Below are 72,089 nucleotides of genomic sequence, written 5' to 3' on the forward strand. Positions count from 1 at the left end.
AATTAAGCTAAGGATGCATAGAAAGTCATAAAGATTCACTTATAAACTGAGTTCGGGTTATAGGATGAAGCTGCGGACCTGGAATTAGCAGTAAAATGTCGATACGGCATTGTCCTGCAAATTTGAGAAAAAGTTGTCGGGACGATGGCGCCCGGCGCCACGGTCCTCCGAAAAATCCGCGAAACGAAGGGGGATCTGTTCGTCTCTGCACAAGGATTCTAGATCTTCAATTTCAGCCGCGTACCTACAAACTACACACAGAAAAGAGAAGATGATTGGGGGGTTAGGGATTAGGGGTTTGCCTTTAGGTCAAACCCCGGTTTTGGAATTAACCAAGAAATGAGCAAGAGCTGTAAATGTAAATGACTGTAAAACAAGTACTAATACCTTGTTCTAAGGATGTTTGTATCCTTATGTGCGAAGGTTTAGATGTTGTATGTTGTAGCATGTAGTATGTGATCTCCTCTTCAATGGTTGAATCCTTGTCTTGAATGCAACACTTAGCCTTGAATGGAGACTTGAAATGATCAATTGCTTGAAAGAATGCTTGAATGCCTGAATGCTTGAGTATAGTTTCCACACCTTTTCCATCATATCAAATGAAAGAGGAAAATGTCATTTATATACTTGTCAATTAGGGCTGATAGACTGATTTTCCCGACCTTAGGCCGACCAGGGAATGTAATTTTCCAAATTGCAATCAAAAAGACCCGAGCCCCTTAGGAGACCGGGCCCAAAATAGGACCCAGCGACCAGGCCGCTGGGCGCCATGGTCCTGGAGGACTAGGGCGCTGGGCGCCCTGGTCCTGGAGGACCAGGGCGCTGGGCGCTCTGGTCCCACCTCCCGGGGCAGCAGGGTGCAAGGAGGTTCAGGCCAGGGTGCATAAAAAATGCAGTTTTCAGTGTCGTGAGCAAGTTTTGGGGTCTCCATTCAGGTTGCGTGTTGCGTCGCCATCATGAAGACCGAAATGCAGTCGAAATTGCAAGTGTCGCAATTTTAGGATGCTACACTTATTTCAGTGAAAAATTGAATCATGCAAGAAAGACATATTTTGTGTATGATCAAGAGTTTTATTCAATAATTCAAGCATTAAAGAAGTGTCAACATTATTTACTACCTAGAGATTTTGTGTTGTATACCGATCATCAAGCTTTGAAATATTTGAATAGTCAAAGTAAGATGAATTAAAGACATATGAGATGGGTGGAGTTCTTGCAGAGTTATACCTTTGTTTTGAAGCATAGAACTACGAAGTCAAATAATGTTGAATATTGCTTGAGTAGAAGGAGAAACTTTATGACAGAGATGAGAGTGGAGGTATTGGGTTTTGAGGAATTGAAGAACTTGTATGAGAATGATCCTGATTTTCTAGAACCTTAAAAAACTTGTAAGGAACCCATTCTGGTGGATAGGAGTAGCTGACTGAATTATTTTATTCAAGATGAGATGTTGTTTAGAGGAGTCCAATTGTGTATACCTAGAATATCTATGAGGGAGAATTTGGTAAAAGAGAAGCATAATAGAGGATTAGCAAGACACTTTGGTGTTTATAAGATAGTGGCCTTGGTAAGTGAGAATTGCTTTTGGCTTCAGATTCATAAGTATGTTAGAAAATTTATATAGAGTTGTAGAATTTATCAACTTGCAAAAGGTAGCAGCCAGAATGTTAGATTGTATAAGCCTTTGACTGTTCTAGAGAGACCTTGGGAGGACATAAGCATGGATTTTATACTTGGATTGTCTAAGACACAAAGAGGAAATGATTTAATATTTGTGGTGGTGGATAGAAATTCAAAGATGGCATATTTCTTACCCTATAAGAAGACAACAAAGGTCATGCATATAGCTGACCTATTTTTCAAGGACGTGGTGAGACTACATGGGCTACCTAAGAGCATAGTTTTTGATAGACACTAAATTTGTTGGATATTTTTGGAGAACACTTTGGAAGAAGGTGAAAATAGATTTGAAATTTAGTTGTACTTTTCACCCATAGACTAATGAATAGATAAAAGTAGTAAATAGGAGTTTGGGAAATTTGTTGAGATGCTTAGTTGGAGAGAAGACCGGAAGTTGGGACTTACTTCTTGCACAAGAAGAGTTCACCTACAATAATTCAATGAACAAGAGTACTGGAAGAACACCAATTAAGACTATCATTAGAGTACACCCTAGAGGAATATTAGAGTTAAGAGACATTAGTAATAAGGATAAAAGGAGTGCGAAAGTAGAAGACTTTGTAGAACATATGCAAAGAGAACATAACTAGGTCAAACACCACTTGGAGGACATGAACAATAAGTATAACAAGAAAGTAGATGAAAGGAGGAGATGCAAGGAATATGAAGTTGGGGATGAAGTGATGATCTATCTAAGAAAAGAAATATTTCTATTTGGAATCTACAATAATTTGAAGATGAGGAAGTTTTGACTTTGTAAGATTTTGAAGAAATTTAGTTTTGGAAATGCACATGAAGTGGAGTTACTTGATACCTTGGGTTTTTCACCTATATTCAATATTGTAGACCTACATCAGTATCATGAGGTAGAATTTAGCGAAGATAGTACAAGAGACTTGTAGAAGAAGATGCCCTAGAGGCTACCTGACCAAATTGAACATTTTGGATAGTAGCATTGGCAGTAACACCTGAGATAGACAATACAGAGAGTTTCTTGTGAAGTGGAAGGACAAATTAGTTGACGATTCACCATGGATTACTAAGGCTAAGGTAGACTGTCTTGGTTTTATTCTAGTCCCTACAAAGTGAGGGGCTCACTTTTCAAAAACCTTGGATGTCTAATGCAGGAGCATCCCTGGTTCTTGGAAATGTTGCATCAACCAAAAACATTTTATTTTTTGTTTAGCTTAGTTTGCAGTTTCAGCATTTCATTCTATATTTTTCACATTTATTGACCGGATCTTTTGGAGCTAGATTTTATTCATGGACATGTTCATCTACCTTATCCTTAGTTTGCGGGAAGTTTGGATATTTTATGTCAGATATCACTTCTGAAATGATAGATAGTTTTCTAACTAAGAGCATCAAAACTGCTTGGATCTATCTACTAATGGATAAATATGTGGATCTTTTACGCAACTTGTGGATCCTCATTTCATAGCATCGAACATTCCTTGGCTTGTGGTCTAACTTCGCTAGAGTCCACACATCATTCAATGTATTCTCTAGTGAAATCCTTTTGGCAGAGGCTAACCTTGTTGTTCTACACATTACTCTTTTGTTATCGGCAATTGTTTTCATCTTGGCCCAATGTGGATCACTATTGAGCTATGGATATCATATTAATAAATTGATGTAATCAAGCATATATATGGGGATAGAACATAGAATATTAATGGGAAGATTAGGAAATTTGAGAGATGACTTACATTCTTGCTTGAGCTCAAATACTGTACATGAGCATATTTATAATAAAGCCCGTGTGTCGAATCTGTTAGCTCTCATGTTGCGAGCTAGTCTATATTTGAATTTCTTGATATAATTAAAGTTTTATTTTGCATTGCCTCCATCACATCATGTTTCTTTTGTTGTGTTATGCTTGTTTCATGGTCTGAATTTTTCTCTTTTAAGACACTCCCTATTGTGACTGCACCAAAACATGTTAGTTTTCAAAGAGGGTTTGATGTTGGTCTAAAAATAGAGTACATGCACTAGTCAAAACATAGTAACATCCAAATAGAAATAAAGGTCTATAATATGACATTGGAAAGATAGTGCTTAACCTAGGGATGTGATCTAAGAACCACATGCCCTATTGTACCTATACATAGATAATAATATCTATCGAATAGTAGAATATTAAAGAATGGGGTATTAAAGAGTATATATGATATAAATAGATATAGATAATTCAATGAATACATTTCATATATGAACACAACTATTTATAAATTCTCATCTAGTACATATGTATCTAGTATTTTACTCTAATATACAACTTATATAGGACCCTAAATAAGGTTCTGTGTTGCCTCACTATGACTATGTTTGAGGTAGAAGACTACATCATCAAAAACTATTTGGGTATAAAGCTTTAGTTTACATCCCTCATATTTATTTCTAAGAGGGAGGGAGAGATGAGAGGAGAGAGAAAGGAGCAAAAAGAATGAGAGGGCTAAGGTTGGAGGGAGGGAAAAGAACATAGAAACAAATTGGAAGACCTACATAGGGGAGAGGTAGATATAATTTCACAATGAGAGAAACAGGGGTAACGATGGAGGGAAAGAGGTGGAGAGAGAAGGAAATAAATAGAGAGGGAAAAGAGATCAATATGTGATACCTACCACCTTTTGATACAAATGTGATATACCTAGGGGGAGAGAAAAAGGTGAAAGAGATAGTGGGAGAGAGAGATAAAGCTTTGTAAAGAGATAGAGAGGAATAATTTGAGAGCTAAAGAGGGAGGGAGAGATAGTGATCAAGAGAATGGAGAGAGAGAGAGAGAAGATATAAACAATAAGAGGAGGGAAAAAAAAGAGGGAGGGGTGATAGAAATGGGTGTAAAGAGGGAAATCAAGCTATAGAGGTTGCAGAGGCCTAGATAAGTGAGAGAATAGTCATAAAAATATAGAGAAGAAATGGAGAGAAAAAAAGAAGTATTAGAAGATAGAGGAGGCAGAGAGGGAGAGAGAAAATAAAGTAATAGTAGAGAAGGAGGGATGCAAAGATGGGGTGAAACATAAAACCTCAACTATGGATCGTTAAGCATAAACCCTAAACTCATAGTTTTAATAAAAGTGATATCTCTCTCTCTCTCCGTATATATATATATATATATATATATATATATATATATATATATATAGAGAGAGAGAGAGAGAGAGAGAGAGAGAGAGAGGTGGTAGAGACTAAGGGGAGGTGAAATAAAATTAGAGAGGGATGGAGATAGAGGTAGTTAGAAAGAGAAAGGTAAATAAACAGTGGCAGATGAGGTAGATTGATAGAGAGGGAAAGTGGAGGTAGATAGAAGTAGAGAGTGTTGGAAAATGAACACTCCAATGAGAAATTGTAGGTGATTGAAGGTATTGTCATTGATGGCAACCTTAAAATCCTATGGCACTGGCAGACACTGGCACAGGCACAAACACTGGCAGCGATAGTGGCAAAGATGTTTACCAACACCCTGGCCAATAGGATTTTGTTTATTGTATTTTGTATTTAATTGTAAAATATTTTTGTAAGCCGACAAGGTGAATTGTATTAGGACTCATATAAGTATGAGATCTTGTAAATCATTTGCAAGAAGAAGCAGAGAAATGCATGGAAGGAATGTAATAGGTAGGTACGAAGATTAAGGCAGATTTTGGAATAAGGTTTATGGAAGTTGTATGAACTTAAACCAGTCCTGAACCTGTCATAGTAGATGCTGAATCAAAGCAGTACATGATATTGGATTTCCATAATCCATATTTGTAAGTCAGTGAGACTTCCCTTTTTGTATTTAAGCAGTGAGCTTGAGGCAGTTGGCCTTCTTGCATGTGCAGGCCCCTATTGTATCAGTAATATTCACTTATTGGCTAGTGAGTGAATATTATGGGTCACAAATCCCACTAAGGTTTTTCCCACACTTGCTTTCATCGTTAATAATATTGTGTTATGGTGTTCTTTCTATGTTGTGTATACTATCTTATTTAATTCATTATTTCTGGTTTATCGGTACACTATTTTGGCATGCAATTCATTTAATAAGTTTAGAAAATTCATTAACCGGTTAGATATTGATTCACCCCCCCCCCCCCCCCCCCCTCAGTATCTTTGGGAATCCTAACAGAGAGGAATGGATTGGAAGAGAGTGGGAAAGATGTAAGAAGGTATATATATATACACACACACTTAGAGAAAGAGAGAGAGGTGGCAGAGACTGATGGGAGGTGAAATAAAATTAGAGAGGGATAAAGAAAGACATAGTTAGAGAGAGAAAGGTAAATAAAGAGTGGTAGATGAGGTAGACTGATAAAGAGGGAAAGCGGAGGTAGATAGAAGTAGAGAGGGATGGATTGGAAGAGAGTGGGAAAGATGTAAGAAGAGAGAGGGTAGACAGAAGTAAAGAGGGATGGATTGGAAGAGAGTGGGAAAGATGTAAGAAGGGAGAGAGAGAGAGAGAGAGAGAGAGAGAGAGAGAGAGAGAGAGAGAGAGAGAGAGAGGTGTCAGAGACTGAGGGGAGATGAAATAAAATTAGAGAAAGAAGTAGTTAGAGAGAGAAAGGTAAATAAGGAGTGGCAGATGAGGTAAATTTATAGAGAGGGAGAGTGGAGGTAGATAAAAGTACAGAGGGATGGATTGGAAGAGAGTGAGAAATATGTAAGAAGAGAGAGAGAGAGAGAGAGAGAGAGAGAGAGAGAGAGTAAAGTTAGAGATAGAGGTACAAATCTTTTGGGAGAAAGGATAATTGAATAGAGAGTTAGATAGAGCTCATATATAGGAAGAGTAATAGGGGGACAGATATATCTCGAGATCAGGAGAGCTAAAGTTGGTTAGAGTGAGAGAGTGATAGAATTATTATTGGAGCTTTGATGATTATTAAAATTTAATAGTTTAAAAATTTATCAGTTCTTCTAAAACCCAGAACTTGTATTATAACTATTGAAGCTCTAAAACGGCTTTCAAAGATCCTACAAATATATACATGAAAATAGAAAAACATATTTAAATGTTTTTGATTAAGATAAATAGGTTGTGAGGGGACCAAAAACCCCGTACAATAGGTTTTGAAGGGACCTGAAACCCTCAAGTTTTTCACAGATCCAGAACCAACAAAGGGACATTGTAGATAGATACAACAGAGCTAACCAATAGCAAAGCCATAAACATCGAAAAGGGATTGAACATTACAACTCTGGTGGCACCATAGGTTGCTAGAAAAAGCAACCAAAATGCAACCGCCAACCAAATATAAAAGAGAGACAATACAAATGAGACCAACAACAACAATAGATCTAAACCACCTTATAGATCTAAGAAATAGCAAACAAGGGTTTAACAAGCACCCCTAGCCAAAAATTAGGGTTTTTACAAGCTCCCTTAAATTGTATCATAATTTCCATCTCACCAACAACGAAACTTGATCTGAACCAAAAACACAAACTGACCACACTAGGCCCTTAAACATTGCCAGCATCCAGCCTGTCCAAAGAAAAAAAACAAGGGTTTTTCTAGTCTCCCTGAACCTTGAGAAAGGGTTTTAAGAGGCTCCCACAACCTAATAGGGTCTTAACACAACACCCAATACCTACAACAATATAAATACATTTCCATGCATATCCAACAACATCTAACTCCACCTCAATAGGAGACATGTCTCCTCCAACCACCTCCATCTCCACCTCCATAGAAGACAAATCCACCTCAGAAGGACTAACGAGGAAAACCCCAAGATGCACATATAAGTGCATAATAAATCTATCCGTGGAACCAAGCAAAAAAGGGATTAAAAAACCCTCATCAAAAGGGGAACCAAGATAGATCATGCAAGCCCAAAAAATATCAGTTCCCATAAACATGAAAAATAAGGGTTTTGAAAAGGCTCCCTTAACCTTCTGCTAAAACAAGAAAACAAGGGCTCTCATAAATAACTCAATACCAAAGAAATCCATCCCATGGGGTTTTAGCAGGATCCCAAACCCAAATCTCTGATTTTTAGCATGGATCCCATAACCATGAAAAAAGTAGACCAGATCAATCACCAAAGGAAGGCAATCATCTGAAAAAACTCCTTCCATCTACTCTTGGGATGAAAAGTGAGACACAACTCCACCTTGATAAGACATGGATTCACCTAAATAGAAACATCAACACATGAACCATAAGAGATAAAACAAAGAGAGAAAATGAGAAGGAAAACAAACCCCCAGATGATCACAAAGCTATGTAGAAAATAAATCTCCATCAATCCCTCAAAAAGCAACGCTTTAAACTGGACAAAGGCCACGAAAGAGAGGAACCCGTAAAAAGATAGGACAAGATCAACCAACAAAACCACCACATAATAGATCAGTAGGCTCTGACAGAGAAAAGCACCCCTCTAGCACATCCCTCTATGTACCCCAAGCCCACAAAAGAACGAGGCCCTAGATACACCACCTAGATCCCAAACCTCCCCTCCATTCCATGAGAAAATGAAAAGAGGAGGTGGCAGGCAAAAGCCCCAAACCAACACCAAAAAGCGCAACCAAAAAGACCCCTCCACTCCTAGCATGAATCGGGAACAAGACCCCATCCACAAGAAGAAGAGTAGCATATGAGGGATAGGTTGTCTCCAAACAAAAAACTCTAGCCACTAGAGTAGCTGCTCTCATCACACCAGACCAAAACCACACATAAACCAGAGGAAAAAGAGGGCCCACACATCCAACCGTAGGAGGGAGGAGCAAAATACGGGATATCCTCTCCCCACCATCTGCATCACCATAATCATCACCATCTTCAAGGTCATCGACTAATGAAACCCTACTTGCCCTCTACAGCCTGCCTACTCATTCCCGCTCATCACTCCTCCTCTAATGCCTCAAATTTTTTGAAGTTACTTATACTTAAATGTTATATTTCATGTATGTATTCTTTTTGGGAGACTAAGTTTGACTTGAAGACAAATATGGTGCATTGGAAAGATTTCTAAGGTTTTGAAAATTCAATTAATGTTGGATAGAGAGAGAGAGATAATTGATCTAATGTAGACAATTTTGTGCTACTATTCTACAAAATGCATTTTTATTTGGCACTTGCTAGATTTGGTGCTCACCAAATTTTTTTTATTGGGAAAATCCAATCCTTTACATTGTATTTTCCTTGTTCATGCAACCCAAGTTGTTCAACAACTTTTTCATTCCAAGAACGTCACCTTTTGAAAGGGTAAAAAATTCGTAAAGTTTTGCTTGTTCTCTCCATTAGGATTTCATGTATCTCAATGCAAATGTAAAAAAATATGGCAATGACATTCAAATTCTCCTAGTTATATAAACATATTGTTTTTTTATGTTATGATGATGTGATAGTATTCATTTTTAATTTATTTTGTTAGTGTTTCCATATTTTTTCAATAACAAACATGTGGTACTTTGGGTAGTATAATTTTTTAACCATTCATCAATTTGTTTTCAAATATATTTTTACAAATACACTCCCTTCTACATGCATTATAAAATTAATTTTCAATTATTTTTCAAAAATTTGAGGGGGGCACATTAAAATTTCTATTTTTTAGAAGGTGTCCACTTAGAAAAATTAGAAGAGTCATATATTTGTTAAAAGCTTATTTGAAAAATCTAGCATAAACTACATAGTGTAAGCTAAATGTTCACTCTGACAATTTTTGAAATTATAAACATGTTTAAACATTAGGGGGAGAACACTAGATGATATTTTATGTATTTATTATAAAACTAAGACAATATTGTGTGCTTCCCTTATATGAAACCATTAATCTCCACCATTTCGAAAACAAAATAGTAGTTTGGAAAGTTGAATTTGATCACTAGAAGTCTTGTTCTTTTTGCATCTTCAAATTTTGAGCATAACTATCTTCATTTTCTCATCAAAGATAAAAAGTTATAAGTTTTAGAAATAGAGTCACATCTTAAGACTCCCTTTTAGTCCCCCACTTTAGTGCTCTTGCTAAATTGGAATGCTATTTTTTTTACTCTTAGTTTTGGGAATAGCATCCTATCCTACAAAAGCCATTGGTTTCCCTTTTTTACCTTTTAACCAAATATTGAATCAGCTATGAGTTCAAATCCATCTTCCAAATCTTGAACTTCCATTTTCCTATGACTCTTCCTTTATGCAAAACATTTTTCACTACTTCTACATCAAATAAGTATTGAAGAGAAGTTTGGTACCCTTGGGAATTATTGAGAATCTTCATCCCTTCTCTACATCTAAGATCTTACTTAAATATTCTTGGGCGTTTTCAAATCTAATAAATTTTACTTTCCTTGGATCAGAATGATCCTTATTTATGACCCAGATTTAGCAAACTTTATGTTCAGCCCTTCTGAGACTATTTTGTGAACTCTAGTGTATTAGTCTTACATTGCAGTCTTCTTAGAGATTACTTTTTTTATATCTAAATAATAAGACTAAAGTTCTATGTCTCCCTTGGCTTATTTTTTCTAAAACCTAGTTTTCTTTTTCTTATAAGTTAATGCTTCAAAACTTTGCTGACCTATTAACAGATATTTAAGAAATAATGTGTAATTATTTCACATATTTTTCACTATGTAATAATTGTTTAATTTTAATGTTCATTAATTATTTTTGATACCTAGTTATAACATCTTTATCATAACTCCATACTATTATAGTGTATATAACAAGCTCACATAAATAATTACAAGAGACAATCATTTGATATTATAACTAAGATTAATCCTCTCTATATATTTATATAGATTAAGAACCTATTATTTATGAGGTATTCTTTCTTAGCCTAACAAATTCATGTTCATTTTCTTGGATGTAGATTGGAGCTATGTGTGTCTATTGCAAAACATAACTAATATCGCAAATCATAAATGATGAGAACTAAAACAATTCATATAAATTATTTGAGACATCTTGATAAGTTAGACTCAATTCAAGATGAAAATATTAACAATGTAAAACATAAATATAAGTGTGATAATAGATAATTTCAAAAATAATATTTATTTGTTTGTTTTTTTATTCTTGGTCTAATGTAGACTTTGATTATATTCTTTCTCCCACCTATTCATTCATTTTCAATGGTAATCAATATTATGTTTTATTGATAAAAAATAATAGTGATTTATTTATCGTCTAACAATGGTCATGTATGACAACTTGTGTCCAATAATTAAAATGCATGTTTGAAGAAAAAAATAATACTTAATTAAAAATATTTTTAAATAATAAGCATTTGTTTAAATATTTATGCTTTGACATTTCAAATCAAAAAATTGTTACTTCTATTAACATCATCAAAAAATATTCTTATTGTAAAATTGACCCTATCAAAAAGATGTTGTGAAAAAACATTACCCTTTTCATCCAGCCACTCTATACTTATAATTAATGACACTAATAAAATATATCATATTAGATAGCATGCAGCTCCATAAAATCAACGTAGATCCCTAGATTGAATCTACCATAAAGTTGAGAAATTATGTTGGCCCCAAAGTGAAATAAAAATAGATACCCATTGTTTTTCCTTTTGTGATATATGATTTTCAATACCATTAATATCATCTTCAACCTATCTTTTTAAAGTTAAATACATGTTTATCGAATCATCATTCTTCTTCTTTTATTTTTTGGGTAAAAAGTTAAAAATATATTATAAATAAGAAGTACAGAAAGTCATATACAATGCTAAAGGACTTCCAGATAAAAGTGGACACAACCACCCAAAAAACATGAAGGAGCCATAGAGGCCTTATAACAACCCTGCACAACAAAGAGATGATCAGGTGATAAAGAATCCAAATAAAAAACATGCCAACCACAATGAGCATTTGATGCCCATTTAGCAAGAAAATTAGAAACCCTATTCCAATCATGAGGAATATGAAGATAGGTGTCGAACTTTGGTAACCAGAGATGAAAGTTGACACAAAGTGCTCTTAGAAGATGAATTCATAAGCAGAGAGACTAAAATCATCAAATCCAACTCACGTATTACGTGATTCCAACGTAACTTGAGAGCCTGTTGTAAGGCAAATAAGAGTGCACGAGCTTCCATCTGATTGTTCATTCCAAAATCCATCCCCCACTGAGAAAAATAATTTCATAGCACCATTATTGTCTCTTACAACACCCCCAATACGTACAGGTCCACGATACTCACAAGAAGAACTATCAATGTTTATCTTGAAAAAATTGTGAGGAGGAAGAGTCTAGTGACCATCCCTATTAATCCCATGAGAGGAATTCTGGATCCCAGAAAGAGAGACAAAATTCTCAAGAACATATCCAAGATGCAAATTTTGAATCACTATAATGTCAATAGGGGAAAGATTTCCATCAAAAGAACACTTAGCCATAAGGGTCTCTTGTACAAACTGTAGAAATTTGAACCAAATATGTTCAATAAGATGCTGATGACCTTGAAAAATCCCACAATTTATTTCTAACCAAACCTACCAAAGAAGGAAAGTAGGACCAATTTACCAAGCAACATGAAGTGTAGGAGCCTTAATAGGAGGCCGACCCAAATGTCTCCAAAAGTCAATCAAAGAAGTAGCATGAATGATAGAGCTATTCCAACAATTCCACCATAAAGACCATAATTGTTTTGTAAAAGGACATTGAAAAAATAGATGAGTAGAGTCCTCTACATTATGCCCACAAAGAACACACCTTGTAGGCCCTTGAAACCCTTGTTTATAGATGTTATCCCAAGTCAATCACTTATTTTAGCTAAGAAGCAAAGGAAAAAAGTTACATTTGAGCTAGTAAAATTTATTACTAACTTGTTTCCAATAGGGGAAAGTTAACAATCCAAACTCATCAATATCCAATTTCTTATAACCACTAGATACTGAGTAAATACTTGTAGAGTTAAAACCCAAAGCTAGGATATAATTACCTCGCAAAAAGAGAAATGTCTTTCTACCAAAATAGAAGAGAGAAGCACATGATAAGCAACATCTCCTCCATGGAGAAACTAGACATATCCCTCCATCCATAGATGGAGAACAATCCCAAACAACAACATTTCTTAAAGTGAAAAACCCTACTCCAGCCAGCTCCAATGAAAATCAGACTCAAATGCTGAAGAGCGGGAAAGGTAGATAGTTGAGGAGGATAATTGTCCCAGACCAGAAAAGAGCTATATCACTAGAGTTGACAGCCCCAAAAAGACCTTGCTTAATAGTAGATTCCCCCTTCTGAAGAGTATTCAACATAAATGAGCCCCTACCAAGTAAATTAAAATGATAAACATCTTGATAATTAACTCCATGTAGATACTTATGAGTAATTATCTGTTCCCAAAATTGAGTCTATTGAACACACCATCTCCGATAGAGTTTTGAAGCTATAACTTGACTATTTAGAAGAGCTTGTCAAAGGCCTAGAACACCAAATTGTTTAGGACAACAAACACTGTCCCAACCTACTAGATTCCACTTATCGAATCATCATTATTAATTATACATTAATTTCTCTTCAGTTGTGTCTATTGAACAAAATTACTATACATTATTAGTAGTAGTTTTTATATGTAAAATGATCAAAAATATATATTTGTTGATAACCAGTATTCTAAAAATGGTCACACTAGAATATATAGAACATATGATAAAATAACGAAAATTAAAAAAATGCAATGAATTTCAAAATGAGAGAAAAGGAAGAAGTATAATTAGTAATAATTTTGGGTGATATAATAAAATCTATTTTACAATTATACTAATAAACTAAAAATAATAGAAAAAAAATTAAAATATTAATCATTTATCTAATATTATACAAAAAAGACCAAAGATTATAAACATGTATAACCTAGACAAAATTCTTTAAATTTATTACAAAAAAATTATTTAAAATATTAAATATTATACAACACTAGTACAAATAATAATTGTTTTTACATAATTCTAATGTTTATTTGACTCCCATATTAACTATGGATGATTTTGCTAAAATTTTGATTGTATTTTAATGCAAATTTAAGTTATAAATTCTATCGGGTGTAATTTTTTCTTATCTAAGGAATAAATCATATTAATTAAAAACAAAAAAAATTAAAAAGAATGATAACTTATAAATAATTTAAAATATATTCTAAATATATACTTATTTTTATTATAATAAGTAGTTATAATTATATAAATATTATTATTAAAGACATTGATTCCCACTTTCTCTCATTCTTTTCTAAGACTTCAACCAATGACATTTCATATATTAAGAATCTCTCACCTTATTCTTTAGTGACCATTTTTTGTCACTACATACATCGCTTGACATTTGTTCCATGACTTGTCTTCATACCAAAGTCTTTATAAAGTCTTATTTGGTGGTTGATTTAAGGACATTGGCTGCTTGTAAGTTATATTTTCTCACTTTGGTAGATGGCTTAAATCGTAGAGTGGTTGAGTTCTTTTTACCTATATCTTCTGTATCTATTAGTGAAGATTATGCCTTATCTTGTAAGATTAACCTCATAATGGAGTTGAAGGTTTTACCATATGATTTAGAAAGGTTGACGTTGTGTTTTGAGAGGTTATATACTCTAGAAAATGCCTATATTATTTACGCTATTGAATGTTTGATTTATTCATCCCCTCTAAAGGTTCTTATGTGATAGCCACTCTATGAATGTCTCCCACACTACTCAACAAAAAGTAGATGTTTCTTCCTTATGTTGGAATAGGAAGTTATTAAAAATGCAATATTCTTTAGAAGTGTAGCATCATAAAATTGTGACCTTGCAATTTTCAACCACATTTGGGTCTTCACATTGGTGAAACAAATCCCCAAGACTGACTAGAGACTTGAAACATGGTCACACTACCCAAAGGTTGCATTTCCTTGCACCACCCACTCCCCTCTGCTGCTTCCTATCCTATATTAGGGTAGGATAGGGGTGTGGCGTGCCTGTCCCCCTAGGACATGGGTGTGGTGCCCCTGTCTTACTAGGACAAGGGCGTGGTACCCCTGTCCTTGCCCTATTTTGGGCCCCCTTTATTCAAACTTTGCATTGGGTTTTTCATTTGGTAAGCGTGAACATTTTCCCTATGTCAGCCTATGACAAAAAATCAGTCAATTAACCGATATTGATGAATATGTAAGATGCATTCCTCTCTCCTATTTAGATAAGATAAGTTAGTAAGCGAAAATAAAGTAAACAAGCATTCAAGCATTCAAGCATCCATTGAGCATCTCAAGTGACCTTTCAAGGATAGGTGTTGCATTCAAGTCAAGGATTCAACCTTTGAAGTGGAGATCTCTTTTGACATTCAATTCTACATATCCTTCAAACAACTCTATTTACATTGTACCCTCTATAGAGGTGAATTTAATTTTAGTCATTTACTTTCATTACTTGCAAGTACTTTTCATCATTGGGTTAATTCCAAAACTGGGGTTTGACTTGAAGGAAAACCCCCAATCCCAAACACATTTTCTCTCTTTTCTATGTGTAGGTTGCAGGTGTGTAGTTGTATTTGCAGATTTGCACTTCATTCTTAGAAGTGGAAAAACCCTTTTCATTGTACGGATTTTTCAGAGGACCGTGTTCACTTTCAACATGGTCCTGACAAATTTTTCCCAAATTTCTAGGGGAGATTCATCTCAATATTTTACTGCTAATTCCAAGTGCACAACTTCATCCCATGTTTATATCTCAACTTATAATCATTTCTTTGTCACTTTTACACTTAGTCTTAAATCGAATAATTCAACTTATCCATTCTAAAGGAGGGTTACTTTAACTTTCCAAATCCATTGTCAATTCATTTAGTATTCAATCCCTTCTTATTGAGATTGGATCTAGTGAATTCTTCTCCCTCCTTTAAATGTAATGGGAGTGAAAGGTTGAAGAGAATCTTTTGTGAAACTTTACTCCTCCTGTTGAGGAGAGAAAAGCTTTCCTCTTGATTTCACCATCACCCTTTTTCGCCACCATTACATTTTGGTGAACCTGACGCCTTACATGCTTGAAATTTCAAACCATTGGATATTTTTCATTCACAAGTTTAATTTTCTTGCAAATTTACAAAACTTAGTGGTTAATTCAATCAAAATCCTAGTTTTCAATAATTGGAATTGAACTTTTGTCTCGTAAAAATTGCTATTTATTGTTTTAGATCTGAAAATTGAATTTCTTGTCAAATTCAATTTCATAATTGTCTTGTTCAAATTGCAAATGAAATTTACAAAATTAAGTGGTTAGTTCTCAAAACCCAAATTTTCAAAAATCAAATTGAGCTTGTGCAAAAATTGAATTCACATTTAATTTTCAGATTTAGGACTATTTTTTAGATTTTTCTCCTTGCCTAAAATTCAAATTTTTAATTTCCCTCCCTTTTCCAAAATTAAAATTATGTGGTTAGGTCTTGAAACACTAATTTTCAAATTTAATTGGATTTTGTGCAAATCTCAATCAATTTCAATCAATTTCGGTTTTCTAAAAATGATTTAAGGTGGTCTTATCCATTAGTTTGACATTTTTCAAATTTGCAATTCAATTGCTTATCTTTTTCAAAACCCTAATAGGGTTTTATTTTCACATTCAAACCTAAATTTTGCCTATTTATATTTTATAAAATCAACCAGTTTTTTGGGGTTATCTCTAAAATCATTGTAACTTTCATCCCTGAAAATTTTTGAAAAAGTTGGGTGGACGTTTTGCACTTTCAACATGGTCCCTAGATTTTTTCCCAAAATTTTGGGAGACTATTATGATTGTATTTAAATGCTTGAAGCGAAAAATTGGCCGATTTCCTCGAATTTTGCTCCCTCTAAAATAAAAAATACTTCCCAATTTCAACATCACAACTTTCAAGGAAAAATTTGAAATTATGGTTAATTATAATCTGCCCTAATTTTTAAAGTTCAAATTTTGACAAATTTAATTTTGAAATTAAGTGGTATTCCATTGACCCTAATTTTTTAATCTCAAATTCTTAAAGTATTTTGAAAATTGTGTCATTTTCAACAAAGTTGAAATTGTGTAATAATAAATTCCTTGAATTTTGCATTATTCAATTTTGCAAACTTTGTTCCTAAAATTCAAAATTCAAATTCAAATTTTGCCTATAGTGCATGAGTTTTACCATTATTAGTCCTACCTACACTATCCCCATTAGACGAAGCATTAGAATTTAGGCTTCCTAATGGCTAATTTTTGAGAAGATGGAGCCTAATTTGAGTGACTTTTTCAATGAGGATAATGCTAATTCTTCTCATCGTAATAACATGTCTATTTACCCAATTGATGATTCCAATGATGACGAAGAAGCTTTGACTAGATTTTCCATAGATCAACTTTTAAAATTAGATAATCAATTTGACAACTTTTAACAATAGATGTCCCAAGAATACCCTAATAGTGAAGCTCTTCCATTAATTGAATGCCTAAAGCATATGGTTCAAAGTGATAAGAATGGAATTGACATATTATGTGGCATTGCTAATATTGTTGATTCTAATGTCATGCCTATAACGAGTTGCGCTAAGAACTTAGGTTATTCACAACTTTCTACACAAGTCAATCATTCTATTCCTTTGACCACTCCAATGGCTACCATTCCTACTTTCACTTAAAACATCATGGCTACATCAAGTCAAAATTTTATACCAACAACTATTAGTCATGGGAGGAATCCCTCTTCTTCAATCAATCCTTCATGCTTACTTATGCCTTCAAAAATTATTCCTCTTGTCTCTCACCTAATAAATGTGACGCAAGGGGGAAATTCATCTAAGCATTCTATTCCTCCTTTTAATGTCCTATTTCCTACTCAATCATCTCCCATACCTAGTTACCATAGTGTTCCTCCACCTTATTCTCAATCAATGTCTTCTTTCAACAATAGTACACCAGCTTCTCAATCAAACATGTCTCACATAAAACTCTTCAACTGAAGAAACCATTAAATACCTTGCTCAAATTGTGTCATCATGGCAACAACAAATTGCTTCTATGAGTCAATCCAAGTTTAGTGTGCCCACATTTGACGTTGGAATCCCACTTTCTCTTGATATTGTTAGAGCTATTCCTCCTAAACATGTTGAAGTTCCTCAATTTGAACTCTATAAATGCAAAAGGTGATCCTTTAACACATGTCAACACATTCCAAACTATTTGTACTGACTTTCCTTATGATCAAAGATTGCTTGCCAAATTCTTTACTAGAACATTGAGAGATAAGCATTTACAATGGTATTTCTCTTTGCCTTCTTATTCTATTACTTCTTATTCAACAATTTCAAAATAACATAGGTCCTAAAATCACTTTGACTGATTTAATGCATTGCGAACAAGGTGTTAAAGAAAAAGTGACTGATTTCATTGGTACATATAAGCATTTATGTTATCAAATTTATTTTCCAGTGCCTGATAATGATATTCAAAGAATTTTAATTTCTAGTTTGCAAAAAGATATTAGAGACAAACTTCTCCTTTCTGAGTTTACTTCCTTTCCGCAATTGTGCACCACACTTCACAATTATCAACTGATTGTGAGTCAACTGAAGCAATCCACTCCTATGGCTCTAAGTGATAAGGGTGACAGTGCTCAACAACTATTTGCAAAGTTCAAAATAAGCAAAGGATTTAGTAAATTCAGTGACAACATCAACAACAACAATGTGAATGATACAACAGGTGTGCCTCCTATTTCTAAATTTTCCAAAAGAGAAAGATAATTTACTCCTTTGAATTAATCTTTAGATATAGAATTATGTCTTAGTTGTTACAAATAAATGTTATCAAACTTCCTCCAATAAAACTAGTTGACCCTTCTAAGGCAACCTCACCTTACTTTGATAATAATTATTTTTGTCAATTTTATCATCAAGCTGGTCGTGATACTAAGAAATGTTTTGCGTTAAAAAGTAAGATTCAATATTTGATTGATAATGATAAGGGAAACAAATCAGTAGCTCATCCTAATCAAAATCTTAAGATTTTTACTAATCTTTTACCCTCTCATACCTCTAACTTGATTGAGACTAAACATACTTCTTTCTCTCCTAATGATGTGACTACTATGGCTCAAAATCACCTTCTCTTTTATCTTGTTGTGTTTGGAATTCTTTTAATTTTTGCACTCTTTAAACTCATTCTTCCTCCTATCACCTTGTCCTCCTATTCTGGAGCCAAACTTGACCTTGTCAGGGGATGATATTTATCTTGTTGGACAGAAGCTGCATTTGGATCTGCAAACCCAAAATAAAAAGATAATAACTACATATATCGTATGTAATAATATTGAGAAAACTATTAAAGAATATTTTTGTCTAGGATAGGATATAGTTTATACTGATAATTAAATTTTGTAAATAATCTATATTCTCTTATTAAGGGATTGTATCTGAGATGGTTTGGGTGGAATAGATATGTCAGTTCTTTGACATTGAGCTGAAGAAATATCAAAATAAGATTATACTTCCATATTAAATAAGAAAAACAATTTATCATTGATACAAAATTATGAAAAAAAATAGAAAATCTATGTAATTATATGTTATTTTCTTCATATTCATTCATTCCTGATTACTGACATTTGCAAAACAAATCTGGATAACATATAAGAGATTGCTAATGAACTAAACCATGCGCATTACCTATCATAATCAACAGCAAATTGTAAAATTCATTAAAAACAATTTCGATTGTAATTTTGAATTTGCATCTCAATCGTTAGTAGCAAATGATTTCTAGTGCTAATCAATAACTTCTTTATAGTTTGTTCTACATAGATCTGGTTAGTTTTTAAAAGTACTAATTGATAGATTGAAAATAAAGGTAAAGCTCCAGATTTGGGATAGCTTGTAATAAGAAGATGCTTCAAGCCTTGAATTCTACCTTTTTTATTCTCATTCCCAAAATGGAACATGTGAATAAACTTGAATTTTTTCGGCCCATTGCTTTTTGCAATGTGGTGTACAAGATTATCAGTGAATTGATTGCAGAGAGGTTCAAAACTATTCTTCATGTGGTGATCTCTCAGGAACAACAAGGTTTTGTGCCTGCTAAACATATTCTCGATGGGGTGGGGTGGTAGTGGCTTTTGAGGTTATTCACTCCAAGGAAACTTCCAAGGAGAGATCTGTGTTTATTAAATTGGATATGACCAAGGCTTATGACATAGTCAAATGGAGTTTTCTTTAGAAAATTCTCTTCACTTTTGGTTTTAGTGTAGAATGGGTGAATTGGTCTATGAATTGTGTTAATTATGCTTCTTTTTCAATTATTGTGAATGGAGAACCTTCAGAACCCTTTGGTGTTTCTAAAGGCCTTCAACAAGAGGATCCTCTAACCCCTTACCTGTTTATTATTTTGACTAAGGGTTTAGGACATTCTCATAAATTCTGCGCTACTCAAGAGTTGATACATGAGTGGCAATGGGGAAATGGCTTGCCACATCTCTCTCATCTCTAGTTTGTGGATGAAACATCTCTTATGGGATTGGCTTGTCTTTGGGAAGCTGATTCTTTTAGCAAAGTCTTGGATGTTTACCTGTAGTGATTTTTTTAAAGGGTAATATTAACCAATTGGTTATTTTTTAAAATTTGGAAATTAAAATTTGACTAATAGTTCAAGTTTTAAGGTACCCTAAATTTCCACACTTTTACAAAAAATTATTTCAGTATTATTTAAATCACCAAAGAATTTATTTGATTAATTTTTTTAACTCAAAGATTCGTCAAAATATTCGATACGTGGTTGGCTCAGATTCACCAAAATTTATTATTTATTATAAAAAAATAAATTAATTCACCAATAATACATCATAATTATTAGTTACTCTAGGATTCTACCAACAATATTTAGTTGCCACCACTAATTCAAAATATAATATAATGACCATCATTGCATTCCATGAGGAAACTGTACCTACAAGTTGTAATGCTCATGGGAATCGAGTTTCTTTTCAATTGTTGGCTTCAATGGAAATCAATGGTACAAAAATAATTTTGGGCCCATGAGTATTACAAATTTTAAGTACATTTTATCTAACGAAATACAAAGAGGGATATTAGATTAATTTAAATTAATGCTAGTAACTAAATAAAGTAGTGTTTACCCTTTAAACACATTAATGGTTTCCACTTAAGTATCTACTTTTCTATAAGAATTTATTTTTTTAAATGAAATTATTTGCAATAGTAATTAATGCATACTTTTGTTATTTTTTAATATTAGCCAAGATTTTCTACCAAAAAAAATTGATGTAAAAAAATTCGCTAATAAAATTAACATTTTTATTTTAAAAAATGAAATATTTGCCAATAAAAATTATTATATTTATCCAAAATAAATAAAAAGCTTGCCAATATTTTATATCTTTCTTTGAGGGGGGTTTTCTTAAAGTTATCAATATTTACCTCGCAGTTTCAGGTTAGAAAGTTAACGAGCATAAATCCATCATTTTCTTTTTCAATACTCCTCAGGCCATTCAGAGACATATTGTTGACATTCTGCAGTTCCAGATTGGGTCTCTTCCCTTTGTTTATTTGGGCATTCCTCTTACTATTCGTAGGCATTCCCGGTCCTCTTGGTAGATTTTGCTTGACAAGCTATGCCAGAAGGGTAATAATTGGACTCACAGTTGGTTATCTACTACTTCTCGTTTGACTCTTTTAAAGTCAATTATTCAAGCTCTTCTTGTATATAGATGTTTAGTTAGGCTGTCCCTATGTATTTTCTTTGGGAATTTGATGCCCTCTCTCATCAATTTCTTTGGAGTGGGAATTTCTCGATTGCTAAATGGAGCCTTGTTAAGTGGGAAATTGTGTGTAGACCTAAGAATGAGGGTGGCCTTGTCTTGCGCTCTACTATTTTAAATGGGAAGCTCTTGCTGCTAAGCTATATTGGTGTTGGTGCACTAACCAACATCAAATTTGTGTCTATATTCTCACCCTTAAGTATCTTCTAGATATTAATGTGGTTGATGTTCCCTGATTTTCTTTGATAGGAAGAGATTCTATGATCTGGAATACTTTGAAACTTGGGACTCATTTTGTTAAGAATGGTCTCTTTTGGATCTATCATATGAGATCTCAAGCTCTCTTTTGGTTGGATTCTTGGGATGGTCATCCTTTTATCGTTTCTTCTCATCCCCACCTCTAGGCTCTTTGTGATACCTTTTCTCTGGCTGGCTGGGACACTATTGACCATTATAAGATTGCCCATAATTATGGTCTGGCAATTCGGTTTCACTAGAAACATCCTTTTGAATGGCCTCTAGGAGGATATGTGGAAGATAGGCAGGAAATGGCTCAGATTTTGGAATCTCGAGAGTGCACTACCTTGGCTAGGAATGATGTCCTAGCTTGGGCAAGCAGTGATTTGTCTGGGAAGTTTTCTATTGTTGCAAGGTATGTTAAGTTGGGGCAGCAGACTTTTGTGGACATTTATGTTCTTCGGTGAAAACAAATTTGGTATCAGTTCTTATGGCCCAAGTACAATTTTTTCATGTGGTTGGTAATCCATAATAGGTGTTTTACTTGGGATAATTGGTGTGAGCATGGCTTTCAGGGCCCCTCGACGTGTGTGCTGTGTTGTAACAACAAAGAAACTATCTCTCATCTCTTTTTCCAGTGCTCCTTCACTAGAATTATTTGGCACTTTTGGTGGGTTGTGTGGAATCAAGCTTGTTGGCATGTCTCTTTTTTGGCCGAGTTCTTTTATCGTTGGGGTAAGGCTCTTGTCAAGACCTCTTTCCTTCATGTTGCTTGGACTCTTGGCCCTTCCTTTATTATTTGAAATATTTGGTTGGAGAGGAATCGTAGAATCTTTCAAGATGTGTTGTTGGAGGCTTACCACTTCTACTGGAAAATTCTTCATTATTTGAGAAAAACTATTTTGGCTAAATTTGACTTGTCAGAGGCTGTGGATCCTGCATATGTTATTTGCTATAATTGTCTTCATTTTCCTCCTCCATAAGGTCAGCTCATGAGGAATATATGTTGACACCCCCGTTGGACAATAAATAAAGTGGGGAGATGGAGCCCTCCTCCGCTAGTATTCTAAAAATCACCATGGATGGGTCCTTTGGAGGGAATCTTGGACCTGTGGGTATTGGTAGAGTTGGTAGAGATAGCTTGGGTATTGTTCAATTTATGTTCTCTTTTTATAAAGGTCACCATACTAACAGTTTAATGGAGGCTATTGCAATTCTGTTTGCTATGGAGTGTATTTATGCTCTTGGATGGAGTAGGCTCATTTGTGAATCTGAGTCATAAGATGTTAGTTGGCAGCTAGCTCTGGTTGTTGACCAGATTCTTAATCTGTGTGGTTCTTTGGATTTTGTTACATTCACTCACATGCTTAGAGAGTGTAATGGAGTGGCAGATTTTCTAGCCAAATGAACTTTTGATCACATGCAAAATTGGTATATTGTAGATAAGCGTCAATTACCTTTGGGTTTGTCTCAATAGTTAGACCACTTAATGGATCTTGATAAGGCTGCTTGATGCCTATGCTCTGCTTTGAATAAATTTTAAACACTCTTTTATTTCAATAAACAAAATACATATTAATATAACAGCATGTAGATTGCGATACGGAAGATCTGTATTTAAAAAATGACTGTTAAGGATATCAATAAAAATAAATTATTGTCTGTCATAAATTGAATACACTGTTTTTAGTGTCGCAACAATATAAAGAAATGTTTACCCATATAAAAATTAAATGGCTATACTATGAAGAGAAGAGATAAGTTACATACAACCAAAACAAACTGTAATTAAATGGGGAAAGTTAGATACTATTTCGACAGTTTATTGTTTTCTTTGTAGCATTCTTCCAAATAAGCTTATTGTTCTTCCGTCAATCTGTGCCCTTGTTTAATCCCAACCTTCTCTTATGCATTGCCGATTCTCAACAATCCATTATCGACATTAAATTTCTTCTGCAAATCGTCCTGTCCGTTAGAAGAAGGTGTTTTATTGAGGTCCACGGTATTTGGGCTGCTCCCTTCCGATTTTTGGTCTGCAGGTACAGAAAATCATTGAATAACATAATAAATTAATTAATAAGAAAATGTCAAAATTGTCTGGCCATACAACAGAAATTATTGTTGTTGCACGATTTTTGCTCCGATGGGAGAGACTCAAACAAGCGGAAGCATGGTGCAAGTGGGTCTGAGGAAACAGATCTAAGTTAAAAGAAACAGAGGTACCATCAAATTGGAACCCTAAAGTATGCTCCACCCCTTCCTCACAGTCCACATTACCCACTTCCATTAGGTTGGTCAAGCAACAGATAATGAATCACTGACTGATCCTATTGAAAATTAGATGAATGAAGGCCTTAGAGATGAGTAATTTATAGGGAAAAAAAATTAGTTTATAGCATCAATTTGTATATGAGAATACAGATGGGTTATAGACTACCTCATACTGATTGAAGAAGGTTAATTGTACTACAAAAGAAACATACATGTCTTACTTTCTAATAAGAGAGAAACAACTCCTATCATGCATCCTCATAGGAATAGAAAATTCACAAGATTGCCGTGTAATAGTAAGAAGAAAGCAATGATAAATGAGGCAAATAGCGAGGAACATGGTTTTGATTACAAAAATTATAAAACAGATTTTCTAAGGAAGTATTTATGTTATAGTAATTTTAATTATAGTTGGTACACATTTCAGATGAATAATTATTATTTTTATAATATATATAAGTGGGATGCACATCATCATATTTTTTTTCAAAGAGGGTAAAATTTATCAATCATTCACATGTTGCTGCTCATTTAGTGTATGCACCACCACTTGTGAATCTGATTCACAAATAATTTGTTACCAACAAGAATACACTTCATCATATTTTCTATCTATATATATTTATAATTTTTTATCACATGTCATGAAAAATATATATTTTTTATATTTATATTTCTCTATATTTAATTTAAGTTTTTCCCATCTTAATTGCTTTTTCCAATGAAATAGATCTCACTTATGCTATCTTTTAAATTATTTAAGACAAGTCTCTTTGAGCATAATCTTTTGTATTAAAAAATGTCTTAAGGGAATGAAATGTCATACTCAAGGAAACTAATCCATATAAATCACAAATCATGGAATAAATTATTATCTTGATATTAAGCATGATCAATTAACCGAGGAAAAGTTGATAAAGTGAAAGTGCTAAAGGGAATTGAAATCGAAGAAATTAAAAATCAAATAATTTTGGTGTAGGTGAATGATGCCCTGGATGGAAAATTGATTCACGGAGGAGGTCTCCCTCCTCCACGTGGTTTGCCTTCTAACTCAAGCTTTGTTTTTGTTTAAGTTTTCTTTCCTCTGCGACTTCATTTATTGTGCATTAAGTTTAGTTGCCCTCGCGGCTCCTCATGGAGCCTGGTTCGAATGGTGCTTTTATTGCACCGTCCACTCAATCCCATACTATGCCTGTTGAGAACCCAACAAAAACTATCTTGCCAAACGGTGGTAAATTATCCTAGCGATGAAGTATCCCATACTATGCCTATTGAGAACCCAACCAAAACCATCCCGCCAAACGGTGGTAAATTATCCTACTGCGACTTCATCGCTAGGGCTTCTGAGACTATCGCAGAGAATGCAAAATTTGTGGCTTCCTTCGGCAATGAAGGAGGATATCATCAGGGTAAGGACCCTAGTTTCGTTCCTAATTATATCCTCATTTCTGCTAATTCTTGCATGCTCAATGAAATTTTATTAGAGAAAAATAGATTAAAGAACTCTGCTATCTATTTTGCTTGCGTTGATGTGGAAAAAATTCCCTCTAAGGAAGTTTATGGATGATTGGTTTAATAATTATTGGAATCTGAAATTAGGTTTGCAGATTTCATTTTGTCGACAAATTCAAAAAGGATTATTTCTGATATTTTTTAATACCCATGAGATGCAGTTGGAATAATTGAAGAAACAATACTAGGTTGTGGGAAGGACCTCCTTCCGAGCCCTAGGTTGGACCCCTAAAGCCATTAATGAAGAAGTTTCAGCACTCTTGTGCCCTAGGTGGGCTCTATTAAAAAACATACCACCCTTTCTATGGAAATTTATCCCCCAAATTATGGAACCTATCGGTAAGTGATTTGCATTGATGAATCACCTAGGTTTATACTGCATATGGATGCTTGACTACTGATCTCTCTGAAACCTGGTGTCGAACTCCCTAAAGAACTTAAGATTAATATAGAAGGATAATGTCTATCTTTCCCACTTGAGATCTTAGGTGGTCTGAATGCATGCTTTCTATGTAAAAGAGAAGGCCATGTTCGCAACAATTACCCTATCATTAAGAAAACCAGCCACCCTAATGATAAAAACTTGGATAAAATAAACCCCCCTAGGCCTTCTGAGCCCAAAGGCTCCAAAACTAATGCTTCCTCTATTAAGAACACCCCCTCTGCTGAGAATAACAACACTACTCCCGACCCGTCTGTGAATCTTAATAATAGTGATAGTGTTGAACTTGCCCTACCTTCAGGGCATTCAATGTTGTGCCTCCACCACACTCTCCTATAGCTCTTGCCATCAACCAACTTGAGGATGAACACGGTGATGAATTTCAATTGGTTACCAGGAAATCCAAAAAGGGAAGGTGCAAGACCAAGCAACAACTTCATCTTGAAAAACTCTCCATGACCAAAACTCCTATGGTTGGTAAATCTAAGAAATCTGAAATCCTCATTGAGCATGCTATGACCACTAGATCCTCAGCAAATAAGTTTGGATCGACCTTAGTGGTTAAATTCATTGTTTAGGCTTTTGAGAATCCTTATGGTTCTAATATAGATTCAATTACTGGGGAAGCTCCTGGTAGACCCCCGGCTATTATTGACACTCCAAGCGGTTGTGATTCAATACTTAGGGATCCCCCAGAACCTCTCCCCTGTAACTCAACCAATATTAAAACCTATTTTGACCCACCTCTCAAAAGGTTTAATGAGATTGATAATGATTCCACAATTATGATCATTCCTGCTATGGATGAGAGTCTCTCCATCTATTCTCAAGTCTCCTGCTCTTTGAATAATGATCTGTATCCAGCCATTTTGGATTTGCAAATGGAACTTGGCTCAGATGAAATGTCTGACACACTTACATGGTTGTTAGGCCTCCGGGCTCCAAAACCAAGGGCCCAACCAGGGGCAAAATACCCCAAATCGGTTCTCAATGAAGTTAGATTCTTGGAATATTAGAGGCCTGGTAGATCCAAGTAGAAAACATGTGGTTAAAATGTATCTCAACTCGATTAAGGATATTGATTTTCTAATGTTGCAAGAACTCAAAACTACCAAGTTTAATCTGGATGTCTATCTAGACTTTATCTGGAAAGACTCTCAAAAAATCTACACTGACCATCCCAAAGGAAAGGGTGGCGTTGCTTTGTTGATCAATAACAATTGGGAAAAAATGATAACCCACAAAGGTACCTCCCCCTGCAACAGGGTTGTTTGGACCATTCTCAATGACAATAACTCCTGCTTTGGGGTTTTCTTTGTTTATGCCCCCAATGAATATAAAGGTAGAATAGAACTATGGAACTACCTTGACTCTCTTTGTGATATCCCTTGGATCATCACGGGTGACTTTAATATGATTGAAGACCATGAGGATAAGAGTGGTGGCAACCATTTCGAATGGAAAACCCTTGAAACACCTGACTGGGATAAAATTAAGCAGCATAAGGATTTATTCGACCCCCTCACTAGTAACAGAGAGTCTCATGTTGGTGCTTGGTATACATTGTGTAATTTCCAGCAAGGATGCAATTGAATCTACTCTAGACTTGATCGGGTGTATGCTAACAAGGATTTCTTCTCCTTTCCTCCTGATGACCTTGGCAACTGATTAAATATCTTGACTACAACCATCTCGGATCATCACCCTATTGCTGCCTAGATTAGCCTATCCAACTCCCCTCCCCTTCCCTCTTTGCCTGGTTACAAATTCATCCTTAATATTACTTTTCTTAAGGACCCAATGGTCCTTGATGCCATCAAGATGATCTAATTCTTCAATCTTCAAGACTGCAACCTTACTTCCACTATTGACAGATGGAAATATAACCTTACCACCTAGTAGAAACTGCTTCAAACCATTGGGTAAAAGAAGGCCATGGACCTTAGAACCTCTGAGAAATCCCTTTCCAGCATGCTCCACTCCCTTGAAGGCAAACTGTAACAATCTCCTGACAATGTTAATCATGCCTCCCAAATGGCTATGGCCAAGAATGCCCTTAGACAACATCAACAAGTCAAAATCAGAGGTGTTATGATAAAGCCCAACAACATTGGCTCCAATTTGGTGATAGAGGATCTAAATTCTTTTTTAAATTCCTCAAGCATTAAAAACTTAGAGAAAAAGTGTATATATTAGTGGTTGATGGTAAGGACCTTGTTGATCCACCTGATATCATTGAGGCCTTCTCCCTGTACTATCAAAACCTCTTCACATCTAAGGACTCTGAAAATGCTAGAGAACTTACAATTAGATTTTCTGCTATCATGCCCCCTAAAATCTCTAGTGGTGACTCCCTACTTCTTAAGTTAGAGATATCCATTGGTGAGATTGAGAGAGATATCATCTCCCTTAGTAATGGTAAGGCACCTAGGCTAGGTGGCCTATCTGCCCAATTCTATAAGGCCAATATTGACTGGGTTAGTAAATACCTCCATGAGATATTCAATGAAGCCATTAACAAGGGATCTCTGGCTGAAGGTATCAACCAAGGGATTATTAAACTCTTCCCTAAGAACGAGGACAAGAATCTTGTCAAGAACTGGAGGCCAATCACCCAGGAATGTCTCTTACAAAGTCTTGGCCAAAATCCTTGCGAGTAGACTTGAAAAAACATTCCCTAAGTTTATCTGCTCAACCCAAACTAGCTTCATCAAAGGAAGATATATCCTTGAGAACTTGATCACCAGTTGGGAAGCCATGGAATGGGCTAAAACCTCCAACCATGATGTTGCTATGTTCCTCATTGACTATGAAAAGCCCTACAACATAGTTGAATGGGATTTCATCCTTATGATGCTTAATGCTTTTGGGTTCTCAATGGAGTTCTATGACATGGTTAAAACCCTCTTTAAGGATGCCTATGCCCTTATTGACATTAATGGTGTAGCGTCCTAAAATTGCGACACTTGCAATTTCGACTGCATTTCGGTCTTCACGATGGCGACGCAACATGCAACCTGAATGGAGACCCCAAAACTTGCTCGCGACACTGAAAACTGCATTTTTCAAGCACCCTGGCCTGAACCTCCTTGCACCCTCCTGTCCCGAGAGGTGGGACCAGAGTGCCCAGCGCCCTGGTCCTTCAGGACCAAGGCGCCCAGCGCCCTGGTCCCTGGGTCCTATTTTGGGCCCGGTCTCCTACGGGGCTCGGGTCTTTTTGTTTGCAATTTGGAAATTACATTTCCTGGTCGGCCTAAGGTCGAGAAAATCAGTCTATCAGCCCTAAATGACAAGTATATAAACTACATTTTTCTCTCTCATTTGGGGAGAAGAGATACATGAGGGAAAAAGCGTGGAAACTATACTCGAACATTCAAGTATTCAAGCATTCAAGCATTCCTTCAAGCAATTGATCATTTCAAGTCTCCATTCAAGGCTAAGTGTTGCATTCAAGTCAAGGATTCAACCATTGAAGAGGAGATCACATACTACATGCTACAACATACAACATACAACATCTATACCTTTGCACATAAGGATACAAACATCCTTAGAACAAGGTATTAGTACTTGTTTTACAGTCATTTACATTTACAGCTCTTGCTCATTTCTTGGTTAATTCCAAAACCGAGGTTTGACCTAGAGGCAAACCCCTAATCCCTAACCCCCCAATCGTCTTCGCTTTTCTGTGTGTAGGTTGCAGGTACGCGGCTGAAATTGAAGATCTGGAATCCTTGTGCAGAGACGAACAGATCCCCCTTCGTTTAGCGGATTTTTTGGAGGACCGTGGCGCCGGGCGCCATCGTCCCGACAACTTTTGCTCAAATTTGCAGGACAGCGCCGTATCGACATTCTACTGCTAATTCCAAGTCCGCAGCTTCATCCTATAACCCGAACTCAGTTTATAAGCGAATCTTTATGACTTTCTATGTATTCTTAGCTTAATTTCCTTAACAACATTCTTTACAAAAGAGGGTAGCCTTGCTTTTCTAACCCTTGAAATTCATTTAGCATCCAATCTTACATTGTGTGGGATTGGATCTTATGAGTTTCAACCCCTCTTTTGAATGTAAAGTCTCTCCCCTAAGTGAAAACCATCGAATCCTAGCAAACCTCCCTTCTCTCTCCTCAAAGTTGGAAGAGGGGTGAACAACTAGGGTTCGATCGCGATTTTCCGCTTTACATTTTGGTGAACCCGACGTGAACTTCCTTTCTGATTTTTCATGCTTAGATCTGAAAAAATTGATTACATTTCCACGTTTGATCTTTTGCAAAATTTTAGAGGTGATTGCATAAAAACCCTAAATTTTCTTTTTAGTAATTGAACTTGCGAAATGTCTAAATGTTAATGCCTGTTTCAGATCTGCCCTTCTATTACAAATTTTCAATTCATATTTCTGCTTTAATTCTGAAAATTAAGTGGTTAAATGTCAAAACCCTAATTTTTGAAACCCTCTTAATTCAACCTTTGTCCGACAATTTGACCAATCAAAACATCTCCAAATCAGCTGTAACTTTCGATTCTGCAATAAAATCACAATATCCTTCATCCCTAAAAATTTGGAAAAAAGTTGCGAGGACCGTGTTGCACTCCGAGCGCCATCGTCCCCGACATTTTTCCCAAAATTTCGGGAGCGAGATCTTGCTATATTTTCCTGCTAAAATCCAGAATTTTGGCTGATTTTGTCAATTATAACACTTTCAAAATTACAGTCAAAGTTGGTCTTGCGATTGCTTGGTCTAAGGCTTCTAATCATTCAAAAATCATTGAAATTAAAATTTTGTGTCAAAATTGCGTTTTTATTATCATAAATCTGAAAATTGTGTTTGCATTCATTCGAAATTTCAGTGCTTTATTCAAATTCTTGCATTTTGTGACTTTTGAAATTAAGTGTTTAATTACAACAACTTTGATTTCCGCTTTCAAAATTGAATTTTGTGTGAAATTGAGTCAATTTTCAAATTTCAAAATTTGCATTGCTCTTGACATTCCCTCTAAACTCATAAAATTCAAAATTTCAGTTTCCCTCTCTTTTTCAAAATTCAAATTTTGCATTTTTCGACAATCTTGATAGGGTTCAATTTTGAATTTGCAACTTTAATTTGGCCTATCTACAGATCGTAAAATCACTCAATTTTTTCGGATTAGCTCTAAAATCATCATACCTTTCATCCCTGCAAATTTCGAAAAAAGTTGCAGGGACCGTGTTGCACTCCGGGCGCCACGGTCCCGGACATTTTTTCTGAAATTTCGGGAGACTGTTGTGATTGCATTTAACAGCTTAAATCCAGAAGATTGGCTGATTTTACTGAAAATTGCTACCTCTAAATTCAAAATCTTCTCTCTCTTTCTAGTGCATGAGTTTTACAACAATAAGCCCTACTTACACTATTCTCGTTAGACGAAGCCGTAGAATTAATTCTTTCCGAGGTTTAACTACTGAGGAGATGGAACCTAATTTGAATAGCCTTTTTAACGAGGACATGGGTAATTCCTCTAATCCTCCTAATGATGAAGAAGCTCTCCATGAGGTTTCTGTAGAACAACTTTCGAAATTGGATAACCAATTTGACGATTTTCGACAATGGATGTCTCAAGAATACCCTAATAGTCAAGCTCTTCCTTTAATTGAGGGTCTAAAACATATGCTTCAAAGTGATAAGAATGGAATTGATATTTTGCGTGGTATTGCACACATTGTGGATTCAAATGTGATGCCTATGAAGAGTTGTGCCAAAACCTTAGGTTATACACAACCTCCTACCCAAGACAATCATTCTATTCCTTTGACGACTCCTATTGCTAGTATACCTACTTTTACATCAAACATAATGACTACTTCAACACAAGACATTCCTCCTATGATCACCAGTCATGGGGGCAACCCTTCTTCTTCAATTAACCCTCTTCCTTCATTCAATCCGACTTCTTCATTCATTCCTCCAATGAGTGTTCCTATTACATCTTCACAAATGAGCATGACGCAAGGGGGCAATTCATTTAACCATTCCATTCCTCCTTGTAGTGTTCCTCTTGTCCAATCATCTCCTATGACTAATTATCATAGAGTCCCACCACCTTACTCTTTACCTTCTTTCAATAACATAACACCTCCATCTCAATCTAACACATCCAATATGAATTCTTCGACTGAAGCGACCATTAACAATCTAGCACAAACTGTCTCTTCTTTACAGCAACAAATTGCCTCTATGAATCAATCTAAGTTCAGTGTGCCCGCATTTGACGTTGCGAGCCCACTTTCTCTTGACATTGTTCGAGCTATCCCTCCTAAACATGTTGAAATCCCGCATTTGGAGCTTTATAATGGTAAAGGGGATCCTCTAACACTTGTTAAGACTTTTCAAACAATTTGTACTGATTTTGCTTATGACCAAAGGTTGCTTGCAAAACTGTTTACTAGAACATTAAGAGACAAAGCCCTACAATGGTATTGCTCGTTGCCTTCTTATTCTATTACATCTTTTGAACAACTTGCAAATGCTTTCATTCAACAATTTCAAAACAATATAAGTCCTAAAGTTACTTTGATTGATTTAATGCATTGTAAACAAGGTGTTAAAGAAAAAGTGACTGATTTCATTGGTAGATATAAGCATTTGTATGCTCAAATTTCTTTTCCAGTGCCTGACAATGATATTCAAAGAATCTTTATTTCTAATTTACAAAAAGATATTCGAGACAAACTTCTGTTTTCTGAGTTTACTTCTTTCCAACAGTTGTGTGCAACTCTTCACAATTATCAACTGACTGTGAGTCAAATGGAACAATCATATCCTATGGCTCCGAGTGATAAGGGTGATAGCAGTCAACAACCATTTGGGAAGTTTAAACCGAATAGAGATTCCATCAAATTCAATGAAAACATCATCAACAACAATGTCAATGCAGCATCAGGTGTGCCTCCTATTTCTAAATTTTTCAAGAGAGAAAGAAAGTATACTCCTTTGAATGAATCATTGAATAGTATTATGAATAAGTTATTGGAACAAAATGTGCTTACTCTTTCTCCTATAAGACAAATTGATCCTGCAAAGATTACTTCACCTTATTTTGATAACAAAGCCTTTTGTCAATTTCATCGTCAGCCTGGTCATGATACTGAAAAATGTTTTTCTTTAAAGGGTAAAATTCAGGATTTGATTAATAATAATACTATTTCTGTTTCTAGAGTGAATGATAAAGGCAACACATCTGTAGCTCCTCCTAACCAAAATCTTCAGATTTTCACTAATCCATTGCCTTCTCATACCTCTAATGCGATTGAGGCTAATGATTCCTCTCTCTCATCTGATGGTCTTGTGTCTATGACTCCGAATGTGATTAACTTTGTAGAGCAGCAAGAAATCCCTGAAGAACCTTCCATCACATTTGATTCCAATGAAACCATTAGGGCACCTGATGGTCCTTTATACATAGTTGCAAAAGTCAAGAATACACCTTGTCGTGGAGTGCTTATTGATCCTTCATGCATGATTAATGTTATTACTGAAGAATTTCTTTTTACTTTGCAATTGAATCAAGTGATCTATGACAAAACAGATGTGATTGTGAAATTATTTGATGCATTTTCTTCTCCCGCAATTGGTTCTATTACATTGCCTATTGAAGTCCATAACAAATCACTTGATGTGAACTTTGCTATTATTCCATCTTCTGAACAATTTCGTGTGAAGCTTGGCTATCCTGGGCTATCTTCCATGAAAGCTATTGCTTCTCCTATTCATAAGTGTTTGAAATTTCCCCATAATGGTGAAGTTGGTACTCGTCAATCATAGTCTCTTTAAACCAGCTGAAAGAACTTCTAGTGTTCCTATAGACTACTTTTGGCCTAAACAATTCCAATCTCTTCCTCCACGGAGTGATCATCTTTTCAAATCTTATCAAAAGTGGAAAACAGATATGATCCTATCTCTAAGTGAACCTAGAGCACCTAAACTTGATATTCCTATCATTCTTGAGAAGGAAGTTCTTCCTTTGAAAGATAAAACTAATGTCTTTCCTCAAGAAGATTCCCAACCCATCCCTATGGATGTGACTATGTCTATGCCTAATAAACTTCCTAAGAGTAGACCTATACCTCCTCGTCATGATGGACTTGGTCTTCTCCCTATACCAAAAATTCCTCCTTTATATGGAGCAGTTCCTCCTCCTTCTTTTTATAGAGAGAAAAGACCTTCTTCTCCTATTATCCAGCCTAAGAGAACACAACCTAAACACCCAAGTGCTAAGGATGAGAACATTCCTCCTCTTCAATCTTCTCCACTTCCTACTAAGACTAGATGAAATCGTTCTGCACGTGAACACCGACGAAAGCGTCGTCTTAGAGCTCAGGCAGCTGCTTCTTAAACTTTGCAATCTCCAAAAACACCTTCAACAAGCATTATTCCATTTTCTCCTCAGCCAGACATTAAGCCTAAATCTCCTAAACATAAGATGCATGATGATCTTGATCCTGTGCGAGTTAAAGATCCTATTTTTATAAATCTTGATGATGATATAGATGAAAATGTTACTCCTCTTGCTTCTGATAGTGAATATGAACTTGTTGATGTTGATAACCATTTATCTAATGAATTTTCTAAAGCACTTATCCTAGCTCCTAGACAAGAACAATGTGGCTCGGAACATGAACATAGCCCTTGTTTGGATCTTGTGATAGCTCCATCTGCTGTGTTGGATGTTCCTCCTCTAGCGTGTTCCCTGCCTTCCCAAAACATTGATCAGCAAGATCGGGGGGTAGATGACGTGCTAGACTAGTTACATTAGCATAGTAGATTCTCTCCCCCTCTCTTTTTGTTACTTCTTCTATATGTTATTCTCATTCTTCTATTTGTTGTCCTTGGTGTTGTCTACTTGAGGATGATGCAAAGCATTGAGATCTCTCGGTCTCTCTCATGTTGACTCAAAAGACACATGTGTTCCCTTCTTCTAGGTGACCTTCCTTGATTGGGGAATGAAGAACAATTATGCATACATACATATGATATATATACATGAATTATCATACAGCATACTGACCCCAAGGAAAGTGAAGTCACCTCGTGCTTTATGTTTTGTGTCTATTATCCTTGGGTTTATCTCACACTTGGGGGCTAAATCCTTGCGATAACGTGCTCCTTTCTCATTTCTTATGTGTATCACTACGTTAAAACAATCACCCCCGGTGAGGCGTGTGAGATCGCTTTAACGTAGGGGGGCATACATCCCGTTCATATCTTTTCAAGATACTTGAAAATTTCTTGGTAAATTGAACCTTGCCTTGAAAATTTTTTATATCTTTCTTGCATGACTCATAGTGAGGGAATCTTACTACTGACAGTCATGGTTCTCCCTCATGATCTTCCCTTTTACTTTGTCAATCAAAGTCGTAAGATCCTTAGTCCACTGGGGGCTTGGTGCATTTTGCCTCCTTGACGTGGTGAAAGTCTTTCAATGTTGTTTCCTTGTACTTTACCGGAAGTATGAGCATACATACTCCCGCTAAAGTGGGGGCTAAATGTAGCATCCTAAAATTGTGACACTTGCAATTTCGACTGCATTTCGGTCTTCACGATGGTGACGCAACACGCAACCTGAATGGAGACCCCAAAACTTGCTCGCGACACTGAAAACTGCATTTTTCAAGCACCCTGGCCTGAACCTCCTTGCAACCTGCTGTCCCGGGAGGTGGGACCAGAGCGCCCAGCGCCCTGGTCCTTTAGGACCAGGGCGCCCAGCGCCCTAGTCCCTGGGTCCTATTTTGGGCCCGGTCTCCTAAGGGGCTCGGGTCTTTTTGTTTGCAATTTGGAAATTACATTTCCTGGTCGGCCTAAGGTCGGGAAAATCAGTCTATCAGCCCTAAATGACAAGTATATAAACTACATTTTTCTCTCTCATTTGGGGACAAGAGATACATGAGGGAAAAAGTGTGGAAACTATACTCAAACATTCAAGTATTCAAGCATTCAAGCATTCCTTCAAGCAATTGATCATTTCAAGTCTCCATTCAAGGCTAAGTGTTGCATTCAAGTCAAGGATTCAACCATTGAAGAGGAGATCACATACTACATGCTACAACATACAACATACAACATCTATACCTTTGCACATAAGGATACAAACATCCTTAGAACAAGGTATTAGTACTTGTTTTACAATCATTTACATTTACAGCTCTTGCTCATTTCTTGGTTAATTCCAAAACCGGGGTTTGACCTAAAGGCAAACCCCTAATCCCTAACCCCCCAATCGTCTTCGCTTTTCTGTGTGTAGGTTGCAGGTACGCGACTGAAATTGAAGATCTGGAATCCTTGTGCAGAGACGAACAGATCCCCCTTCGTTTCGCGGATTTTTTCGGAGGACCGTGGCGCTGGGCGCCATCGTCCCGACAACTTTTGCTCAAATTTGCAGGACAGCGCCGTATCGACATTCTACTTCTAATTCCAGGTCCGCAGCTTCATCCTATAACCCGAACTCAGTTTACAAGCGAATCTTAATGACTTTCTATGTATTCTTAGCTTAATTTCCTTAACAACTTTCTTTACAAAAGAGGGTAGCCTTGCTTTTCTAACCCTTGAAATTCATTTAGCATCCAATCTTACATTGTGTGGGATTGGATCTTATGAGTTTCAACCCCTCTTTTGAATGTAAAGTCTCTCCCCTAAGTGAAAACCATCAAATCCTAGCAAACCTCCCTTCTCTCTCCTCGGAGTTGGAAGAGGGGAGAACAACTAGGGTTCAATCACGATTTTCCGCTTTACAAATGGTACCCTTTCTTTGAATCAAACCATCTAGATCCATTCGCCAAGGGTGCCCTCTTGCCCCTGCCCTCTTTGTGATTGCATCTGACGCCCTCTTTTATCTTCTTAGGGACAACTCAATTTCCCCCTGTGTTAAAGGTCTTAGACTCCCTGATCAATCCTAGCTCCTTAACATTCAATTTGCTGATGATACCTCACTTTTCCTTGAACTCACCAAGCACAACTTTGAAGTCCTTAACCAAAAAATTGAAATCTTTGGCTTTGTCTCTAGTGCAAAAATCTCCCAATCTCACTCTGTTCTTCTGGGATGGCAAGACTTATCTCCCGATTCGATCCCACAACTTGGGTTCCATTGGGGGTGACCTAATAAGATCATTAGATATCTTGGTATCCCCTTCTCCATCACCCCCTCCCTCAAAGAAATGTAGACTTGGGTCAGAGAGAGAATTGGCCAAAAACTCAACAAATAGAATAATAAATATCTCTCTCTTGTTGGTGGGGTTCAAGATTGTCAAAAGATACTCTCCTCTTACAACATATACTACTCCTCAGCCTAGATGTTTAGCAACTACCAAATCCTTGAGATTCAAAAGCTTATAAGGAATTTCCTGTGGTCCAATGGCAAGGAAAGTAAAAAAAAGCACACTATCAAGTGGTCATGGTGTCATGTTGAAAATAAATTAGGTGGCCTCGGCCTTAAAGACCTTAGATTACAAGGGATCTCTCTTGTAGCCAAATGCATTTTCCATGCTCTTGATGGTGACGAGCCTTGGAAAATTCTCATTATAAATAACAATGAGAAAGTCATCCCAAAATATGCTAAATCATGGAAATCTCTCCCATTTGTTGATCTTGTGGCTAGTAAATTCCTAGTCTTGGTGCAGGGAAATACTATTTTCAAGTCGATCTGGAAGGCCTGGGAGCATGTTAGAGGCTCTCTTATCAACACTAACTATTATACCATTGGCCATATTCATGGTGAGAGATCTATATGGTGGAATCTCACCCACTCTAATAAAACTCTTGTCCTTACCCGGGGATGCTCTGCTAGACTTTGGGCGCAGAAGGGAATTAGATACCTCATTGATATCTTAGAACAAGAAGTCCTTATCTCTTGGGATGAACTTAGAAGAACCTTTGGTCTCCCTCAATCTTAGAAAAAAAACTTACAAACTGATCCAACTTGCCTATGCCACCTTCAATCTTCCCAAGGACTGCGCCCTCGACTCCCATAGGCACCTCCTCTACAAATGGCCTAGTGGTACTTCCCTGCATATGATTAAAGCCCATGACATATATGATGTGCTATCCTATGATCCCACCATCCACTCCCACATTAATCAGATATGGTATTCTTATCTTGATGCATCTCTCTAGCAATCCTCCTTCAACAAACTTTGGAAATCCCCTATTGAACCAAAAATTAAGTATTTTAGATGGCTTCTACTTATTGACAGGTTGTCGATAAGAAAGGACAATTGTAATACTAATCTTTTCTCTATTTGTAAGACTCCGGAGACTTCTAGACATATTTTTTTGACTGCGTTGTTGCTAAGGAAATATGGATTATGTTTGGTTTTATCTTACCTCTCAGTGTAAATATTTTGTATATTGTTACTGGACATATTCATGGAATTAAAAAAGATACTAATCTTCTTTGGTCTATTCTCTCTGCTTATATTTTATGGCAACTATGGAAAATTAGAAATGATGACAGATTTCAGGATCGACCCAGGATCCTTATCGAATCTTTCAAAAGCCTTACCTTTCACAATATTGTTGTGCAGGTATCTATCATCATGGACATTGAAAGAAACAAACTTCTTAGGTTCCTCAAAGATGGGGCACCTACCATGTTAGTCTATGAGATGCATGGCAGGTACGAGTGGATGAGAAGCGCTGAGAGCTTCGCCTCCTTTGACCTTGCCCTGAGCAAGCTAAAGAAGGAAATACATGACAATGGCATGGCACCACCAAAGATTGCTATGCTTGCCCAGATTCAAGATAGAAGGAACATTGTCTGGATGGAGGGCTCTGTTGGGTGGACTTCCTAGGTTGAAAATCAGAATGACATCCTCTATTGACATATATCGCCCCCCAAATTTTTGCTATGAATTGATCATTGCCCGGGCTGATCACATCGACATATACTCCTTTTGTGGCTCCTTTCCGTTGCCTTGGCTGGGGATTGTGCTATTTTGATTATCATTATATTATATTTGATTACTTCCCCCTCCATTAGGATGTTTTGTTGGCTGATTAGTTTATCTGAGACATATATTCTCTAGCTTAGTCTGCTGGTTCTCCATGTTTAATTCTATTTTTGTGGGTTGAGGCTTGCCTCCCCCTCTAGTTCCTTGATTTTTTGTAAACTCTCGATTTAAAAAATAAAATAAAAAATTATCTTGATGTGTCCATGTATGTATGCACATACTTATACAAATATATACATACATAATATTCTTACATTGTATATACATATCTACATATACATTTGTGTGTATATATTTATACTTTAGTCTATGTTTCTTGTAAGATATAGAGTTTCACGAAGAGGCTCTACCCCATCTAAAGTGGAATAAAAATATGACACAAATATTACAATTACATAAAAAATTATGAAAGGTAACAACAATATAAAAATACAAAAATAAAATTCATAACTAGATATGGCAAGTTGTACGTCTTTGACCAAATATATAACCAAGCAAATTTTCTTCCTATTTTATAAAATGGTCCAGGAGACATAGCTATCCACATCCTTAGAAATAGGAGAGAGGGGGGGCCTCTATGGGGAACTCGAAAAGGAGATGATGGTCTTTTAGGGAAGTGTGACATTCCTATAAACACCATCACCTTAACATTCTATAGTCATAGAAACAATATGAATCAAAATAATAAAATAAAATAAATAATGGAGATTTGTTGATAGACGTATATTTGTTTATTAAGAAAATTTAAAATTTAAAAATGTTTCTAAAAGATTACAAGGATTAGAATAAAATACAAGAATGCTTTGGCAAAGTTATGTATTTATTTATTTGACATAACAAGTTGTACGTAACAAATTATTGCATCACCTTTAATTTTAAAGTGGTATTGAAGTTGACAACGTTTTATTTATATTTGTCATTATTGGATATTGTGGGTTCTTAGAGTAATAAGATAAAGATAAAACAAAAATTATTGTTTTTTCTTTGTCAAAATGGGTAACAAGGAATTTTTTCAATTTTTTACATGAATATATATTAGACATTTGTCATGTATAGTTGGTGTTAGGAAAATGGTCTATGGAGTTTGCAATAATAAAAAAACACTATTGATAAAAGGTTACTATGAATCTTGACAATTTATCATTAGGTCATAGATATAAAGGTAGATATTTTGTACATTTTGTTTTCTTTATAAAGAAAACTATATTTTTTGAATAAATCATGTTATGGCTAGGTATTGTGATGTATTTTGAGAGCTTGATAGTAATTGATTTGCCTCTAGATTTCTATTTTAGATATCCATGTAAAACAATTCTTGCTATAGGTATAATGTAATGTCTTATTAAATACTAAATTATATATTTGGAGCCTTTTGGGGTGTGAAGATTTCCTCTAGAAAGACTTTTTCCTATGTAAACCATTGTATTGTTGTATGTATTCTATTTATCTTTTTGTCTATTAAGTTTCTATTAAGATTGTAGGAAATTAAGGTAAGAGGGAATCTATCATATCAAGATAGCTTCTCTATCATGAATGATCCATTGCATGGGAATCATCCTTCTTTATTAGTTTCTTTGAATAAAAGAGAGAGCTTGGCATCATTTGTTTCCCTCAATAAAATGTGGAGCCAAGAATTTTGAGATTTATTGTTATTATTCCTGAAGAGAAGAGAGTACATGACATCTTGATATTTTTCTGTGTAATCAATACACTCAATTTTTGTTGAAATCTTCTATAGCAAAGGAGGGATTGTTTCCAAAACACTAAAGAAGTTATTTGAAACAATCGAGGGAGATGTAGACTATAAAAGGAGAGTTATTCTCAAGTGCAACACTAAAGGAAGCATCTTGACCTAGTTCGAGGAGATATGAACTTTGAGAGGAAAGTTAGTGTCTCATAGTAGAAGAATATTGGGGAAACTTTATGTTTTCTCAATTGTGTAGATGTTTGAAGGTTCTATAGTGTAAAGATCCACTAATGATGCCAATCTATGGTTTCATGGGGAGTGAGGAGGATTAGTTATATAAAAGTCTCCAAAGGCTTACATTCCACTATTGGAATGCTTTACATTTGTTTGGATTGAGATAATAAGGTGAGGAATGTTGAAAAATATTATATATTTAATTACAGATTAGTATAACTTTCAAATTAATTAATAAATTAGTTTTAATGTTAGAGTAGTTTACTAAATAATTAGTTGGAAAAATGCATTCATGTAGCTTAGTTGGTTAGATTGATATGAAAATTAAAGGCTTTATAATTCATTACATATGAATGTCATTATAATTCCATGGATGTCAATAATCTTGTTCCATTCTTATTCCATATATCATAGTGATTTGATCTTCCTTTTGGGCTCTACTATTTCAACATTGTTTACCCTTCTACAATAGCCATGGGTTTCCACCATAGAGGTTGTCTTTCAAGTTGTTGATTTATCTTGGACTTGCATTTGGAGTTGAGAATGATATGTCTCATTTCTTTAACACGTTTTTTTTCTTTCTAATTTTAGATATATTACATATGTAAAAATAATATAACATTTAAACACAATATTATGTTTAAAAACCCTTAAATGAGAAATATGTGTTATATATAATCAAAAAGATATCACAAGAGATATTTATTTTATTGGAAAAAGTAATTAAAGCCTCAAAATCTTAAAATATATCTTGTTGTCATTTTAAATTTGATTTCTAATTACTACAAAAAGAAAGATAAATCTAAATATTAAATATACAATTTTGAAGATGCAATATATTTTAATATGTTTAATTGAAAATAATGAGTTACAATGATAAATATAAATATTAAATATTAAATATTAAATTTTTAGTTTTAAAATTTAAGAAATATACCTCAATTTTAAATTGATAGAAATTTAAATAGAAAAAATTATAGATATATAGATAACAGATAGAACATGATGTGTATCCAACACATATATTAAAAAAAAAAATCTAAATATTCTAAAAATTTCTTATAATAATTATTTCTCTAAAATGCTTATCAAAAATATAATTAAAATTAGTATAATTTTTATACTTTCTTCGAAAATCGGCTTTATGATTGTTGGAAATCTGCTTTGCAATTGTTGAAATCGAGTTCATCTTCCTTGATATTTGTGTTATTTATTATTGCTTTCTTCTATTGCTTTCTTTTACTCTTAGTAGTCAAAATTGTGGATTTTCGATGGCTTTGAGCGCGCGTGATAGGAGTTGCCTCTCTCCTATAAAATACCACATCTACCCTAGCTTCATTCATCTAATTTCCTTACATAGAATCAATCAGTGAGTCATTATCTATTGCTTTGATAACTGTAATGGAAGTGGGCAATGTGAATTGTGATGAAGGGGTGCAGCATTCAGCGAGTACTGATTTAGGGTTCCAGAATGGTGCCCCTGCTTCTCCTCCTCCATTTTCCAAGTTAGATCTGTTACCCCAGGCGCCGTTGAATCATGCTTCGGCTTCTTTGGCCCCTCTACCAGGGACCCAAGATTTAGCAAGTAAATAATTCCTGTTGCTTGGCAACATTAATCAGACTTTCAATTTATTTTTTCAGTTATTCTCATATTCTAACATTTTCTGTTACTGCAGACGAGAAATCTGATGTGTGCAGTCAAAATAGCCTAGACCTCAATAAATCACCTGCTTCTGACGGACAGGATGATTTGCAGAAGGATTTAAATGTGGAGAATGGATCGTTGACGATCACCAATGAAAAAGAGAAGGATGGTATTAAAAGGAGGCTCAGATTGTCAGGGGAACAATATGCTTATTTGGAAGAATGCTTCAAACAGAACACAAAAGTGGATAATGTATGTGTGGTTTTCAGCATTTTATAACAGTTTTTTGTTTCATAGAGAGAAAATTCCCCATCACAGATCTACGACCTGATTATCATATATAGACCAAGGAAATTTATCTTGCTTATTTTGGTTCTGGTTTTATTTTTTATTTTTTATTTTTTCAATCTATCTATTGGCACTTTTAAACTCTAATCAGATATAGAGAGAAGCAACTGTAAGAAGAATATTCATTTTAGGGCTAGATTCTAAAATTAGTTCTAGAATTCGTTTGCAACTATTCAGAAACATATTGAATATTAAAGTCTAGATTTCACTCATGATAATAGTAGATAATGCTCATGGTTTTGTTCAGTACCAATCTATTATAAATTCTGAAATTGCAGATCCGGAAGGAAGCTCTGGCAAAGGAGCTAAATATCAGCCCTCGACAGGTTTATGTCTGGTTTCAAAATAGGAAGGCAAGGTAATAAAGTCTCCCTTATAATAATTCATTTCATCACATTTAATATAATTACGAGTATTAGTAAAATTAATTTCTGTCAATAAAATTTGCAGGAACAAGCAAAACGAAAAGCACGGTAAACCGTGGAAGAGCCACTACAAAGCATTAAGACAGGAAAACAAAAGACTGCGGAAAGAGTTGGCAGAAATTAAGACTCTGAAACAGGCGCAGGAAACACCATCTGTAGTAAAATGAGTGCTGCAAAACAGTTTTCAGCAATCATTTTATTCTTTCTGCATCATATCAATATTGTATTTATTGCAGTGATTGCTTACATTTCGGAAATCTCTTCTTGCTTACTCTAAGACAGCTTACTCTTACTTAAATCTTCTTGGGCGTTTTTAAATGTAATAAATTTTTATTTCCGTGGATCAGAAATGATCTCTATTTATGAGCCATATTTAGTAGACTTTATGTTGAGTCCTCCTGTGACTATTTTGTTAATTAAAGTGAATTGGTCTTATATTGAGCACTTCTTAAAGAGACTAGTTAGAGGGCTCTGTCTCTCATATATATATATATATACATTATTGAGTGAAGTTCTACTTTAGGGTTGATTTTGTCATAAATATAATGCATATGGGTCTTTTGCTTGCGGAGACCACCAGTAGTTTAAGTGTTTGATCTTACATTTTTGTGTGATAATTTATTTTTCTCTATAGTAATTTATTTTATATTTAGTTAATAGTATGTAATAAATATGTATTCATCAAATAAGAATGGAAAATAGACCTTATTTGAAGAGGATCTGTTCTGAAGGTTGAATGACTTGATCTCAGACAAGTATGATAAACAAGGTTCAAACATTTACTAGCCATTGTCATCTCCCAATTATTATTAATATTTAAAATTATTAATATTCTTGATATTTTCCAACATTCTGAATTTGATTCTATCTTAGAAGAACATGAACCTTGTGATCTATCCAGTGATCTATAACACTAATAAAATGTAGTTAGAGAGTATGTATGCCTATATAATCCATCTAAATCTATGCATTGAATCTACCATAAAATTAGAAATTTTTTTTTTTGTCAAAGTGAATTGAAGATAAAGATCATTATTTGTTTCTTATGTTATACAACTTTCAATATCATATTAACACTATCTTTTATTTCTCTTTGAAACTTAAATAAACTTTTATATGATTCATCATTCATAATTATGAGTTCTTAATGTTAATTATATATATTTAACTAAATGATCTTATATAAACATTAAGAAATTAATTCAAAAAGCATAAAATAGAATATACCATAAAGAATAAATACGAAACATGTGGTGGAAGGAGAGCCATTTCACAAGATCAAAGCTCTTTTGCTTTGTTTAAAAAATGAAATACTTGAAAAAAAATTATTGGTATGGAATAGAGAAAACTTTTTGCAATTAAAAAAAATTTGAGGAAGTAATAAAGGATGGCATGGATCAAACTAAATTCCTAAAAGATAGAGAACACTTGGGAAAACATGAAGAGATTTTTACAAAAGAGGAGACTTTTTGGTGACAACAATCAAGAGAGACCTAATTAATGGAAAGAGAGAAGAATTTGAAGTTTTTCCAAAATAGCACTAATATAAAAAGGAGCATTAATAGAATAACCAAATTGAAAAGTGGACAGGGTAATCTTATAGAAGATCAATACAGTATTACAAAGGAAGTTATTTCCTTTTTAAAGAATGTAGCGTCCTAAAATTGTGACACTTGCAATTTCGACCGCATTTGGGTCTTCACGATGGTGACGCAACACTGAACCTAAATGGAGACCTCGAAACTTGTCCATGACATCAAAAACTGCATTTTCCAGCACCCTGGCCTGATCCTCCTTGCACCTTGTTGTCCCTGGAGGTGGGACCATGGCGCCCAGCGCCCTGGTCCTTCAAGACTAGGGCGCCCAGCGCCCTCGTCCCTAGCCCTATTTTTGGGCCCTGTCTCTTTTGGGTCTTGGGTCTTTATGTTTGCAAATTGGAAAATAATCTTCCCAGGTTGGCCCAAGGTCGGAAAAATTAGTCTTTTAACCCTAATTGACAAGTATATAAACTACATTTCCTCTCCCATTTTGGAAGATGGAAAAAAGGCGGAAACGATATTCAAACATTCAAGCATTCAAGCATTCAAGCATTCCTTCAAGCAATTGATCATTCTAAGTCTCCATTCAAGGCTAAGTGTTGCATTCAAGACAAGGATTCAACCATTGAAGAGGAGATCACATACAACATACAACATACAACAACATTTACACCTTCGCATGTAAGAATACAAACATTCTTACAACAAGGTATCAGTACTTGTTTACATTACAAACATTTACATTTACAACATTCTCATTTCTTGGTTAATTCCAAAACCAGGGTTTGACCTAAAGGCAAACCCCTAATCCCTAACCCCCCAATCGTCTCCATTTTTCTATTTGTAGGTTGCAGGTATGCGGCTGTAATTGAAGATCTGGAATCCTTGTGCAGAGACAAACGGATCCCCCTTCATTTCGCGGATTTTTCGGAGGACCGTGTGCACGTCGGGCGCCATCGTCCCATCAAATTTCGTTCAAATTTGCAGAAAAACATCATCTCGACATTTTATTGCTAATTCCAGGTCCGCAACTTCATCCCGTATCCCTATCTCTATTTATAAGCGAATCTTTCTTGCTTCTACATACATTCCTAGTTCAATTATTCTATCTACATTCTTTACAAAAGAGGGTAGCCTTGCTGTCACAACCATTGAAACTCATTTAGAATCCAATCTTGCATTGTGTGGGATTGGATCTTGTGGGCTTCAACCCCTCTTTTGAATGTAAAGTCCCTCCTAAGTGAAAACCGTCAATCCTAGTGACCCCCCTTCTCCTTGGAGTGGGGGATAACACCTAGGGTTCGATTTTCCGCTTTACATTTTGGTGAACCCGACGTGAACATCCTTTCTGATTATTCATGGTTAGATCTGAAAATTGGATGCCTTGATTACATTTCCATGCTTGATCTTTTGCAAATTTTAGAGGTTAATTACATGAAAACCCTAAAATTTTCTTTTTAGTAATTAAGCTTGTGAAATGTCTAAATGTTAATGCTTGTTTCAGATCTACCCTTCTATTACAAATTATCAAATCATGTCTATGCTTTAATTTTGAAAATTAAGTGGTTAAGTGTCAAAACCCTAATTTTTAAAACCCTCTTGATTCAGCCTTTGACTGATAATTTCATTGATTAAAACACCTCCAAATCGGCTGTAACTTTGGATTCCGCAACAAAATCATAATATCTCTCATCGCTGAAAATTTGGAAAAAAGTTGCGAGGACCGTGTGCACCCCGAGCGCCATCGTCCCTAACATTTTTTCCGAAATTTCGGGAGTTAGATCTTACTGTATTTTTCTGCTAAAATCCAGAATTTTGGCCGATTTTATCAATTCTAACACTTTCAAAATTACAGTCAAAGTTGGTCTAGAGATTGCTTGGATTAAGGCTTCTAATCATTCAAAAATTGTTGAAATTGAAATTTTGTGTCAAAATTGTGCTTCTTACTATCCTAAATCTGAAAAGTGTGTTGGCATTCATTCGAAATTTCAGTGCTTTATTCAAATTTTTGCAATTTGTGACTTTTGAAATTAAATGTTTAATTACAACAACCTTGATTTCCACTTTCAAAATTGAATTTTGTGTGAAATTGAGTCAATCTTTAAATTTCAAAACCTGCATTGCTTTTAGTATTCCTTATAAAATCATAAAATTCAAATTTTCAGTTTCCCTCTCTTTTTCAAAATTCAAATTTTGCATTATTCAACAATCTTGGTAGGGTTCAATTTTGAGATTGCAACTTAAATTTGGCCTATCTACAGATCGTAAAATCACTCAATTTTTTCAGGTTAGCTGTAAAATCATCATAACTTTCATCCCTGAAAATTTCAAAAAAAGTTGCGAGGACCGTGTGCACTCCGTTCGCCATGGTCCCAGACATTTTTTCCGAAATTTCGGGAGATTGTCCTGATTGTATTTAACAGCTTAAATCTAGGAGATTGGTTGATTTTACTGAAATTTGCTACCTCTAAATTCAAAATTTTCTCTCCCTCTCTAGTGCATGAGTTTTACAACAATAAGCCCTACTTACACTATTCCCGTTAGACGAAGCCTTAGAATTAAGTCTTTCCAAGGTTTAATTACCGAGGAGATGGAACCTAATTTGAATGGCCTTTTCAACGAGGACATGGGTAATTCCTCTAATCCTCTTAATGATGAAGAAGCTCTCCATGAGGTTTCTAAAGAACAACTTTCGAAATTGGATAACCAATTTGACGATTTTCGACAATGGATGTCTCAAGAATATCTCGATAGTCAAGCTCTTCCTTTAATTGAGGGTCTAAAACGTATGCTTCAAAGTGATAAGAATGGAATTGATATTTTGCATGGTATTGCACACATTGTGGATTCAAATGTGATGCCTATGAAGAGTTGTGCTGAAACTTTGGGTTATACACAACCTCCTACTCAAGACAATCATTCTATTCCTTTGACAACTTCTATTGCTAGTATACCTACTTTCACATCAAACATAATGACTACTTCAATACAAGACATTCCTCCTATGATCACCAGTCATGGGGGCAATCCCTCTTCTTCAATTAACCCTCTTCCTTCATTCCACCTGACTTCTTCATTCATTCCTACAATGAGTGTTCCTATTACATCTCCACAAATGAACCTAGCGCAAGGGGGCAATTCATTTAACCATTCCATTCCTCCTTGTAGTGCTCCTCTTTTCCAATCATCTCCTATGACTAACTATCATAGTGTCCCGCCACCTTACTCTCAATCAATACCTTCTTTCAATAACATAATACCTCCATCACAATCTAACTCTTCGACTGAAGCGACCATTAACAATCTTGCACAAACTGTCTCTTCTTTACAACAACAAATTGCCTCTATGAATCAATCTAAGTTTAGTGTGCCCACATTTGATGTTGCGAGCCCACTTTCTCTTGACATTGTTCGAGCTATTCCCCCTAAACATGTTGAAATTCCGCATTTGGAGCTTTACAATGGTAAGGGTGATCCTCTAACACATGTTAAGACTTTTCAAACAATATGTATTGATTTTGCTTATGACCAAAGGTTGCTTGCAAAACTGTTTACTAGAACATTAAGAGATAAAGCCCTACAATGGTATTGCTCGTTGCCTTCTTATTCTATTACTTCTTTCGAACAACTTGCAAATGCTTTTATTCAACAATTTCAAAACAATATAAGTCCTAAAGTTACTTTGATTGATTTAATGCATTGTAAACAAGGTGTTAAAGAAAAAGTGACTGATTTCATTGGTAGATATAAGCATTTGTATGCTCAAATTTCTTTTCCAGTGCCTGACAATGATATTCAAAGAATCTTTATTTCTAATTTACAAAAAGATATTCGAGATAAACTTCTATTTTCCGAGTTTACTTCTTTCCAACAGTTGTGTGCAACTCTTCACAATTATCAACTGACTGTGAGTCAAATGGAACAATCACATCCTATGGCTCCGAGTGATAAGGGTGATAGTAGTCAACAACCATTTGGGAAGTTTAAACCGAATAGAGAGTCCATTAAATTCAATGAAAACATCATCAACAACAATGTGAATGCAGCATCAGGTGTGCCTCCTCTTTCTAAGTTTTTCAAGAAAGAAAGAATGTTTACTCCTTTGAATGAATCATTGCATAGTATTATGAATAAGTTATTGGAACATAATGTGCTTACTCTTCCTCCTATAAGGCAAATAGATCCTACAAAGATTAATTCAACCTTTTGATAACAAATCTTTTTGTCAATTTCATCGTCAACTTGGGCATGATATTGAAAAATGTTTTGCTTTAAAGGGTAAAATTCAAGATTTGATTGATAATAATACTATCTCTGTTTCTGGTGTGAATGATAAAGGCAATACATCTGTAGCTCCTCCTAACCAAAATCTTCAGATTTTTACTGATCCGTTACCTTCTCATACCTCTAATGCAATTGATACTAATGATTCCTCTATCTCACCTAATGATCTTGTGTCTATGACTCTGAATGTGATTAACTTTGTAGAGCAGCAGAAAATCCCTAAAGAACCTTCCATCACCTTTGATTCTAGTGAAACTATCAGGGCACCTGATGGTCCTTTATATATAGTTGCGAAAGTCAAGAATACACCTTGCTGTGGAGTGCTTATTGATCCTTCTTGCATGGTTAATATCATTACTGAAGAATTTCTTTTTACTTTGCAATTGAATCAAGTGATCTATGACAAAACAAATGTGGTTGTGAAACTATTTGATGCATTTTCTTCTCCTGCAATTTGTTCTATTACATTACCTATTGAGGTCCATAACAAATCCCTTGATGTGAGCTTTGCTATTATTCCATTGTCTGAACAATTTCATGTGAAGCTAGGCTATCCTTGGCTATCTTCCATGAAAGCTATTGCTTCTCCTATTCACAAATGTTTGAAATTTCCCCATAATGGTGAAGTTGTTACTGTCAATCATAGTCTCTTTAAACCGGCTGAAAGAATTTCTAGCATTCCTATTGATTATTTTTTGCCTAAACAATTCCAATCTCTTCCTCCGCGAAGTGATCATCTTTTCAAATCTTATCAAAAGTGGAAAAAAGATATGATCCTATCTCTATGTGAACCTAGAACACCCAAACTTGATATTCCTATCATTCTTGAGAAGGAAGTTCTACCTTTGAAAGATAAAACTAATGTCTTTCCTCAAGAAGATTCCCAACCCATCCCCATGGATGTGACTATGTCTATGCCTAATAAACTTCCTAAAAGTAGACCTATACCTCCTCGTCATGATGGACTTGGTCTCCTTCCTAAACCAAATATTCTTCCTTTATATGGAGCAGCTCCTCCTCCTTCTTTTTATAGAGAGAAGAGACCTTCTTCTTCTCCTATTATCCAGCCTAAGAGACCACAACCTAAACACCCAAGTGATAAGGATGAGAACATTCCTCCTCCTCAATCATCTCCACTTCCTACTAAGACTAGACAAAATCATTCTGTGCATGAATGCCGACGAAAGCGTCGTCTTAGAGCTCAAGCAGCTGCTTCTCAAACTTTACAATCCCCAAAAACACCTTCAACAAGCATTATTCCATCTTCTCCAAAATCTCCAAAACATAAGATGCATGATGGTCTTGATCCTGTGCGAGTTAAAGACCCTATTTTTATAAATCTTGATGATGATATAGATGAAAATGTTATTCATGATGAAAATGTTACTTCTCTTGCTTCTGATAGTGAATATGAACTTGTTGATGTTGATAACCATTTATCTAACGAATTTTCTAAAGCACTTATCCTAGCTCCTAGACAAGAACAACGTGGCTTGGAACATGAACATAGCCCTTGTTTGGATCTCATGATAGCTCCATCTGCTGTGTTGGATGTTCCTCCTCTAGCGTGTTCCCTGCCTTCCCGAAACATTGATCAGCAAGATCGGGGGGTAGATGACGTGCTAGACTAGTTCATTAGCATAGCAGACTCTTTCCTCCTCTCTTTTGTTACTTCTTCTATGTGTTATTCTCATTCTTCTATTTGTTTTCCTTAGTGTTGTCTACTTGAGGATGATGCAAAGCATTGCGACCTCTTTTGGTCTCTCTCATGTTGACTCAAAAGACACATGTGTTCCCTTCTTCTAGGTGACCTTCCTTGATTGGGGAATGAAGAACAATTATGCATACATACATATGATGTACATGAATTATCATATAGCATACTGACCCCAAGGAAAGCGAAGTCACCTTGTGCTTTGTGTTTTGTGTCTATTATCCTTGGGCTTATCTCACACTTGGGGGCTAAATCCTTGTGATAACGTGCTCCTTTTCCTTCTCATTTTCTACATGTATCACTACCTTAAAGCAATCACCCCCGATGAGGCGTGTGTGATCGCTTTAACGTAGGGGGGCATACACCCCGTCTATCCCTTCAGGATACTTGAAAATTTCTTGGCAAACTTAGCTTTGCCTTGAAAATTGTTGGTATTTCTCTTGCATGACTCATAGTGAGGGAACCTTACTACTGACAGTCATGGTTCTCCCTCATGATCTTCCCTTTTACTTTTTCAATCGAAGTCGTAAGATCCTTAGTCCACTGTGGGCTTGGTGTATCTTGCCTCCTTGACGTGGTGAAAGTCTTTCAATATTGTTTCCTCATACTTTACCGGAAGTATGAGCGTACGCTTATACTCCCGCTAAAGTGGGGGCTAAATGTAATGTCCTAAAATTGTGACACTTGCAATTTCGACCACATTTGGGTCTTCACGATGGCGACGCAACACTAAACCTGAATGGAGACCACGAAACTTTTCCATGACATCAAAAACTGCATTTTCCAGCACCTTGGCCTGATCCTCCTTGCACCCTGCTGTCCCTGGAGGTGGGACCATGGCTCCCAGTACCATGGTCCTTCAGGACTAGGGCGCCAGCACCCTAGTCGCCCAGGACCATGGCGCCCAGCGCCCTGGTCCCTGGCCCTATTTTTGGGCCCGGTCTCTTTTGGGTCTCGAGTCTTTATGTTTGCAAATTGGAAAATAATCTTCCCAGGTCGGGCCAAGGTCGAAAAAAATAGTCTTTTAACCCTAATTGACAAGTATATAAACTACATTTCCTCTCCCATTTTGGAAGATGGAAAAAAGGCGGAAATGATATTCAAACATTCAAGCATTCAAGCATTCAAGCATTCCTTCAAGCAATTGATCATTCTAAGTCTCTATTCAAGGCTAAGTGTTGCATTCAAGACAAGGATTCAACCATTGAAGAGGAGATCACATACAACATACAACATACAACAACATTTACACCTTCGCATGTAATAATACAAACATTCTTACAACAAGGTATCAGTACTTGTTTACATTACAAACATTTACATTTACAACATTCTCATTTCTTGGTTAATTCCAAAACTGGGGTTTGACCTAAAGGCAAACCCCTAATCCCTAACCCCCCAATCATCTCCATTTTTCTATGTGTAGGTTGCAGGTACGCGGCTGTAATTGAAGATCTGGAATCCTTGTGCAGAGATGAGCAGATCCCCCTTCATTTCACGGATTTTTCGGAGGACCGTGTGCACGCCGGGTGCCATCGTCCCATCAAATTTCGCTCAAATTTGCAGAACAGCATCATCTCGACATTTTATTGCTAATTACAAGTCCGTAGCTTCATCCCGTATCCCTATCTCTGTTTATAAGTGAATCTTTCTTGCTTCTACATACATTCCTAGTTCAATTATTCTATCTACATTCTTTACAAAAGAGGGTAGCCTTGCTGTCCCAACCCTTCAAACTCATTTAGAATCCAATCTTGCATTGTCTGGGATTGGATCTTGTGGGCTTCAACCCCTCTTTTGAATGTAAAGTCCCTCCTAAGTGAAAACCGTCAATCCTAGTGACCCCCCTTCTCCTTGGAGTGGGGGATAACACCTAGGGTTCGATTTTCCGCTTTACAAAGAATATTCTAAATAATTGGGAATGATCCAATTTTAATGCTCAATCATCTCTTGGAAAACATACCAAAACTAATTTATGAGGAATAGAACAAAATTATAAATGCAATATTTTTATAAAGGGAGATTAAGAAAACTCTGAATCAAATACATCTATTGAAGGGGTAGAAACTCCGAGAGATTTTTAAAAGAAATTAATAACAATTTTATTTTAATTATCCTTAAAAAGAATCTACATAGGGTTTAGAGGACTATAGGCCAATTACCCTTTGTAATACTATTTATTTTTTCTTTTTGTCAAAGCTCTAGCCAATAGATTAGTTTTGTGCTCAGTAGATCAATACTTGATGGATTAACATAGTTCAGGATTCTATTCATTCATCATAGAATAACAAACAACCGAGCATGATTGTAAAAGTAGACATAAAGAACAAAGTCGATTACAAATTTTTATGTGAATGAAAAACCAAAGATAATTAATGGGATACCTAAAGATTGTTTGGAATCTTCCCGAGGGATCAAGCAAGGAGATCCAATTTCTCCCTTTCTCTTCGTCATTTGCTAGAGGATTTAGGAAAAAGTATATGTAAATCCCAAGAGTCTTGTTTTGTAAATTGTAAAAGATATAAGAATTACTAAGTCAATGTTAGCTATCACCCATCAACAATTTATTGATGAAAGTATGTTGAATGCTATGAGATTTCCACAATCCATGTTATATTCTTTTGAAATTTTCTAGATTTGATTGCGTGTATTTTTTTCCCATCAACGCTTCGAATCATACTCAAGGATTCATCAGTACGATGAAAGTATTCCAAAAAAATGAAATATATTGAGTTGCAGATTTGTGAGAGAATAAAAAGAGATGTGGGGTAGGGGAGGGCATGAGGATCAAAGGAGATGAAAAAAGAGAAAAAAAAGAACCAAGGAAGAAAAAAGAAACTAGACAAGGAGACCACCTAAAAGCTGGAGGACAAAAACCTCTAGAATAACCTAAAGAAAACTAGTAAATAAAAAGCTAGTAACACATACATACCTATATAAAAACAAATATGAGAACAAATTAATGAAAAATATATACAAATATATAGACATACATAATCATATACATATTATATACATACAAATACACAAAATTATATATAAATCTATATGCAAACATAGCTACAAAAAAAAACAATATGAGAATACAAAGAAACCAAATACACAAGAAAACTAAAGGGATATAAATATATATAAGAGAGAGTGTGTGTTGTGTGTGATATAGAGAAAGAGTGACTAAAGGGATCTAAATATATATAAGAGAGAGTGTGTGTTGTGTGTGATAGAGAGAAAGAGTGTGTGTGTGTGCGCACACACATATGAAAATATACATTTATATATAATTATATATATACATACACACACACACACACAAGAAAAATAAAAAGAAAGAAACCAAAAAGACAAGAAGACTAAAAGGATATAAATATATATAAGAGTGTGTGTGTGTGCGCGTGCATATAATTATATACATATGTATATAATTATACACACACACACACACATACACATACACACACACTTATAAGAAAGGAAAGGGAGCAAAAGAGAAAAACAAAATGGAACAAACTGACATAAAGTGAACCACCACCGCCACCAGAGAAAAAAAATAGAGCCCCACCAAGGTGGGTAACCCTAAGGCAAAGAGATAAATAGACCTAATCCAACCTAAGGGGAGGGAGGAAAAGGAAGAGTAAGATCAAACCAAAAGAAGAAGAGGGAGAAGAGCGGAGGAAAAAGACTAAAGAAAAAGGGGGAGAAGTCATGGCGGGGGACGGTGATGATACTTGAGGAATGAAAGAAAAGGGTGCCAAGAGATACTAAGGTTCAACCCATCATTGCAACTAATATTGGAGGGGTGATTAATAATTGCAATAGCATCTTGAAATTTCCTTTTAAAAAATTTGTCCTCCCTACACAATATTTGAGTGTCCTCCAACAAATATAAATCTTGGTGGTTGATGAATGCTCAACTAAGGCTGATTTGAGGGCATGTTCATGCTTTATATCAATGCCATGCTCTTTTATTCTAGTCATGAATGAATGACCCGTTTCTCCAATGTACGGTGTTCCATAGGAGGATAAAATCTTATAGACACTTAACTCTAGGAAGGAATCCCTACTATCCTTAAGTAGGGGAACATGCCTCTTTACTGTGGAAACGAGTTTGAAGGCACAACGAAGACCTTTTTTCAAAAGGATTTTTGATATCTTGCAAGAAATGACTTAAACATAAGGGAGAGAAACAAAAGGAGCTAGAGAAGGAGGAGAGGGAATGGGGTTGGAAATGGAGAGGAAATAGGATTTGGCTTGGTGGAAGGCCCTAGTAATTTGTTTGCTGGAGTAGCCATTCCACTTGAAGACTTGACAAATATGGGAGAGATCTTGGTTTAAGTTATCCTCATCACGGATGTGATTGGATCTTAAAGAAAGGATTTTGAGGATCCCAACTTTCTAGCTAGGGTGGTGATGAGAAGCCAAATGAAGATATAAGTCAGTGTGGGTGGTTTTGAGAAACACCCGACGACCAACAGATCCATCATGTTTTTAACAGATTAAGACATTCAGGAAAGGTAACTGGTTGTTAGATTCATTCTCTTTGGTGAAGGCGATAGACAGAGTAATGTTGTTGAGGTGAGCATGAAAATCTACTAACTTGTCTAAGTCATGCAACCAATAGACATTAGTGTCATCCATATATCATTTCAACCACTTTGGCTTGAGGGGGAAATAATGTAAGGCTACTTCCTCAAAATGTTCCATGAATAAGTTCGCTATAAGTGAAGTTCTACGTTAGGGTTATTTTTTCATAAATATGATGTGTATGGGTCCTTTGCTTGTGGAGACCACCATTCATTAAGTTTTTTTGATTTTAAGGGTTTGATCTTAAATTTGATCTAACATTTTTGTTCAATAACTTCTTCTTTTTTCTGAACAGTAATTTTATTTTTTTTAGTTAATAGTATGTAATAAATATTAATTCATCAAATAAGAATGGGAAATAGATCTTACTCAAATAGGATCTATTTTGAAGGTTAAATGACTTGATCTCAGACAAGCATGACAACCAAGGTTCAAACATTTACTAGCCATTGTCATCTTCCAATTATTATTAATATTTAAAATTATTGATATTATTGATTTTTTCCAACATTCTGAATTTGATTCTATCTTGGAAGAACATGAACCTTTTTATCTATCTAGTGATCTATAACACTAATAAAATGTAGTTAGAGAGTATGTATGCCTATAAAATCCAACTAAATCTATGCATTGAATCTACCATAAAATTACAAAAATATTTTTGTGTCAAAGTGAATTGAAGATAAAGATTATTATTTTTTCCTTATGTTATAAAACTTTCAATATCATATTAACATTATCTTTTATTTCTCTTTGAAAGTTAAATTAACTTTTATTTGATTCATCATTCATAATTATGAGTTCTTAATCTAGACTAATTTATGTTGAATTATATATATTTAACTACATGACTTTATATAAATATTAAGAAATTAATTTTAAAAGGATAAAATAGAATATATCATAAATAATAAATACAAAACATGTGGTGAGCCATTTCACAAGATCAAAGCTCTTTTGCTTTGTTTAAAAAATAAAATACCAAAAAAAAAAATTATTGGTATGGAATAGAGAAAACTTGATATTTTTGCAATTAAAAAAAAATTGAGGAAGTCATAAAGGATGGCATGGATCAAACTAAAGTCCTAAAATAAAAATAACTCTTGGGAGAACATGAAGAGATTTTGACAAAAGAGGAGACCTTTTGGAGACAAAAATCAAGAAAGACCTGGTTAATGGAAGAAGATAAAAACTTGAAGTTTTTCCAAAATAACACTAAGATAAAAAGGAGCATTAATAGAATAACCAAACTGAAAAGTGGAGATGGTAATCTCATAGAAGATCAACATAGTATTACAAAGGAATTTATTTCCTTTTTAAATAATATTCAAAATAACTGGGAAGGATCCACTTTTAATGCTCAATCATCTCTCTTGGAAAACATCCCGAAACTAATTTATGAGGAATAGAAAAAATTTCTAAATTCAACTTTTTAAGAAATGGAGATTAAGCAAGCTCTTAATCAAATACATCTAGACAAAGCCCCTAGCCTAGATGGTTTCCTAGTTGGATTCTTTCACAAATGTTGGCATATTGTGGTGTCTAAATTCGTAGATGCTATTGAAGGGGTTAGAAACTCTAAGAGATTTTTAAAAGAAATTAATAAGACTTTTATTTGAATCACCCCTAAAAAGGAATCTATAGATGGTTTAGAGGACAACAGGCCAATTTCCCTTTGTAATACTATTTACATTTTTTTGTCAAATCTCTAGCCAATAGATTACAGAAAATCCTTCCTTTCATCATTTTAGAGGAACAAACAAGTTTTGTGCCCAATAGATCAATATTTGATGAGATTAACATAGTTGAGGAGTCTATTCATTCATTCTTGAATAACAAACAACTAAGCATGATTGTAAAAGTAGACATAAAGAAATATTATGACAAAGTAGATTACAAATTTTTATGTGAATGCAAAAAAAAAGATAATTAACGAGATACCTAAAGATTTTTTGGAATCTTCCTAAGGAATCAAGTAAGGAGATCCAATTTCTCCCTTTCTCTTTATTATTATGGTAGATGATTTAGGAAAAACTATATGTTAATCCCGAGAGTCTTGTTTTGTAAGAGACATAAGAATTACTAACTCAATGCCACCCATCAACAATTTGTTGATGACATTATGCTCTTTAGAGTTGGAGAGGAGCAAGAAGCTTCTCGTCTAATGTAAATCTTTCAAAAATACTCCCAGGCATCAAGATAAATAATAAATGAGAACAAATCAAGAATATTTTCCTTTTTTATTGATCAACTTAAGGAAAGATTGATTTTGAACACTCTTGGCTTTAGCACTAGACCACTGTGTTACACCTATCTTGTCCTTCCTCTAGATAAAAGGAAAAGATTAAATAAGATCTAGAATAAGTTTGGAGACAAGTTGGATAAGAGTGGATGTCATCTTGGAAAGGTAAATGGTTATCTTGGGTTGGAAGTGTTAGAATAATGGGTGGACAACTAAGAGGGGGGGGGGGTGAATCAGTTGTCAATAGATTATATTAGTTAAACCATTTTATAACCTTTAACTAGAGCACATAAATATTGAATATCGGAATAGCACAAACATATACTAGGAGCAATAAAATATAAGTATGAAACAAAGAATCAACACAATGCAACCATACCACATAAAACCTTTATTTGTACATAGAAAACCCAGTAAAGGGAAAAACCACAGTGGGAAGCCTACCCATAGTCAAATAATACTTCTGTAGAAAGTATGTGATACAATAAGCGACATGCACATGCAGGAAGGCACACTGCCTAGAGTGTACTGCTCATTAAAAAGGAGTCTCACTGACTACAAAGAGGTTATAACCACCTCAATATAATTGGACAACCATCTAGAAGAATGAACTACCAATGATAGAATCTACCATGCCTGATTACAGTCTCAGTTAAGCTCAATATCAAAGCCCTTTGACCTCTTACATAAACCCAATTCAATCATGTATGGTCGACTAAATCTCCTTCGTATATGATATTTCATTCCATGACCATGACCATGACCACTATAATCTACAATGAGATCTTACATCAATTTATACAAACCCTAAGGCCTAAACTAGTTAGGTCATCCACCTAAAAGATATAACAATAAAATCATTACATACATCCACATTACAATGATATACCATGTTCTCTTTACACCAAAACAATATTAACGAATCCATAAATCATCCCACTAATGTGTAGAGAACACTTAATAGTATGTTGCATGATACCGGTCCATAATCTGGATAGGTACCAGACTTAATTTGCATCCACAAACACCAAAGTGATGTTTCTAATCAGTCAAGGCATGAACAAAGATCACCTTTTGTATCCTTAATTCAATCTAGAAGTCATACCAACACCACTTATGCATCCTGTCAAATATTCTTAGTAAAAGCTCTACCAGTAAAACCCTAAGCCCTTACCGGTATAGGCTTACTAGAGTGTATGATAGCATCCTATCATCAAGTCAATACCAACTAACCAAAACATACTCCAAAAATGTCAAACCAAACATATTCCATTGATCCAAACATTATGGTAGTATCCAACTGATAGTCCCTGTTGGCATTTTTGTTGTTTATGCTGTGATTGTCATTGATGGACACACACTTGTATTGAGATCCCCTTTATATGTATGAGCTTATGCTCAACCAGTATTTGTTCCAACTGGTATGTTGTATACTAGTCTCTAGACTAGTGGTGATTTTGCAGAATTTGTTTCCCGGTTTGAAGCGGCATGTCGACCCCGAGCGGTTCACAGATCACAAGCGGTACGGGGGTGCAAAGTGGCGCAACACATTCTTACCAGTCTTCATTTTTGTCAAACTGGCAACTGGTATTTTGTATGAAGCAGTAATACTTTGTGATGAGTTACCATATTTTGTTTGATGGTGCCGACACATTGACGGTGATTCCTGTGTCGTGTTACTAAGTATGTCTAGATTCATTGAACCTAGGAAATTTTAAAGAAATCCTATTGGACCGACATGAAATCAAATTCCTTTAAAAGGACATCATGTCTAGGGTTTTAGGTTGTTGCGAAAAGGGTTAATGGTGAGCTAGGGTTTAAGGTGGAAGTTGAGAATGATCTTATCTGAGAAGATCAAGTTGTAACTGTGTGAGAGAGAGAGAAGACTGAAGTAATGCTAGAATGCATTAGCTGTGAGCAATACTAGATCTAACCAAGTAGTTTGTGCTATTAGATAGATCAAACACTAGTTGATTACTCACATCTTTGACAAGTCTGTAGCCCCTAACCGGGTAGCCTCAAAGCCTTTGTAAAACCCTCTAACAAGGTGGTTCACACATGTGAATCTAAAATCCTCTAACAAGGTAGTCCTTAATCAGACTTATCTCCTAATAGAGATTGAGATTCCTAACAAGATCTATTCTAGTGAAGAACATTGTAAGACCTTAACCAATTTGACCTTAACTGGTCTAGTTTCTATTCTGTAGATAGTGACTTGTGAGTTCCATCTCACCGTGGTTTTTCTCAGTTGGGTTTCCATGTCAAATATTCTATGTTATGGTTTCATTATTTTTGTGGGTGAATGCTTTATTTGCATTTTGGTGTGCATGTGAGGTAACTAGTTTGATTGTCAAACTGCTTTACCAATTTATCTTTAGACTATGTACGTGTTTTAGTGTAGTAGTTTTTGGCATACTAATTCACCCCCCTATCTTAGTATTCATCAATTGGTATAAGAGCCAACCTTTCTATAAGTTTAACCACTTGGAAAGAGATATAGGGGAATACACCTTGAGGGAACTTACTCAATGGCTCACTAAGTCTGAGCAAGCCTATGATGATCTTATGGTCAAATAAAAGGCATCTCAAGCAAAAAGAAGAGAACATGCAGAGAGGCCGATGGAACTATCTGAAAGTAGTTCTAAAGATGAAGTTAACATGGAAGCCATGATTGCTGAAGTGATTAAGCTTAATGATTCAAGCTCCAATCTGAGAAAGGAGTTGGAAGGACTAAATATTCAGTTTAGTCAAGAGCTTGAGAACTGGAGAAAAGCAGAAGATCTGGTAAAAGATAGAGATCATGAGATCTCCAAGTTGAAACATGAGATTAGTGCACTAACTGCTCAGCTTCATGAGAGTAGAATGGAAAAAGAAGACATGCAAGGAGAACTGAACATTGCCATCTCTAAAAATGCAAGTCTTATGGAGACAAACACTGCTATTTCCAAAGAACTCTTTGAGTCAAAGGAAATACTTGCTAAGTTTGGCAAAAGTATAGTCAAGCTAGAGCAAAAGCTTGAGTCATCTAGACCGGCAAATAATACCAATGGTCTTGGTTTTTCTGGACATGAGGAAGGTGAATCCTTAGGAACAAATGTTGAAGCATCAAAGAAGCAACTGACACTCAAAGAAAAAGGTAAGAAAAAATTCAAACCTGTTTGCTTTAACTTTCTTAAAGAAGGACACACTGCCAATGTATGTAGGAGCAAAGCCTACAATAATTTTCCTTATTTTATCAATAATGTACCTAGATCCAATAAGTTCAATGGTCATTGTTATGCATGCAACAAGTTTGGGCATAGAGCATTTGAATGCAGGTCTGTAGTGGATAACACTGGAAGATATCCTCAGAGGACCCAAGGAACTGGTCCTGAATCTTTTATGAACTGGAACCACAACCGGTTTAATGTCTTCAATCATCAGTCAAGAAGCGATGGTCATCAAGTAGCAACTAGATGGAGAGAAAGTTGTATGATCTGTCATGGTCATGGTCACACTGTTACAACATGCAGAAGAAAGAATGGAAGCATGTACAATGGACCTTGGAGAGCACCTAGACTTGTTTGGTATCACTTCAACAAACTGGGTCACATTGCAAGATTCTGCAGAAGCAGAAAAAGTATATCTGATGATATACCGGTCACTCAAGAAGGAGAAATAGATGTTGAAAAAGTTCAAGGAGACATGAAGAAAACATGGAAGAAGAAACCAATATTGTCGGAGGAGGAACCGGTTTCTGCACCTAGTGTGGAAATATCGAAACTGGCAAACTAAGCCTCAAAGGCTTAGTGGTTGCAAATAGTGAAATGCTTTCAAACCCCCGGCTGACACTGGTAAAAGACCTTAATCGGTATACGATACCTGTTGCTTGGCAGAAGACTGGAAATGGTAAAAAAGGCAAATTAGGGTTTACGCCCTAATAGAGGAGCATTAATGACAGTAGGTGAGAGACATGTATAAATGAATTTTCAAATGATTTCTCACTATCTATTTTTGAGCGAAGAAAAGTTTTCAAGTGCAGAGCGAAGAAAAGGCGATTTGAGCTTAGATTTCAAGAAATTGAATAACCTTGAAAGAGATTCAAATCTAGTTTGCAAGCGGTAGTGGAGAACTCAAAGCGGTGATTTGGCATCCGACAAAGAGAGAAGTGAAGCAGAATTAGGAAGCCCTAAATTCGCATTTGAAAGGTATTTTTCATGTTCTTGAAATACTCTTCAATGGCTTCCACATCTCATACTAGTTCAAGCACATCCATTGACTCAGAAAGTTTCATTCAGAGGAAGTCCAAGTATAATGCATTATCACAAGTTCTAGTTGGAGTCATAGTCGAAGAAGGAATTTCAGATTATATTGATTGCAAAATAGAAGACCTAGGGTCTTTAGCCATTCATACCCAATTAGGTCTATTTTGTGGAAAGGACAAAAGGATCAAACCAAAATTTAGTGTCATAGAGAAGAAGAAATTCCACAACGCTATGTATTTCCTAGAAGACTTCACAGAGGATCACATCAGGATCATCTTGAGTAGAGTCCATGGTGACAAGATGTACCTAGAGAGGACGCATGATATCATGCCTCAGGTAATTCATGCAATCACCAATTTCTGCAACACAGGGGAAGTGCCAACCCTGAGGAAAGTGAGCAAAATGGAAATGACCAAGCTCACCGGTTCAACAAGTGATTCATGGGGCATAACAGTCAATCCTATCAAGGACGATCTGGTGAAATATGCATGCATGGTGATTGGATACAAAACATTCTCAGCCAGCAGGATTAATTCTGTATCTGTTGCAGTGGTAAATGCCACTTACCTAATGATAAAAGAGGATGCATCTTTTGATTTATGCACTGGCATGCAGAGGCAACTCCTGCTAAATCTCAAGGCAATCAAGCAGGACAACTTACTGAGGTTTAAGTTTGGACAACTACTAGTAGGGTTGTTCTTTTATTTCCAAGGCTACTTTTCGGGCGTCAGAGATGTCCAGTGGTCACCTGAGCAACCGGTAACCAAGTAGATAAAGGAAAGTGTGCAAGCCATTGAAACTAGCTACCCTAAGGTACTAAACAAATACTTTGATGAGTTCAGAAGAAAGATGAGTCAGAGGGTAAGAATCTCAGGTGACATAGTGAAGAAATATGAAGATGACATCTATTTCACTATTCAGGTGTACAAATGTCTAATGGAGAATGTTGAGCCTAGAATGGAGGAAGTGGAGCCTATGGGCTATGAGGTCATGTTTGACATGTTGGAAGGGTATAATTCAACCCTTATTGCCTCACCTCTTGATCCAAAGGCTAAGAGGACCGGAACCTACTTGGAGAGGATCGCACCGGTTGAAGAACCATTGGTGAAGAAGGGAAAAGAACTGGCATCCAAGAAAGCTAAGGCAGTGCCTGCAGCATCGGCACCAGCTACCACTGCGACTACAAGAGTGACCAATCGGTCATCGATAAAGAAGAAACCGAAGGTAACACCGGCAAAAGTCTTCAAAAAAAAGAGGAAGACTAAGGCAAATGAACCGGACTCCGAAGAAACTGAGTCTGATGAATAGCCAAAGAAGGCTAAATAGACCAAGAAGATGAAGAAGAATGAACCGGCAACATCCGCACTGGTAAATATAGATATCTCCTCTTACAAACCTTTGACACATTGTCAAAGAACAATAAAGAATATTAGGAGAATGTTACTTCATGATTTAATAGATTATTATGATGAATTCAATAGTGAAGAAAAAGATGAAGTACTGCAAGAAATCATTCTTTATTTATGCAAAAATGACTGCTCACCATTAGAGATTAAATCTCGGACACCAGATTAATTATTTAAAGCATTGGATAACAAATGGCACATTTCCATTGAAAAAGAATAGGAGATTAGGGAGAAAGTTTTTGCACAATACTTCCCTGAACTCTCAAATTTAGAATTGTTTGATGCCCTAGATCAAAATAAAGGTCACTTTTTCACAAGGAGAAGAAGACTCTGGTTGTTGGAGGGGAGAGTTGATGATGTAGAAAAAGATACACATCAACACATGGCCCATGCTATCAGCTCTCACAAAGCTCAAATGGCCAACCTCCAAGTGGAAAAGGAACTGGTTATCTCCAAACTAGAAGAGGTTTTTGATGGGGAAGGAAACCTAGTGGAAGAACCAATCGACACCATAGATGTCGATGCCCTGGATGTAGAAGATGTCACTCTAGACATACCTTCTAAGGGAACTGAATAGGGGCAACAAGCTGATCAGGGTGGTGAACAAGCTGTGGACACACAACAAGTAGCAAAAGAACAAGAAAAGAAAATAAAGAAGGATGAAGATGAGAAATAGAGAAAAGAGGAAGAGGAGAAATAGAAAGAAGAAGAAAAGAAGCAAGAAGATGACAGGAAAAAGAAAGAAGAAGAAGATAAGGAAGAAAAAAGAAAGGAGGAAGAATAGGAGAAGGATAAGAAGGAAGCAGAAGAGAAGAAGAATAAGGAAGTAGAAGAGAAGAAGAAGAAGGAAGAGGAAGAACAAAAGAAGAAGGAAGTGGAAGAGAAGAAGAAGAAGGAAGAGGAGGAACAAAAGAAGAAGGTAGAAGCAGAGCAGAAGCAAAAAGAAGAAGAAGACAACAAGAAAATGGAAGAGGAAGAGAAGAAATAGAGAGAGGAGAAAGAAAAGGAAGAGAAGGAGAAGAAAAAGAAGGAAGAAGTAGACAAGACCATTGAAGCAATGAAGACCATGTAGATGGAAACTCCCAAAGCAACCGGTAGCGAAGCCAAACCGGCTGCTATCTCGAGCCCCATTGATCTCCAATCTACAAGTGAGTTTGAGCTTATGCAGAGCATCAAGGTTGCCCAAGAGTGCCTTGAAGGCATTCGAAAGAAAAGAGAACAAGATATTATTCATTATGGGTAGCTCGTCCTCCCTAATTTAGGATATTCAGAGAGCCTTGATGGAGCAGTTTGAGATGACAAATCTTGGCTTCTGCACTATTTTTTTCACCCATAGGTTATTCAGTCTTCCAATGGGATTTCCATACTTCAATAGTAGTATTCTCTTGATATGCTTCACATATTTGACATGCTTACCTGCAAGCTTGCACCCACACCATTTTAGTCATGTGTTGTTTTGTGTGCCACTTGTTCTACACCTTCCATGGATCCTACCTTACACACTCAGATCTTTATTTTGTAGTTGGTCTTGTCTGTCAGTTCTCCCATGATCCTCATGAGAGCCATTGGTAAGAAACCAAACATATTTTGAGGTACATTTGGGGCACTACATAGTTTGGTGTTCACTATACTTTAGGATACCCTCACATTGTTGGCTTCACTACCTTAGATTCGGATGGTGATTCTCATGATTGAAAGTCTACTTTTGGCTTTGTTTTTTGCCTTGGTTCTGGCCCTATCACATGGTCTTGCAAGAAGCAGTCTGCTATTGCATTATCATCTATAGAGGCTAATTATCGAGCAGCGATGTTAGCTAGTCAGGAGGTTTTATGGCTTTGACAGTTGATGACTAAGTTTGGAATCTTTCCTGATAATCCCACTATTCTTTGGTGTGACAATCAGAGTGCCATTCACCATTCTCATAACCTAGTGGAGTACCAAAGGACTAAACACATTGAGCTTCACATGCACTTCATCAGATAGTTGATTCGGGATGGCTTTCTCATCTTGGAGTACATTCTTATAAAGGAGCAGGTTGCTGACATCTTCACTAAACCTTTGGCATCTTTTTGCTACCTTCAATTGTGCTCTATGCTTGGGGTGAAGGAAGTTGTCCTTGGGGGGTCTCACTGAGGCCTTCCTTCCTTCATGTTTTTTTTATAGAATTCCTTTCCCATCTCTTTTTGGAGTAGAGTTTTTTCCCATGTGGTTTTCTCTATTTCTCCATTTCATAGAGATTTGGTTGTGGTTGGGTACCTCACCAAACCTTGTTTCTGAGACCCAAATTTTCCTTCTTCAAGTAGTTGCATTTTGCTTTCTTGAATTTAGTTTTTTAGCTACTCCCTAGGTTAATCTTAAGGAGGGATGTTAGAGTTATCTTGTATTAGCTAATAATTATTTATTTAATTATTATTCTATTATACTCTACACTTAAGCTAAACTTAGGCATTTAATAATATTATAGGTATTTAATAAATATTCTAATTATTAAATACTCTTTATCCCTTAAGGGTTTCTTTAGGGTTTCACATCTTTAGGGTTTCATATTCTCCTTTCATAAGGATTGTATTGTAATTTTCTTTTATATTCCCTCTCTAAATGATAATATTTTTCTTCAGAGTCATTATTGTGTTTCTATCTCCAATCTTCTCTTGTGAGATATATTTTTCTTGTAGGTGCTCTTGGGATTTCAGAAGTTGTATTTTCTCAACTTCTTCACAGAGTAGTCACCTTTTCTCTCAAAATTGTAACCTCTTCCTCTATCTTTAGAGACACCTTATGAACAAATTTAACCATATTTAAATTGAGACCTATTGCCTCTATGATGGAAGTGTTTGCCACTCCCTTGACTAATAGACCCCCAAACAGTTGATCAACCTCATAGCTCATGCTAGGCCTCTTTGTAAATATATGCGAGCACCAAATAACTAATTGATCAAGATGATCATCAAACAGTACCCTTGAAAGAACCTTATCTCTTTGTGTCAGATCCATCGAGTCCAAATATTTGTCATGTCTCTTCCTTAACTCATAAAAAACAATGGTAGAGGAAATATCCCATCCTTTCAACAAGAGTATTCCACTTCTCTTCTTAATTTACCTTCCTACCTCTAGAGTCATAATAGAAAATTGTTCATTTGCAACTTTCAAGACTTCATCCTTCATTCTAAAACTTTCCTCATTTTCTAAATCACCAAAATTAATGCCTCTTCCCCTTTCAATTTTATTTTTAAACTTTCTTATGACATAATGCTTGAATTTTGTGGTATTTATAAAATCATATCACTCTTAAATTGATCACAAGAATTCAATCTCACATCTTCATTGAGATCTCCTCCTATTTTAAATGCATCAAGGGCCCATTCCTTAGAAGGATCTTGAATGGAGAACCCTATCCTTGTGTCAAATATGTGAGGTGGTAGGGAGTCATCTCCTTGGAATTTAAAACCTTAATAGGATTGGAATGAAATTTCCCTCCTTGGGGAAAGCATGTGTAATGGAGTGACAACCCTTAGGCTCTTTGGTCTTGGAAAAGAGGGCCACTAGAATATGATGCAATAATGGGCTTCTTCTTGGGTACCTCTATAAGCAACCTCTTTGTATTGGAGGGGTGTGATGATTGAAGGTGAAGAGAAACTATGGGAGGAGGCTCTTGAGGACTCCATGGAGGGGAAGTAGGGCCAATCAGGGAGCCAATTGATCGGGGGGATTCCACCCTTTCTTCCTCCACCACATGTACTGGAAGTGCAACATCCAAGTGGGGCCTCTCATGGGGTAGATGCATACTATCAACATCTAAATAAGAAGAAAATATTTTTCTCATCCTGGCTTCTAGAATCACTAGTGCTTCCCAAGAAGGAGAATATGAGTTATCCTCTTTTCTTATTATGTTTTCTTCGTAACAAATCTTTTACCATCTTTCTTTTCTTTTCAACACTTCCTCATAATCCACTCCATTTCTTATGATGCCTTCATCATCCTCTTCATCCCATTGATGTTATTGTATCTTGGCTTTGCCAAGCCCCTTGACAAGCCATTTAGAATCATATAACTTATAATTAGGTAGGGGGGGCCTATACCTATTTAGCATAGAGTCAAGGATGTCATATACTTTTCTATTCATAAAATGATACATCCCAATCACAACTTATGATGGGATCATTGACCCTTTCTTATCTAACTCCCCTACAAAGGACTTATCTTCTTCAACTAGCTGATACATTATTTCTAAGAAGGCTACCTTATCTTAAATAGTAATAGGTAAAAATCTAGGGGTAACAGGACTACCAAAAATTCTTATAATGGTCTGGTGCATAAAATAGAACCATGACCCCCAATTGTGAGTGATTACTAGTTCATGCTTAAGGTCCTTGGGCCTAAGAAATTCCTTAGCCTCTTGGGTTAGACCCCACCTAAATTTCTTCTGCAAAAGACTCAAAAACTTTTCTTACAAAGAAATTTTCAAAAACTAAATAATTTGACTCATTCATATGTGTGCCACAAATATAGGTCCATTAATGAACCACAAGTTGTTCTCCTTTAGCCATGGTTACAATTTGCAAACTAGGATGCCATATCTTAAGACACTTGTATAGAAATATATGCATCAAGAGAGAATAATACCTAAAGATTGTTAACTTTCACATTTTAAAATCACATAGGGCATTATGCAATCCCTGAGCTACCACAAAAGCATAGTCAAAATTCTTGTTGATATCCGTACTCTAAATATCTATACAAACCATCAACATCTAGCTTGGAATCAATTCCTTTGCATCTATAGCACAAACTTGACATAAAGAATAGTATGTGTATAAAAAGTAGTTTATATATAAGTCTATGTTGTAACGGGTAGTCTCTTTGATGTCAGTTTTCTATCATCCCCCTTTACATGTGGAGGCTTAAATGATGCCAATTTTATCCTATATAAGAGCTCATTCTTCTTATATTCTATATATAGCCCTTGTGGATCAATAACCCAATCTATGTTAGGGTTGAGCATGAACTCTGTGTTGATGACATCTGTGGTGATCTATATTAATCTACCACATTCACTAGACACAATCTCCCTAGTATCAGGCTTGTAATTTGCAGCGATTGTAGGAACCAATTCAGTATTTACATAGACATTTGGCATCACAAGTCTTTCCAAATTGTAATTCCATACATTGGGCACTGGAACTCTATCCTTCTTCTTATTATAGCCTCTCATCCATAGACTAAAACCTAATGGTGGGATCAGTGCATCCTTGATACCTGTAGTCCAGTCAAAAATGAATTCATTTAGCCTAGACCCCAACTTTGATCTCTTTGGTGTCTAAATAGATCCAAGAGGATGGATAATAATCTCCTCAGAAAATTTTGTCTTTCCTAGACTAGAGAACTCTGCTATTTCTAGGGTTAGGGTTTTACAAGAAAATGAAACGATGAGAAAAAGGCTTCAAAATTTAGCTTAGGATAAATTCTTTGTACTCATTCAACTATAAGAAATTGAGAAGTTGGCATTAAATATAAGAAAGCTAGAGAATGCAATGAAAGTGCAGTCAACAATTATTTCTTAGAAACCCTAATTATGATAGCGAAGAGGCTTGGAACAATTACAGAATATCTAGAGCATTGTAACTTAGAAATAGAATAAGATTAGTGCAAATATAGCTAAAAATTATTGATCACAATTGGTAAAATAGATTAATTAACTATGGGTATGTATGAAGATATGATGGTAGGAGATAATTGTTGTAATTCTTATTTAAATGTTAGGGCCCTTATTGGTATTATGGATGACTTCGTAATGTGTTGCATTGGTTTTGTCTGATGTCAACACTTATCTTTTTGGAGGTCTACATTGTTGGTTTGGCACTCTAGTTATATTGGTTTGTTGTTGAACCGACACATTGTGGTCTTGACATGGTTATAGGCTTATGCACAATCACCGACATATGCTTCACCAACAGGATATATTGTTCACCGGCAATGATGATAACTTGTTATCATCTGGAGATCATTTGGTTATGTCAAAGACATGGATTGGATGTTTGGATTTGATGTTTTTATTATTGGTCTAATTGAGTTGACATATTTGCCTTTGCCGATAGATAGGTCCAGGTTATGCACTGGTACAAGATATCATGTTCCAGATCAGCACGACACATTTTGGAAACGGTTTATGGATTCAATAATATGTAAATGTATTGAGGCTAACATATTGTATCACATCAAGACTTATTTTGTAATTGACTTAAATATAATATCTCTAGGGAGCTGACCTCATGTTAAGGTCTTAGGTTTTGTATAAATAAATGTAATATATCATTTGTGAGATGTAAAAAATGTGTATGTGTGAATATTGAAGATCGTATAAATAGATCCTTGTGAGAATCATGCACACATTATCTAGAGGTTGAAGGAAGGTTATGAAGGTGTTTGTCAGAGCTTAAAACCAGTACTCAATCCATCATTGTAGATACTATTTTGAAGCAGTACATTATTATTGGATTTAACCATCCAATTGTAGTCAGTGTGACTCCTATTTTGTGTTTGAGTAGTGAGCTCTAGGGAGTTGACATTTCTGCATGTGCAGACCCCATTTGTGTACACTTACTATCTGCAGTAGTATCAGCTGATTGTGGGTAAGGTTTCCCACCTTGGTTTTTCCCCTTATAGGTTTTCCACATTAAAATCTCTGTGTCATGTGTTGTGTATGTTTTTTTCCTTTCTGTTTCATGCATTAAGTTATATCGGTATTGCTATAACAGTTAATGTATTTTATTGGCATTAAAGTTTGTTTTACCAGCATTGAGTTTTAAGTTAGAGTAATTTTTTTTGGGTTATAATTTATTGACAACTGGTTCACAACTTATTCACCCCCCCTCTTAGTTGTCCTTCCTGATTCCTAACAATTGGTAACAGAGCTAAGTCCTCTTTTTGCAGAACCATAATAGCTTGAGGAGATCCTATTGTAGCAAATATTTTCAAGAAGGATAGTCCTAAACTTTATGGAACTAATTATGTTATATGGAAGATCATAATGGAAACACGTCTGAACTACATTGGAAGAGATATATGGGATGTTACTAAGTCATAGGGAGATACTCAGGAATTGGCTCAATTTGTGTGTTTGAAATTGATTTAGCTTGCAAGTTCCCTCAAATGTAATTGTTGAAGGTTTTTTCACTTTTTTAGGTACTATTTCTTTGATTTATTTCCTTCTCTAAGATCCAGACCAACCTTAAGATCTTCCTACCATGTCAGTTCTTGTTTTCACTCAAACTTGCTCTTAAGTCTCACAAAAATGAAACTTAGCTTCTTAGTTCCAAACACTAAGATCAATCACCAAGAGTTTTAGGAGGTTTAGGACATTATCTAACATCCTCTTAGGCTTAATTCAACTTGGTTTGATGGTCTTTCAATTTTTCTTCTTACCCGATTTGAGAAAAAGCTCAAAACAGGGCTACAAGAAAACAGCCCCAATTAGCCCTTCAAACCTGCTAAATTGCTTATAACTCCACAAACTGCCAAAACACCTCATGGAAATTTTACATTTATGGATACCCTTTATTGAGATATTTCAAATTTGTGCTATGAGAAGGTCTGAAAAGACCGTACAACTGCTATCCTATAAATGTGCCTAAAAACAAGGGTTTTCAAGGGTTTTGAGTCTTCAAACTCCTTATCACCATTCCAAACTCTTCTTCCGACCACCAAATATTTTTAGAATGTCTCTACCATCATTATTAATCCCTTCCACTTTGTTCCTTGCAAGAATAATGAAAAACACTTGATGTGCAACCAATTTTGAAGAGGAAAAGTGCTAAAAAACCATTGTATTTCAATACTTTGGCTGCTCAAAATGCATTTCTCAACTAATTATTCATTGGAACAGTCTTACATATGGCTTAAAAGATCCAATAAAAATTTATTCCACCTTGGGAAACCAAAATATGGTTCACTTGGTGTGGGTTTGTAGAGCAACTTTATTTTCACCATGAAAGTTCACTAGTTGGGCTATGGGAGCTCGCCTAGTTAGCAACAAAAACCACTTGCTTTGCCATTGCCAATAAAAAAAAACTTGTATGTACAAGAAGGATATGTACAAAAACTTTACTCTTATAGGCAATGGAGAAAGAGCCAAATAAAATCAAGTTGTTTCCATTATTGAAGCCAAACCCTTACTCAACTGAGAACAGGGCAAAAGCAAATTTTTTTTGCTACAATGCTAAACATCCACACCAGAACACAAACCTAGATGAGAAATTTTTAAAACAACATGGAATAACTTCCCAAATGAAAATAGTACAGCCAAATTCTCAGGAAGTAGGGATTGCTATACCATTTGGAGCAAAAAAGTGTAAGAAAAATGACAAAATCTTGAGTTTTTGTATTGAAATCTTCTTTTCTTTGAATGAAAACCTAATAAAAAATTTCATGAGGCTTTAAATAGACACTCACCATCTAAATAACTCCCATTTATGGACCAATAACCACCTTTTTCTTTATTTTTATAATTGTCAAAATGTTGCTTGATAACTTTGACAATTTTTAGTACAATGAGCATTTTTTACTTGTGAGCCAAATAGATTTAAATCCATGATGTGAAATGGTTTAATATAGCCACAAAAATATATTTCAATTCCTAAAAAGGCTTTATAATGCATTTTAACCATTTTTCCACATTTTGCACATTCTAGGCTTACAAAGCATAAAATGTCAAAAATAGACCAAAAACTTAACAAACAGAAAAACTAAGACACAAAGGACACTTAAAAACACTAAAAACACCCTTTGGAAATACAAAAATTCCATTATTAAATTGAGACTAACATAGGCCATTTCAAACCAAAATTTGATGAAGTGCTCCATGAGCTTCACTAGTTGCTCCTGCATCATACTCCCTCAAAGACAAAGAAGTCAAGTGATGCAGT

The 72,089-nt window shown here is 35.5% G+C and overlaps 1 protein-coding gene across 1 annotated transcript; it reads left to right on the forward strand.

Annotated features, from left to right (window-relative positions):
• The first annotated feature begins 42,142 nt into the window (after positions 1-42,142).
• LOC131043156 (homeobox-leucine zipper protein HOX27-like) lies at positions 42,143-43,326 on the forward strand. Its single transcript, XM_057976451.1, has 4 exons — positions 42,143-42,326; positions 42,418-42,638; positions 43,013-43,092; positions 43,185-43,326. The coding sequence occupies exons 1-4, from the start codon at positions 42,143-42,145 to the stop codon at positions 43,324-43,326; spliced, it is 627 nt and encodes a 208-aa protein (XP_057832434.1).
• The last annotated feature ends 28,763 nt before the right edge of the window (positions 43,327-72,089 follow it).

The sequence above is a fragment of the Cryptomeria japonica genome, chromosome 5, assembly GCF_030272615.1.
Source record: "Cryptomeria japonica chromosome 5, Sugi_1.0, whole genome shotgun sequence".
Taxonomy (NCBI): domain Eukaryota; kingdom Viridiplantae; phylum Streptophyta; class Pinopsida; order Cupressales; family Cupressaceae; genus Cryptomeria; species Cryptomeria japonica.

Bases quoted from the DNA above. Each gene is read 5' to 3' on its own strand.
- LOC131043156 (XM_057976451.1), top strand. From the start codon at position 42,143: ATGGAAGTGGGCAATGTGAATTGTGATGAAGGGGTGCAGCATTCAGCG. The intron at 42,327-42,417 runs GTAAATAATTCC...CTGTTACTGCAG, and splicing joins AGGGACCCAAGATTTAGCAA to ACGAGAAATCTGATGTGTGC. The intron at 42,639-43,012 runs GTATGTGTGGTT...CTGAAATTGCAG, and splicing joins AGAACACAAAAGTGGATAAT to ATCCGGAAGGAAGCTCTGGC.